Raw genomic sequence first — 72,089 nt, forward strand, 5'->3', positions numbered from 1 at the left:
TTTGAGTCAAAAGTGCAATGTCATTGTCACTGTCCTCATCACTTGATGTTCCTTTCAAGTGGTCTTCTTGTGATTTGAGTGCCATATCCTTCCTGTTCTTTGGAAGGGGGTTCTCGAGCTCGTCATGAGCTTGACATGTCATTTCGTAGGTCATTAGAGACCCAATGAGTTCTTCAAGAGGGAATGCTTTAAGGTCTTTGGCCTCTTGAATGGCCGTAACTTTTGGATCCCAACTTTTAGGGAGGGATCTTAAGATTTTAGTTACTAGTTCAAAGTTAGTAAAATCTTTACCAAGAGCTTTGAGTCCATTGATGACATCCGTAAACCGGGTGTACATGTCTCCGATGGACTCACTTGGTTTCATTCGGAAAAGTTCGTAAGAGTGCACAAGGATGTTGATTTTGGACTCTTTCACTCGGCTAGTGCCTTCATGAGTGACCTCAAGAGTTCTCCAAATATCAAAAGCCGAATCACACATTGAAACACGATTAAATTCATTTTTGTCTAGTGCACAAAACAAGGCATTCATAGCCTTTGCATTTAAAGCAAAAACCTTCTTCTCCGATTCATTCCATTCGCTCATCGGAAGAGAAGATTTTTGAAATCCATTCTCGACAATAGACCAAAGCTCAAAGTCCATAGAAATGAGGAAGATTCTCATGCGAGTCTTCCAATATGTGTAATCCGACCCATTAAACAAAGGTGGTCGTGCAATAGAATGGCCCTCTTGCATGCCGGAATAAGCCATCTCTCTTGGGTATTAAACCAAATATGAGAGATAACCTGGCTCTGATACCACTTGTTAGGATCGGAGCGGCACTAAGAGGGGGGGGTGAATTAGTGCAGCGGATTAAAACTTCGATTTTAATCAAAATCTTTCGTACGTTAAGAATGAAACTTGAGAAATTTAACTTGAAGGCGTATTCTTAAAGTTGCGCAGCAAGAGTAATAAGGAACTAAAGCAGTAAGAAGATTTGCAGTAATGTAAATGACAATAATAAAAAGCAAACCAGAGATTACGCCGATTTTTAGAGTGGTTCGGTCAAATGACCTACTCCACTTGCGAGGCCCCTCTTCGATGAGGCTCCCACCTTCCACTAGCAAGTCTCTTGAAATGGAAGGGTAAACACCCCTCTTACAACCTTTTACAAGCAGCTCAACCTCTTACAAATTTTCAATAAGAAAGAAGGAGGAGAACTCTCTAGCAAATTGAAAACAAGACTTGCTAAGACTTTCTAAGACTTTTCTCTCAATCAAAATGCTTCTCAAAAGTCGTAACCTCAGCTGAGATTTGAGGGGTATTTATAGGCCTCAAGAGGATTCAAATTTTGGGCTCCAAAATTTGAATTCTCTTAGGGTTCCCGGTGCTGGCGGTTCCACCGCCCAGCCAGGCGGTGCCACCGCCCAGCGCTCGGGTGCTGGACGGTGCAACCGCCCAGCCAAGGAGGTGTCACCGCCCAGCACTCGGGTGCTGGGCGGTTTCACCGCCCAGCCAGGCGGTTCCACCGCCTGGCTTTCCGATTCATTGGTTTGGCTTATTTTTCGCCCAAACCAATTTTGACTTTGGGCCCAGTTGGCCCCTAACCAGGATATAGGATTATCTCTTAATCCTAATCCTAATTACAGGTGAACTACATAAAAAAAAACATCCTAAGCAAGTTTTTTAACCGCGAACGTCGAGTCTTGTTCCGGCGAGCTTTCCGACGAACTTCTTCCGACGGACTCCCTGCAAGCTCCCAATCTTTGTGATGACTTTAACGAGTAGCCGAGCCTTCTTGGTGATCTCCGCGAGCCTCCGACGATTTCTTCGGCGAACTTCCGACACGTTCCCGATTTCTTCTCGGACGGTTCCGGCAGCATCTCCGATGATTCTTCGGTCTCTTAAACGTCCATCGAGCTCGACTCCGGTATCCTTGCTTTATGTTTTCTGATTATCGTAGTTAATCCTGCACACTTAACTCAATAATATGGATTAGATCAATTAACCCACCAATTGATTATATCATCAAAATCCGAGATTCAACATATCTATGGACTGAAGCAAGCTTCCCGAAGTTGGAAGAAAAGATTTGATGAGGCGATCAAATCATATGACTTCATTAAGAATAAAGATGAGCCTTATGTACATAGGAAGGTAAGTGGGAGCGCTATCACCTTCTTGGTGTTATATGTGTTGAATCTCGTATTTTGATGATGAAACCACTTGATATATGTTTATGATTTAATCTACGTTTTGAGTGACGCAGGATGCTTCGATCAGGATGAGACAATTAAAGCAGGAAAATCATGTTGTGCCGAAGGAACATGTTAGAAGATTGGACGTCGGGCCGGTGGATCGGTCGACGTATCGACAGAAGGCTTCGGGCCATGGACTCGGGCATCGGGCCAAGAAGAGCGGGTATTGTGCCAAGGATATCAGAGTTGCGGAGTCAACTGGCCGATTAGGCAATAGGCTCCAGGAAAGGACGATGCGCCGAAGAATCGGACGAAGCGTCGAGGGACCAATGACATGCCAGACAACTTGGTTAATTGCTTAGGATTAATTGTCTTGATCGAAGTTTTGTTTACATGTGAAGGATTAACTACGATGAAAGTAAGATATGCAGTAGGAGTTGCGCCGGAGTTAAGACAATGATCACGTTGGGAGTTCGAGAGTTCGACGGAAGTTCGGATAGTCGTCGGAGGTTCTGCGGGAACAAATCCGAGAAGTCCATAAGCTTGCCAAAGAAGCTCGTCGGAACTCGCCAAGTGGATCGTCGCAAGTCCAGGAGTTTGCCGAAAGTCCGCAGGAGCATCACCGAGGGTTCATCGGATGATCGACGGAAGTTCGCCGAAAACTCGCCGGAAGAAGCGATTGACGCACCGGAGCAAGCTGCATAAATTGTCTTAGGATTTATCGTAGTTAGCACAATGATTAAGTTGGAAATGGGAGGTGATCCCATTAGCTTAATCTTGGGGCAATTGGGCCCCTGAAAAACCCAAATTGGGCCGAATGGATCTACCCATTCGTACCCTGATTGCTGTGGGAGGTGCAACCGCGCAAGCCAGGAGGTAGCACCGCCTGGGCTAAGTCTCCCAGGGAGACTGGGCGGTGCAACCGCCCCAGCCAGGAGGTAGCACCGCTTGGGCTCAGTCTCCGAGTGAGATTGGGCAGTGCAACCTCCCCTGATAGGAGGTAGCACCGCTTGAGCTCAATCTTCGAGCTTTGGCAGGCGGTGCAACCACCCCAGTCAGGAGGTGCAACCGCCTGAGCTCGGTCTTCGAGCTCTGGCAGAGAGGTGCAACCGCCCCTGACAGAGGTGGCACCGCCCAGAGGCTCAGTCTTTGAGCTCTGCCAAGCGGTGCAACCGCCCCAGTCAGGAGGTGCAACCGCCTGATCCCGGAATTTCGGGAATTGACAATTTTGAGCTCCAAATTTGAACTGGGTTGGGGCCTATAAATACCCCACCCATTCAGCACTGAAAGGGCAAGAACTTACACCGAAAACTTGATCTTTTTCTGTGATTCTTAGAGCTCAAAATTGTTGTAAAGGCCAAAAGTTCTCCTCCCTCTGTTCTTCAAAGTTTTGAGTTGTAAAGAGAGGAGAGAAAATCTCTGTAAGGGTTGTCTCCTAAGCCCGTCTAAAGGAGTGAAACTGTAAAAGGGTGGTTGGCCTTCGCCTATTGAAGGAAGGCCTCTAATTGACGTCGGTGACCTCGTCGGTGGAGGAAGCCAAAAGTGGAGTAGGTCAAGATTGACCGAACCACTCTAAATCTTGGTTTGCATTTACTTTGAGCATTTTATCTTTATTGCAAACCTCCTAAATAGCTACTGCCTTCTGCCCTTTTACGAACGAGTTTCTAAGTTCAGAGCTTTCCTAATCTGCGTTTAGACGTAAATGGGCTTTTTCGTACGATCATTACATTTCAGTTTACGTTTATGTTTTGATTTCAATCATAACTGCAAACTGCCTTCTGCGCATTTATAAAACGTATCTCAAAGTTCAGTATCCTCAAAATTGGCATTTAGACGTAAACCGGTTTTATCGTACGAACGTCGCATTTCAATTTGCGCTTGCATTTTGATTTTCATCATAAACTGCAAACTGCCTTCGTAGATTTATTTTAACGTCATCTCGCTTAATCTTAAGTTAAAGTAATCTTAGAATCGGCTTTTACATCAAAATCGTTTTTATCAAACGAACGCAGCTTTCGGTTTTAATAGTGAAAGATTTCCGTTGCACTAATTCACCCCCCCCCCCCCTTAGTGTTCTTAATCCTAACAATTGGTATCAGAGCCCGGTATTTCTCATTTCGGATTTACACCTGAGAGAAATGGCTCTTCAAGAGGGCTTATCGGTTGTTCGTCCACCGTTGTTTAACGGATTGGACTACACTTATTGGAAAACTCGAATGAGAGTTTTCTTGATTTCTATGAATCTGGATTTATGGAATATAATTGAAAACGGTTTTCAACTTCCCTCTAAACCGATGAACAAATGGTCGGATTTGGAGAAGAAGTATTTTTCTTTAAACGCAAAGGCTATGAATGCCTTATTTTGCGCTTTGGACAAAAATGAGTTCAATCGGATTTCTACGTGCGAAACGACTTTTGACATTTGGCGAACACTTGAAATCACGCACAAGGGAACTAGTAGAGTCAAAGACTCGAAAGTTAACATTTTATTACATGATTTTGAGCTTTTTCGAATGCAACCAAGCGAGACTATAGGCGACATGTACACCCGTTTCACGGATGTCGTTAATAGTTTAAGAGCTCTTGGAAAATATTTTTTGGATTTTGAACTCGTAAACAAGATTTTGCGTTCTCTTTCTAAGAAGTGGGATTCAAAAGTAACTGCAATACAAGAAGCTAAAAACCTAAACAACTTACCACTTGAAGAACTAATTGGTTCGTTGATGACATATGAAATGGTGCACAATGCACATGATGAACATGTTGAACACAATCACCTTCCAAAGAACAGGAAGGATTTGGAACTCCGGACAAATGAATGCCACTTGAGCAATGACTCAAGTGATGAGGACAATGATGAACTTGAACTTCGAACACTAAATCTTAATAAGTTTATTAAACAAAAATCTAAAATAGACAATGAACTTGAACGAAGGAAGAGGCCAAAGAAGAGGAAGGCAACCAAGGATGAATCAAGAACTTCCAAAGGTGAAACAGCGAATTGGGCTTTGACGGGCTTCGACTACAAGGTAAGTAACTCAACTCTCTTGAATTATTTCGAAATTACATGATGCTCTTCATAATACATTTTCTTTTTAATATAGAATTAATTTTCTTGAAAATTACATGTTAAAAAAAAATATGATGAAAATGCAAAATTTATGATCATGCTAGTAGTTTTGAAAATAATCATGAAAAATACATATTTTATGATAAACAAACAAAATGATTTTGATTGAAAATATGAAATCATGCTTGATGATATAATGATGTTTTGATACCATGATTTTATTCTATGCATGAGATTTTAAAAATCGTGTTTATTGGTTTTATAATTATGGATGATGAATCTTGCGATTTTCGATTTTCACGGTAATCAAAGTGCCTTATTGACCTTTGTCGTAATAAAACTTGCACTTTCGATTTTAAAACATGCTACATGTTTGGCATAGATGAAATAAAATCATATGAACTAAAACAACTAAAAAGAGAAAAGTATCTTTCTTGAAAATTTATTTTTCTCTACCGTATTGACTTTTTCACTAAGAGATCAATAAAATTATCTATGCCATTTTGAATCTCTTGAAAGTAATGTTGAGATTTTGATGATGTGTTCTTATTGAAATTTATTGAAATGAATCGTGATTTCTTGGAATTATAACTTGAGAATTCTTTTTATAAATCAAAATAACTTAATGTGATTCTTTCTTTTTGCTATTTGAGTTATCTGAAAAGAATCATAATATGTCTCTTAATATTCATAATTTGTCTACATGATTCGTAAATCTCATTACCAACTCTTCTTGATATTCCTTATGTGATGATATGAATACATGAAATATTTATTAATTTATTTTGATGTATACAAATGAAAAGTTATGATCATGCATGGTAAGATATAATTTGACAAAATTGATACCATCATGATATGAAGCATTTATGATTTGTAATGATGCATGCAATACTTGAGCTTTTTAATTATGATGTGATGTATTGCATATGATGTAAATCATGATTTAAAATGCTATCAGTTGTTATTAAAATGATGTATGTTGATTTAATGTCATGAATACTCTAAATGATGAATGTTTGGTATCATGATCAAAATGTTGATAAATAGTTAAAAATTTAAGTATCATGTATGATATGCTCATAATATTGATTGATTTATTCAGTATCATGCACGAATGAAATATAAGGTTTTTGAAATTGTGCATGTTCGAATTTAAAAATATAATGATGCACAAATAAGATTGAAACCTTCCCTTGTCATGATTTAGAAATTAATGTAAAGGGTCTTCCCTTCTCTTTCCCAATGACATAGGGGGAGAAAGAGTTGTTAATGTGCATATCTCAAAGAGAAAATTGCTAGCTTTCGTGTCTTAAAATGTTGAAAATTTTTTGCTAGCTTGTATATTGTAAACTTACTATCGTACTATCATGATGATGAGCATGTCTTATCTTCATAATTGTATTTGAAAAACTATGGCAAAAATATGTCCGAATGATTGAACTTGTTAAAATTAATTTTCGGACTTTCTTGATTGAATGATCAAATCACTCGACTGCCATGATGAATTTACACAATTACATGCCCTAATAACAGGTTGGAAATTATGTGATTTGGATACAAAAATTTCCATGATAATAAGCATGTTTTGTCCTCATGATTGTGATTGAAAATCAATAGCACAGCCTTGTCCGAATGCATGAAAGTGTTAATTTCATTTTCGGATTCTCTTAACTATTGGCATTCTAACAATTGGTATCAGAGCAAAATATGCTTATTATCTTGATACATATCTTGATACTTGTAAAAATGAAGCGTGCTTTAATATCTTATCGATTTTAACTTCATTCGAGTAATCTCAGAAATAGCTTTCCTCCGTCATGCAAAAAGAAAATAACAAATAAAATGGAAGAAGTTTTCAAAGCTATCTCCATGTTATGTTTTCCTTGAAATGTTTGAATATTTGGTATCTTATCACTTTTTGTTGAAAAATGACATGAACCTGCTTATGGCATCGCACTTATATTTAAAATTTGCTTATATCGTTCTCCTTTTTATTGACGACAAAGGGGGAGAAATATATGAATTGATGCTATGAACACTGATGCTATGATTGCCAAATTTGCATTATGCCATGTCTGCATCATGTGTTAAGATGTCAAGAACTTGTATCGTAATTTTACGCGTTGATATCTTACCATGTGATGAAATGCTACAATTGATAAACACTTGAAATGTTTGCGTTATGATATCACAAGCTTACATCGTAATTTTACATGTTGATATTTGATAATAGCAAACTTGCATGATGATAAAACTTGATATTATGTTTTTCATGCAATGAGTTGAACCAATATCACAAACGCTTGATTGTGGTACTTCTCCTTTTTGTTGATGACAAAGGGGGAGAAGTATGATGTTATGCATAAGTTTATGCATAAGTTCATGATGACGTGTTGCAAGTATTCATGATGAATATTGCAATGACTTGAATTCAGTTTGAATTCAAGGTTCTATCAATATGGCATATTGATAGGGGGAGTTTGTTTAAACTCCGGGAGTTAAGTTTAACTCTGTCATCAAGTGGTTGTCATCATCAAAAAGGGGGAGATTGTTGAATCTCGTATTTTGATGATGAAACCACTTGATATGTTTATGATTTAATCTGTGTTTTGAGTGACGTAGGATGCTTCGATCAGGATAAGACAATTAAAGCAGGAAAATCATGTTGTGCCGAATGAACATGTCAGAAGATTGGACGTCGGGCCCGTGGATCAGTCGACGTATCGCAGAAGGCTTCGGGCCGTGGACTCAGGCATTGGGCCAAGAAGAGCGGGTATTGTGCCAAGGATATCGGAGTTGCGGAGTCAACTAGCCGATTGGGCAATAGGCTCCAGGAAAGGACGATGCGCCGAAGAATCGGACGAAGCGTCGAGGGACCAATGACATGCCGGACAACTTGGTTAATTGCTTAGGATTGATTGTCTCGATCGAAGTTTTGTTTACATGTGCAGGATTAACTACGATGAAAGTAAGACATGCAGTAGGAGTTGCGCCGGAGTCAAGACAATGATCACGTTGGGAGTTCGAGAGTTCGACAGAAGTTCGGACAGTCGTCGGAGGTTCTGCGGGAACAAATCCGAGAAGTCAATAAGCTTGCCAAAGAAGCTCGTCGAAACTCGCCAAGTGGATCGTCGCAAGTCCAGGAGTTTGCCGGAAGTCCATAGGAGCATCACCGAGGGTTCATCAGATGATCGACGGAAGTTCGCCGGAAACTCGCCGGAAGAAGCGATTGATGCACCGGAGCAAGCTGCAGAAATTGTCTTAGGATTTATCGTAGTTAGCACAATGATTAAGTTGGAAATGGGAGGTGATCCCATTAGCTTAATCTTGGGGCAATTGGGCCCCTGAAAACCCAAATTGGGCCGAATGGATCTACCCATTCGGACCCTGATTACTGTGGGAGGTGCAACCGCCAGGGAATACGAGGAGTTGCAAACAGCTTCAGCTCAGTTTTCCTTGTTACAGTGAGTCCGTAGGTCTCGCTCATGTCCAACTCCTCTGGTTTCCTGCCATCGGGCAGCTTCCAGTCGAAGTAGAGGAGGAGCTGCGCCAAGGATAGGTGTCCGGTGGCGAGCCCAAACTCCATTCCAGGGCATATCCTTCTTCCAGCACCGAACGGCAAGTACTCGAAGTTACCTCCTCTGAAATCAATGGATTTGCTTTCAAACCTCTCCGGCCTGAAGCTCTCGGCCTCTTCCCAGTACTGTGGATCTCTGTTGATCGCCCATGCATTGACCAAGACTAGAGTGCCGGCTTCTATCTCGTAGCCGAGCACCTCACACGTCTTCCTACACATTCTTGGTATCAACGTGGCAGGTGGGTGAAGCCTTAGTGTCTCCTTAACGATCGACTTGAGGTAGTTCAGCTCCACGACGTCGGTCTCTTGTATCCTGTTCTTTCCCTTCAGCTTTTCCATCACCTCCTTCTGTGCTTTCTTCATTATCTTGGGGTTCCTCATCAGCTCTGACATGGCCCATTCGATCAATGTAGATGAGGCCTGGGTCCCTCCGAGGAACATGTCCTATAGATAGAATCACGGAATCGACAGAGTTAGATAATGGAACACTGGTTTCATGTACATTGTGGACACCAACGACTACCACAGGAAGTAGCACTTACAAGGATCACACCCTTTATTCCGTCCATGGTCATCGGAACTTCTAGTTCGGATTCGTCTTTAAGCCTTAGCAGCGCATCGATTATGTCCTCCTCCACTTCGGCTACTTTCCGACCTTTGTTCATCTTGGCCTTAACCTCATGCTCCTTAACTATGTCATCAAAGATCTTATCAAGCCTCCGACGTATCCTCTGCAACTTGAACTTGGCACCTGACAGGACATGGAGGAGCTTCAGCGACGGAAACGTGTCGACGACATAGAACCCTCCAAGCACGTCGATGACCTCCCTGGCGATCAAGATGAACGTCTCCTGGTGCTTGCTTCGTGCGCCAATCGCCGCCCGGGATATGATGGCGTTGGACATTCTGAAGAGCTTCTCGCTCAGGTTGATCGGCTGTGTTGCCGTAGAGATGTCTCGGATCAAGTTAAGGGTCTCTTCCTGCCTGATGGAGGCGGAAGACCGGATGCGCTTGGTTCGGAGCAGCTCCATGAAGCAGATGTAGCGCAGTTGCTTCCAGTAGGGGCCATAGGGGGAGAAGATAACGTCGGAGCAACCGTAGCAGACGATATCTGCTACGACGAGCTCCGGCCGCGCGGCGAAGTTGGGGTCTTGGTTCTTGAAGATCTCTTGGGCGGCTTCCCGGGAGGAGGCCACCGCGAAGTCTACCCGGCCAATTCTGACAAGCATGAGCGGCCCGTAGGTGAGAGAGAGGTGGCGGAATACGCGGAAGGGGAGCCGGCTGGTCATGTGGTGCATGCATCCGATGATTGGCAGACCCCACGGACCAGGGGGTGGTCGCGGGTATTGGGCTTCGGACTTGCTGAATTTTTTCTTGATGAAGATGATCAAGAAGAGCATGGTGGCGACTACGATGGGGATGGAAGCCAAGAGAAGATGCTCCATGGAAATGACGCAAAAAAACTTGGCTATTCGCTTGTACGTTGGCCTTCGCCTGAAGCTCTAATAAATAGATGTACGCTTATGTTTGGTACCGTCCAGTGCGGCACGTGCAAGTAATGAATACGACAGTACGGTCAATTAATCCACCTGTAGTTTCTCTCTCCAGTACATGTTGATAAGGGTTGGGAAACAAATGGAAACCGTTTTTTTTTTTCCTCAGAGTTGAAGAGTATTAAACAAGACACGAGTTCTTGTGATAGCTGAAGTAAAAGTATAGATTAATCTCTCCATAGAGGGATAGTAAATTTATTTACAAAATAACTCTAATAAGAGATATAGCTGAAGTTAACGTACAGATTAACCTCTCTTTAGAGGGACTGAATTTATTTAAAAAACAACTCTAACAGGAGAGATGAGATAGATCCAAGGGAGTCTGAAGATATATATAGTTTTAGATATTATAAATTACTAGGTTTAATATTTTTTCGTTTTTCCTCTATCTAAATATTGGGAATTAATCCTAGGTAGAACAAGATCAATAGGTAAACTTCATTCTCATCCTGCAAATCATGCTGACGCCTAAAATTATTAGTTCTTTCTTTTTTAACAAATAAAGAAAGAAAAAGAAAGGATATACAAAAACATCAGTTTAATTTTTGTACAATAGAGCAAAACAATTATATGTCATCATTATCTCTAGACGATATATTGAGAATGATTTGTTGTACTACATCATTAATAGGATCATGTAGATCTACATAAAAATTGAATGATTAATTATATTATGTATTATTCTTTGGATTCGTTGGATGACGTGTTGAGAGTGATTTATTGTATTACATCATTAGCAGGATCATATAGATCTACATAAAAATTGAGTGATTAATGATACTATATATTGTCCTTTGGATTCGTTTGTTGATATGTTGAGAATGATTTATTATCCTGTCTCATTAGTAGGATCATATAGATCTATATAAAAATTAAGTGATTAATTATACTATATATTATTCTTTGGATTCATTGGACGAAGTATTGAGATTGTTCATATCCTAAAGGAGAAAAGAGGAGCAAGTATAAATCTTTGGAAGAGGACCATAACACACTAATTGGTTATGAGTATTTTGAAGAAAACTTATACAATAATACTTTTCTACATACTATATTGGGTAGGTGTGTGAGCTTTCGAGTTGTATCCAATTTCAATTGGTACTTGAGTCGATTTTTCAACGTTACTTTATTGCTCTTTGGCATGTGATCTTTGGAATTTGATTGAGTAGAAACCTAGTGTAAGTTTCAGATATTTTCTTACATGGCATGAGGGTGAGTGAATTCCTGAGGGTGCTATGATAAAGGGAGGTTCTGGTTTGCTTTTTGGAGCTATCATTATTACTACTCTATGGTGGTTATGAAAGATTGGTCACGAACTTGTTTTTAAGCATAAATCTATTTCTGTATGAAGTATATTTTATAAGATAGTTACAATGACCTTGGTATATAACATGCCCAACCTCTTGGATTGCTTTAAGTATAGGTAAATCTCCTTGAGTGGGTTTCAATTGGGATGGATAAAATTTAATTATGATAGTTTTGTTAAAGATAAGGATAATGAGGATATAAGATTTATTTTAAAAAATAATACTACTGAACCTTTATTTGTTAGATGCAAATTTATTGAAAAAGGGATTATCATTTATTGCAAGGCAATAACCGTCAAAGATGATTTTTAGATTGTGACTCAAGATAGAGTCTAAATAATTTATGTTGGGTTAGACTTAGAGATATTTGTGTGGATCTTATGCAAGGTTGTTTCCACCCCTTGGGCGATATGAGACTTAATTTAAAATATTTGATATGTTCTTGGCTATTTTGATTTCGTTTTGTACACATGTATATAGAATAGAGAAGGTTGTTCCTGCCTTGACAGCTTATAAATCTTGCTAGTATTTTTGAGCTTCTTAATCTTTTTGTTGATATACAAGTTTTCTCATGTTTTTCGTAAGAAAACTAATATGCACAGTAAGCTTGCTCAACCAAATCTTCTTTTTATGGAAGAATCACTTTTCAGATCCATTATATATATATTTTTTAGTGCTGATCTTTCATCAGACTTTTTGTTAATAGTAGCTTCTGAGTTTTATTTTGAAAAAAAAAAACTAATATTGACTTGAGGGTTTATAATATAATATAAATTCAAAAGATATAATTAGTGAATCAAATTGATTTTTCTGACTCGATCGATCGATTCAGTCCAAAATTTATAACTATGGTCCGATCATGAAAATCGAGACAACCTACAAAATGTTTATTGAAGCATTTGTGGGTTTGCACATATATAACATGGCTCAAGTGAGTCATACTTAATACTCATGATATAATCATGTAAGAACATAGACAAGAGTCCCCTTCTCGGTTGAAAGGAATATATTCTCTATGAAACAACACGACGAAGATCAGACAACAAAATCAGATTGTTGTTCCTTCATGACACTATTTCATCTTCACTGAAACAAAGTTGGGGGTGCAGGCCTGGGGTAGAGTTCCAGCGTTCATCTGATCAGAACTTAAAATAGACCAAGTACTTAAGCAACCAACCACACTCAAGAAGAGCTTGTTCCACTCGGTGTGGTTTAGAGTCAACTTTAATTATAGTTAGGTAACTATAACTCGATTAAATGGCAGGACCGTATATGTCAATTTGTAATGAAACATTGTTTACCAAAATATTGCAGGTCGACTCCACAAGTCACTATTGCCTTAAGCAAGCTTCTCTATCCCATTAGCTTGTCATCACTCGAATTCCTGCGTCTAGGATTCGTAGGAGGACCATGACATTGTGACACCCAAAAAGTGTTGTATTTTACCATCAACTTAGCTTTTTTGATGCAATAGTTTGAGAGCAACGTGACGGCTACTCGACAGCAGTTCATGTCTACAGTCAGAATCCGGAGGGATGTCTCAATCCAGCGGTTCATGTCTACTGCACATCGAAGTAGTCCACAACTTGACCTGATGGAACGACATGACATGAAGATGAGCCGTGAATACAGACCATAAACATAAAGTTGCAAGCTTTGTTCATTTTGGAAGCATAGAGGCTTTTAATTTCGTCACAGCAACATGGTGTTAGAAAAAATTATTATGACAGAATAATTCATTTGGCTGATCAAAATATGAAAATAATAAATCAAATATTAACAATATATCAAAATAAATTTTTCATCAAAATATCAATGTATTGTCAAAAATAAATATTAACTAGAGCAGTATAAATAGTAGAATAATAAATTAATCACAAAACACTGATTTTTATGTAAAAAATTTAATGTGAAAAAAATTATGAGATTGTAGTCCACTTAAAACTTTTATTATCACCAATAATAACAATAGATTTACAATAAATCTCCTCTAGAATAACCAGAGGATCACTATAATATTAAGAACAAAGATTTTGGCTCAACAATAATGTAACATCGTCACCGTAGATGAATTTTATGAAAGAAAAATTTTATATATCATCAAGTGGGTATAGCAAAAAAGTATCTCGAAGAGGATAAATTGTAGATCGATACCATTAAGATTGTAGAACTTGTTGCAAGGATTCTTTACATAAAATTTAGGCTTAAACCGACAAAATTTAGCTAGTTGATCATCTAGTAAAAGCCTCAAAACCTTAACTTTCTCTCTCATCTTCTTTCTTATTCATTTTCTAAGCTGCCACATTTTCCACTATTCGCATGCCTCTGTTAGCACCCTTCTCACATTATGCATGCCACTATTTTTTTTTAATAAATTAAAATTGGGCTCAAACTTATCAAAAAAAAAAAAATTGGGCTCAATGCCTAAATCAATTGATCGAAGCTCACCTATGGGTTGGACCCAACAATTCTCCTCCTCCAACTTATATGGTGGGCTGTACTAAGCTCGCTCTTCGTTTGTATGTTTTAAGCTTCTCCTTATGTAAAAACTTTATCAATATATCTGATTCATTCTCATTAGTATGTACATTTTTCAAGTGCAATTCTTTTATCTCAAGCAGATTAAGAATCTAGTGACATCTTACATCAATATGCTTATATCTATAATATTATGTTGAATTATTGGAGAGGTGAATGATACTCTGACAATCATAGTAAATAGTATATCCTTCTTGTTTCAAGCTAAATTTCGATAGAAACTTTTTTATCCATAAAGCTTCCTTGCAGGCTTTAGTAATTGTTATATATTCTACTTCTATCGTTGATAGGACAGCATAGTCCTATAACTTAGATTGTCAAGAGATTGTTCCCCGTATAAATGTCATCAAGAACCCTGAAGTGGACTTCTTGTAATCAATATCACTTGTCATGTTTGTATCTGTGTACCCCTCTAGCACAGGTTCATCACTTCTAAAATATAAACATAATATGGAAGTACCTCTTTGATATCTTAATATCCATTTCACTACTGCCCAATGTTCCTTACCAGGATTAGCAAGAAATCGATTGATAACTCCAACTACATAAGTCATATCTAGCCTAGTACAAACCATAGCATACATCAAATTGCCTACCGCAGATGATTAAGACACTCTGTATATTTTTTCTTTTTCTTTCTTATTTGTAGGATATTGTTTCGAACTAAGCTTGAAATGACCTATAAGTATAGAATAAATTACTTCGAATTTACTCATGTTGAATCATTCAATGACCTTTTTATTGCCTCTTGATATAGCTAAATCTTCCCATTCTCTTGAGATAGATCCAAGAAAGTCTGAAGATATACATAATTTTAGATATTATAAATTAATAGGATTAATATTTTTTTTTATTTTTCCTCTATCCAAATATTGGGATTTAATCATAGTTAGAACAAGATCAATTGGTAAGTTTGTTGAATCTTGGATTTTGATGATGAAGTCAATTGTAAATTGTTTGATCTAATCTATATGTTGAGAAAAGTGTACATGATTAACTATGATAGCAGTAAGACATAAAGTAGGTGTTATACCGGAGTCAAGATCGAGATCTCATTAGGAGTTCGAGAGTTCGTCGGAAGTCCAAACGTTTGTCGGAAGTTTTACCGGAACCAACTGAGAAGTCTAGGAGCTTGCCAAAAAAGCTCGTCGGAACTCGCCAAGAAGATTATCTTAAAGTCCAGGAGCTTGCCGGGAGTCCGTCGGAACATTACTGAGAGTTCGTCGGAAGTTCGCCGGAAGCTCATCGGAAGAGCAAATGACGCAACGCATCGGAACAAGAAGTGCTATGATTATGTCTTAATTATCGTAGTTAGATAGTAAATTAAGTTAAGATTAGGAGGTAATCCCACTAACTTAATGAGGGGCCAATTGAGCCCTTAATAGGGTTGAATTGGGCCGAATTGAGCAGCCCATTCAGCACCTAAATTCTTGGCCAACGGTGGCACCGCTTGGGAGATAATGTCCCAGGATATCTGGGCGGTGGTATCGCCCAAACAGGGCGATGGTACCGTCGGTAGTGAATGCTGCCAGCGGTGGTACCACCTCTGTCAAGCAGTGGTACCGCCCAATGTCAAATCACCGGCGGTAGTACCGCCCAGTAACGGCGATGGTACCGCTAGTACCCCGAAATCCGAGGATGTGATACTTTTTTGCTCCAATTTTGAAGCCATTGGGGTCTATAAAAACTCCACCCTTTTCTGCATGAAAGGGCACAAAATTGTTTAACATATTCTTGAATCTCTAGGGTGTTAAGTGTTGTAAAAGTTAGAAAGAGTCCTCCCCTCCCTCTCTTAGCTTTGTAAACATCCAAGAAAGAGGAGTGAGACTTATAAGGGTTATCTCCTAAACCTGGGAAAAGGAGAAAGCGCTATAAAGAGGTATTTGGTCTTCACCTATTGAAGGAAGGCCTTTAGTAGACACCGGTGACCTCGACGGAGGAGGAATCCGAAAGTGGATGTAGGTCATATTGATCGAACCACTCTACATTCTGGTGTGCTTTTTGTTTGTACAATTTACATTACTACAAACCTCCTTAATCTTCTTCTTGCACTTTTATGAAAGCTTTCAAATTCAATTTCTCTCTGAAACAGATTATATCGAAACAATTTTCATCAGAATCAGTTTTAATCGAAACAAAGACTTTTGAAATTGGAAAAGTTTTCTGCTACACTAATTCACCCCCTCTCTTAGTGCCGCTCTTGATCCTAACAATTGGTATCAGAGCAAGATTCACTTTCATTTGGTTTTAAACCCAAGAGAGATGACATTTGCTGATAACCTAAAGGGTCATTTAATTATACGTCCGTCCATGTTCAATAGGACGGATTACACATATTGGAAGACTAGAATGAGGATCTTCCTAATTTCAATGGATTTTGAATTATGAAATATTGTAGAAAATGGGTTTCAAAAGTCTTTTCTTCCGATGAATGATTGGAATGAGTTAGAGAAGAAGACTTTTGCTTTAAACGCCAAGGCTATTAATGCCTTATTTTATGCCTTAAATAAAAACGAGTTTAATCATGTGTCCCTTTGTAAAATAGTATTTGATATTTGGCACATACTCGAAGTGACTCATGAAAGCACTCGTAGAGTGAAGAATTCAAAAGTTAATCTTTTAGTGTATACTTATGAGTTGTTTCGAATGAAACCAAGTAAGACCATTGGAGACACGTACACCCGATTTATGGATGTTGTCAATGGTCTAAAAGGACTTGGAAAATGTTTCTCAGATTTTGAACTTGTTAATAAAATTTTAAGATCCCTTCTAAAGAGTTGGGACCCTAAATTCATGACCATTCAAGAGGCTAAAGACCTAAATAACTTTCCTCTTGAAGAACTAATCAAGTCACTAATGACCTATGAGCTAACTTGAAATGCTCATAAAAAGCTTCAGAATAACCTCTCAAAAACAAGAAGGATATGCCACTAAAAACCCAAGAAGACCACTTAAAAGAAAGTTCGAGTGATGAAGACCTTTATGATGACTTTGCACTCTTAAAAAGAAAGTTTAAAAATTTGTAAAAATGATACTAGAAATAAATTTGAACCCAATCAAGTAATATGTTACGAGTGCAAGAAGCCGGGACATTACAAGAGCGAATATCCCCAAGTAAAGAAGAGACAATCAAAGAAGAAGAAGGCTCTTAAAGCAACATGGGACGACTCAAGTTCATCCGTAGAAAAGGAGCCAACCAACATCGAGCAAATTACAAACTATACACTAATGGCTATTAGAGATGAGGTAATAAGTTCATTTGATGCAAATTTATCCTTTGATGAACTATTAAATGCTTTTCATGGTTTATTTGATGAATGCAAATCAATTAGTAAAAAATATAAATTGTTAAAAAAGGAGCATGATTCTCTTGTTAGTGATTACAATAAATTAAAAGTTGAGCACAATGATAGTTTAGCTCTATGTATGAAATGTGATGAACTAGAAATACTTTAAAAGGAAAACTTGCTACTTAAAAAACCTTAGAAAAGTTTGAGGTTGGTAGTAAGTCCTTGAATATGATCCTTGCCAACAAAGGTCACGTTTATAGAAAAGGCAGAATCAGATTTGTGAGTAGCTCTCACTAAAATCATGTTAGGATCAAGAGTACTAAGAAGGGGGGGGGGGGGGGGGGGGGGGTGGTGGGGGTGGTGAATTAGTTCAGCGAAAAAATTTCGACGATTTAAAATGATGTTCGTACGATAAAAACACTTTCGATGAAAAAATGTTTCGCAAAGTTCATCAACTTAAGAGCAAATGGAAGTATAGATGATGTAAAGCAACGGAGGCAGTTTATAGTTAAGATAGAGAGTAGAATATAAATGCAAACCGAGATTTAGAGTGGTTCGGTCAATCTTGACCTACATTAACTTTTGGCTTCGTCCTCCGATGAGGTCACTGATGTCCACTAGAGGCATTTCTTCAATAGGCGAAGACAACCACCCTTTTACAGTTTTACTCTTTTTAACGGGCTTAGGAGACAACCCTTACAAATTTTCACTCCTCTCTTGAATGATCAAAACTTAGATGAAAAGAAGGAGAAGAACTTTTAGCCTTTTACAACACTTTTGAGCTCTTAAATTCTCAGAATAAGATCAAGATTTCGGTGCCCTTTTATGCAAGAAAGGGTGGGGTTTATATAGGCCCAAACTGGTTTGAATTTGGAGCTCAAAAATGTCATCTCCTGGATTTCCGGGGTCTTGGCGGTACTACCGCCATAATTGGGCGGTACTACCGCCTGGCATTACTCGGAGACCGAGCTCAGGTGGTACCACCGCCTGACAAGGGTGTACCACCGCTTGACAAGGGTGGTACCACCGCCTGAGTTCGCTCAAAGACCGAGCTCAAGCGGTACCATCGCCTGACAGGGGCGGTACCACCACCTAGCATTCCTGGGAGACTGAGCTCCTAGGTGGTGCCACCGCCGGCTAGGAATTCTGAGTCCGAATGGGCTAATCCATTAGGCCCAATTTAGGTCTGTCAAGGGCCCAATTGCCCCCAAATTAAGTTAATAGGATCACCTCTCGTTCCTAAATTAATATATATGCTAACTACGATATTTAAGACATTAATACTACAACTTGCTCTGATGCGTCAATCGCTTCTTCTGGCGAGCTTCCAGCAAACTTCCGGTGAACATCCGACGAACCCTTGGCGATGCTCCAACGGACTTCCGGCAAACTCTTGGATTTGCGACGATCCACTTGGCGAGTTCCGACGAGCTTCTTTGGCAAGCTCCTGGACTTCTCGGATTTGTTCCCACAGAACCTCCGACGACCGTCCGGACTTCCGTCGAACTCTCGAACCCCCAACGTGATCATGGTCTTGACTCCGGCGTAACTCCTGCTGCATGTCTTACTTCCATCGTAGTTAATCCTGCACACTTATCTCAACATATGGATTAGATAACAAATGATAATTGACTTTATCATCAAAATCTGAGATTCAACAATCTCTCCCTTTTTGATGATGACAATCAATTGATAACGGAGTTAACCTTAACTCCCCCTATCTATATGCCATACTTGAGATAAGTCATTCTTGAATTTAAAGCCTTTGAATTAAAGAGACATATTTGTTGGGAAATCATTAGGGAGCGACAACATATGCGCAGCGGAAGAACAAGAAAACAAAATCCCCGATTCCCAAAAAGATGTTCGTCGTCGTGCGAAGATTGGTGCGCAAAAATCCGCAAAACACAAAACTGCGTATAGAGATTGTGTTACCTAGGGAGATCGTATATCCCTGTTTCCTTGCAGATCCTTAGGAGAGGGTGAAGGAGGTCAAGCGTCCTCCTCTCTAGCGGTGATCTACACAGCAGGGTTGCGACGACGCTCCTCAAAACTCCAGGCCTACTCTAAGGTGGAGAGGGAGAGGAGAATAGGAAAGGCAAGCAAAGACTCTAGCCTATGAGGCTGTGAATCCCTCCTATTTATAGAGATCCCGTGTCAAACCCTAATGGGTCCTTCCCTAGTGGGTATTGGATCTGCATCCAATAAGACAAGGGCTCCGTCGGATATCTCATATCCGAACCTCTACTTATCGCAATGCCTACCATATGTGTGTGACCCTCTAGGCCCAATATCGAGCTGGCCGTGAGTCATACCTGTCAGAACTCCTTCTAACTCAGTAAATTATTATCTCTGTAATAATTCACTCGACTCATCGACTACGGACGTACTAGGCCACTACGCCGTAGTCCCCAGACGATACAAGGGAATCCAATCCATTGGACCTGTCTGTCCTCAGTTACCGTGTACCTATAGTCCCTCATCCATCTAATATCCCAGAGACTGTATAACGAGCATGGTGTTGTCAGACCCATACAGTTTCTACTCAAGTCTCGCTCTAATCGGATTCTCCCGGAGAACTCTTTCTCTCTCAACCGGAATGACCCTGGCCAAGGATTTGTCTGAGCAAGAACGCATGGGATATTCCTTTCATGACGCCGAGAGTGGATGATCCTCTATCGACACTCAATAGCCCTCGTAAGGTCGACTACCACTCCCAATGACCAGCTGTACTAGATCTGGGAACAGCCAAACCTATAAGTCTGGTATCAAAGAGTGGAGCACTCATACAGGACATCCTTGGTGTCTCAAGTCTAAGGACCAGATACACCACTAGGACTACGGAATCGCTGTCTGACAATAAGGCATCATCAACCATCCAGCATTCCGTAAGCGGATCAATCAGTGAACTCATTCTCCAATGAGCACCTGTACTGTATCCCTAGTGTCCCTACACGAGCAGCTATGAGACCAGCTGCATCCATCATATGGACGGGTATACAGCACACCAGTCTATCCGGTTATCACGATGTCCTTCTCGAGTAACTTATGACCGGGATTATTTAGGATATGTGTTTAAAGGTGAATCGATCTCATTATCGTGATCTCATCACGATCCGATTCCCATTGCACAAATCCAAGGACATCACAATATATATATGCATTTATGCAATAGTTATAAAGTGATATACGCCAAAATATAATAAGCAAAAAGATTTTGTATCAAGTCACACGTGCCATCACTCACGTGATTGGCTTGCTAGGCACCTATGACTAGCAATCTCCCACTTGACCTAAAGCAAATCACCTATGTGTCTGATCCCCATCAGACTCCTGTGACGCTCAAAGACAATCTGAGACAACGGCTTTGTCAGTAGATCTGTAATGTTATCTTCGGATGGAACTCTTTCCACTACTACATCTCCTCGGGTTACGATCTCTCTTATAAGCTGGAACCTCCTCAGAACACTTCTGATGAGACCCGGGTTCCCTTATTTGAGTAATCACCCCATAGTTGTCGCAATATAAGGAAGTCGACTTGTCGCTATCTGTATCGACTCCCAAATCTGTGATGAACTTCTTCACCCAGACTCCCTCCTTTGCTGCATCTAATGCAGCAATGTACTCCGCCTCTGTGGTCGAGTCAGCAGTGGTATTTTGTTTGGAACTCTTCCAGCACACTGCTCCTCCATTCAAGGTGTACACATACCCTGAATTCGACTTGCTATCATCGACATCAGACTGAAAACTTGAGTCAGTGAAGCCTTCAACCTTAAGGCTATTACCTCCATATACTAGTAAAAGATCCTTAGTCCTTCTCAAGTACTTAAGGATACACTTTACTGCTTTCTAGTGCTCCAAGCCTGGATCCGCCTGATACCTGCTCGTGACACTCAGAGCATGCGCTATATCAGGCCTAGTACATAGCATGGCATACATGATAGACCCTATTGCTGAGGCATAAGGTATCATATTCATGTTTGCCCTTTGGAATTTTCTATGCCAAACCTTTTGACAATGGTTTCTATGTACCTGGACTAGGACAAGCCAAGCATCCTCTTGGATATATCTCTATATATTCTAATCCCCAAGATATAGGATGCTTCCCCTAAGTCCTTCATGGAGAAGTGTCTAGATAACCAAGTCTTTACTGTGGATAGCATTCCTACATCATTCCCAATGATGAGGATGTCATCCACATATAACACCAAAAAGGTGATAGCGCTCCCACTTACCTTTCTGTATACACAAGGCTCATCTTCGTTCTTAACGAAGTCATAAGATCCGATTGACTCATCAAATCTTATGTTCCAATTTCGGGAAGCTTGCTTTAGTCCATAAATGGATTTAAGCAACCTACACACCTTATCTGGGCAGTTCTTGGACACGAATCCCTCAGGTTGCATCATATACACCTCCTCCTCGAGGTTCCCATTGAGGAATGCGGTTTTCACATCCATCTGCCAGATCTCATTGTCATAGTGTGCTGTAATAGCCAATAGAATTCTGATGGATTTTAGCATTGCTACGGGTGAGAAAGTTTCGTCGTAGTCAACACCTTGCCTTTGACGATACCCCTTAGCCACTAGCCTTGCTTTATAGGTCTCTACCTTTCCATCTACTCCGATCTTTTTCTTAAAGATCCATTTGCAACCGATGGGTACAATACCTTCGGGCGCATCAACTAGGTTCCAAACCTTATTGGAGTACATAGAATCCATCTGAGAATTCATGGCTTCTTGCCACTTCCCGGAGTCTATACTCATAATAGCCTCCTCGTAGGTCTGAGGATCAATATCCTCAACATCCTCTCCTCTAATATGTCCCACATATCTCTCAGGAGGATGAGATACTCTATCAGACCTGCGTAAAGTTGAAACTTGTGTATTAGGTACCTGAACAGACTCGGGCTGTAGAGTGGTGCTTGAGCTTGGTTCTCTAACTTCGCTCAACTCTATCATTCTCCCACTGTCTCCGCCAAGAATGTGTTCCTTCTCAAGGAACACTGCTCTCTTAGCTACAAAGACCTTTTGGTCCTCGAGATGATAGAAGTAATACCCACAAGTTTCCTTGGGGTATCCCACAAATATGCATCGCTCTGTCCTTGATTCTAACTTATCGGGGTTGTGTCTTTTAACGTGGGCTGGGCAGCCCCAAATCTTAACAACCTTAAGATCAGGCTTCTTCCCTTTCCATATCTCATATGGTGTAGACACTACCGACTTAGTTGGAACTTTGTTCAGAAGGTAAGCTGCGGTTTCTAGGGCATATCCCCAGAATGAGATGGGTAGGTCAGCGAAACTCATCATGGACCGTACCATATCTAATAAAGTACGATTTCTCCTTTCAGAGACACCATTGAGCTGAGGTGTGTAAGGAGGTGTCCATTGGGATAATATCCCATGGTCCTTGAGGAACTGAGTAAACTTTGTACTTAAGTACTCACCTACTCGATCTGATCGAAGAGTTTTGATACTCTTTCCAATCTGGTTCTCCACCTCATTCTTATACTTTCTGAATTTCTCAAAGGCCTCGGACTTGTACTTCATTAAGTACACATATCCATACCTTGAGAAATCATCAGTAAATATAATGAAGTATGAGTAACTTCCAATGGCATGAGTTGACATGGGTCCACATACATCACTATGTATGAGTTCCAACAACTCAGTGGCTCTCTCTCCAGTTCCACTAAATGGAAAGTTGGTCAGTTTTTCACGAAGGCAAGGCTCGCAAGTTGCATATGACACATAGTCGAATGGATCTAGATATCCATTATTTAGCAACTTTTGAATCCTTCTTTCATGGATGTGACCTAGCCTACAATGCCATAGGTATGCACTGTTCAACTCATCTCGTTTCCTTTTGGACACATTTACATTCATGATATGTGGAGTGGTGTCTAACATAAATAAATCATTATGCAATGTTCCTTTCGTGATGATCTTATCATCTAATAATATCGAACAACCATTGTTCTCAAAAACAAATTTATATCCACTAACTGTTAAACATGAAATGGAGATAATATTTTTGATAATAGAAGGAACAAAATAACATGCATCTAATGCAATAAAAGCTCCACTAGGCAGATGTAAGGCGACCTCGCCAACAGCTACTACAGCAACTTTTGCTCCATTACCCATCTTGAGGTCCATCTCGCCTCTCTCTAGTCTCCTAGGCCTTGCCAGAACCTGCAATGAATTGCATATATGATAAGCACTACCGGTATCCAATACCCATGTGTTATCATAAGAGTCTCACAAATGGAGACTGATCATGAATGTACCTGAAGCTTCATCAAGCTTTTGTTTCGCCCTTTCTGCAAGGTACTCTTTGCAGTTTCTCTTCCAGTGCCCATCTTTACCACAGTGGAAGCACTGGCCTTTGTCCTTTGTTGGGTCTTTCTTAGCAACCTTTGCTTTACCTTGTTTTGCCCTTGCCCTTTTCCTTCTTAAGGGACCTTTCTGCTTTCCTTTTCTTTCTGGTCTCACCAATGTGGAGAACTGGCTTCTCTTTCTTAATAGTACTCTCTGCCTCCCTCAACATATTGAGGAGCTCTAGGAGAGTCACCTCAAGCTTGTTCATATTAAAATTCATTATGAACTGTGAAAAGGAATCTGGTAGGGACTGAAGCACAATGTCCACACACAAGTTATCCTCTAGGACCATTCCTAGACCTGTGAGTTTCTCTATCCACTCAATCATCTTTAGGACATGGTTCTGAACCGGTGTCCCCTCAGTCATCCTAGCGCGGAAAAGGCTCTTGGATATCTCATATCGTTGAGTCCTTCCCTGTTCCTCAAACAATTTGCGGACATGTAGGAGAATGGATCTGGCATCCATCTTTTCATGTTGTCTCTGTAACTCTGGAGTCATAGAGCCCAACATATAGCACTGAGCAAGAGTGGAGTCATCAATGTACTTCACGTAGCGAGCGATCTCATCCTCGCTTGCCCCTTCTTCGGGCATATGCATCACTGTATCAAGGACGTACACGATTTTCTCCGCTGTGAGAACAATTCTCAAGTTACGGAGCCAATCCGTATAATTTGGACCAGTGAGGCGGTTGACATCAAGTATGCCACGTAAGGGATTTGAAAGCGACATTTTCTGAAAATAAAGATGTAGCAGAAATGAATAACATGCAGATTTTGCAAGAAATAAACTATCAAGATATGGACTTCTATCTTAATATGCTCCCACTATTTTACTATCGAGTCACGCGACACCCTCAGCACGTGAAACGGAAGTCTCCGGCAGACTTCTAGTGGGGATCAGGATCCAATCAGCGTCTTAGTGTAACCTCGAGGGACTCAACCAATCACACTAAGCCTAAAAGGTAGGCAACTCTTGCCGATCACAACTCCTTGTGATTCCCGTCCTGTTCGGCCTCCGAATCACCATGGCCTCGAGGGACTCGACCAACCATGATGCTCGGTTAAGTCAACACCTTCGTTACAAGATGAGTCTGATTTGATGATATACCCTCGAGGGACTCGACCAAGCATACCATGTCCTCAGGTCACCGGTGACATCTCTATGTCGTAAGCAAGATAGCGAATCGCGATATAGGTGAGTCTCGAGGGACTCGACCAACTCAACCTACACCGGGATTCGGTTCCTACTCATAACGATGGAAGGCCACGTGGGTCAATCTAATTGCCTCACGTTTACCGACTTAATATTATCGAGAGATGTTTCTATAATTTGGTCTCCTAATATGACATGTCACACATATACATATTTAATATATATCTACATCGCATGCAAATATATATACTTATCTAGTATGTGTATAAGCAATCACATCAGATGATCATGGACCACAACCTAATATGATTAGGCCCGAGCCAGTAGGCCTAATCACTCACATCAAGATCTATGTGTGCAACGGTGCATCTCCATGCCCTGTGATCGTCCATCTCGTCCTCGTCGGTTCCGTCGACATCTTGATGCATCTCCATGCATCACGATCGTCCGTCTCGTGGGTCCCGCTATCGTATCCACGCTCCCGCTGCGCCTCCTCATGTGATTACAACTTAATCATAGGCACGCAGGCCCGACAATAAACGAGAAATATAATGGAGGTTCGCAAACCTCAATAATAATAATCACAAGTACACACATCACACGGTCCATGATCATCCGTCCACACATCATACATCACATGTATAAATAATCATCATCATGTAGGACTACTAGATAATAATAAAAATAATAATCAACTAAACCTTTTAATTAATTAATATTTTCTGAAATCAGGGATATATAGGGAATTTCTCAATTCCTAAGGGTATTTTCGTAATTTTGATAAAAGATAGAAACTGGAATTTCTCAAATTCACAGGGGCAAAACTGTCTTTTGCCCAAAACCCTAATTCCCTCTTTCTGCCGCCGCTGTCGCCGCCCTGCCGGTGGCGGCCTGTGCGGCGGGGCGAGGGCACTGCCCTCGCCTGCAAGCGGCATGCCCGCTGGCGACGATGCCGCTGCCTCCGCAGGCGGTGCTGTACCGCCGGGCGGCAACCCCTGTGGGGGGTTTTCGCCCGCGGGAGCAGCGGCGGCAGGCGTCGCGCGCCGCTGCCCTGCGGCGCCTCTGCTCGTGGGTTGCCAGCCCCGCCAGCAGCAAGCCTGCTGCAAGTAGACCGCCGGCCGGCTGCTGCAGGCACAACGCTTGCGCATGCGCCGGCGCTGTGCTGCCTGGCTGCGGTTGCGGCTGCCGCTGCAGGTGGCTGCAGGCATGCAGATCGAGGGCAGCAACTGTTGCTGCCCTTCCTCGCTTTTGCGTCAACGATTTTGACGTCAAAATTCTTCCTAAACACAATACACGCAGTTCAATAACAACCATTCGCACGAACAACCTAGCTTTGATACCACTGTTGGGAAATCATTGGGGAGCGACATCATATGCGCAGCGGAAGAACAAGAAAACAAAATCCCCGATTCCCAAAAAGATGTTCGTCGTCGTGCGAAGATTGGTGCGCAAAAATCCTCAAAACACAAAACTGCGTATAGAGATTGTGTTACCTAGGGAGATCGTATATCCCTGTTTCCTTGCAGATCCTTAGGAGAGGGTGAAGGAGGTCAAACGTCCTCCTCTCTAGCGGTGATCCACACAGCAGGGTTGCGACGACGCTCCTCAAAACTCCAGGCCTACTCTAAGGTGGAGAGGGAGAGGAGAATAGGAAAGGCAAGCAAAGACTCTAGCCTATGAGGCTGTGAATCCCTCCTATTTATAGAGATCCCGTGTCAAACCCTAATGGGTCCTTCCCTAGTGGGTATTGGATCTGCATCCAATAAGACAAGGGCTCCGTCGGATATCTCATATCCGAACCTCTACTCATCGCAATGCCTACCATATGTGTGTGACCCTCTAGGCCCAATATCGAGCTGGTCGTGAGTCATACCTGTCAGAACTCCTTCTAACTCAGTGAATTATTATCTCTGTAATAATTCACTCGACTCATCGACTACGGACGTACTAGGCCACTACGCCGTAGTCCCCAGACGATACAGGGGAATCCAATCCATTGGACCTGTCTGTCCTCAGTTACCGTGTACCTATAGTCCCTCATCCATCTAATATCCCAGAGACTGTATAACGAGCATGGTGTTGTCAGACCCATACAGTTTCTACTCAAGTCTCGCTCTAATCGGATTCTCTTGGAGAACTCTTTCTCTCTCAACCCGAATGACCCTGGCTAGGGATTTGTCTGAGCAAGAACGCATGGGATATTCCTCTCATGACGCCGAGAGTGGATGATCCTCTATCGACACTCAATAGCCCTCGTAAGGTCGACTACCACTCCCAATGACCAGCTGTACTAGATCTGGGAACAGCCAAACCGATAAGTCTGGTATCAAAGAGTGGAGCACTCATACAGGACATCCTTGGTGTCTCAAGTCTAAGGACCAGATACACCACTAGGACTACGGAATCGCTGTCTGACAATAAGGCATCATCAACCATCCAGCATTCCGTAAGCGGATCAATCAGTGAACTCATTCTCCAATGAGCACCTGTACTGTATCCCTAGTGTCCCTACACGAGCAGCTATGAGACCAGCTGCATCCATCATATGGACGGGTATACAGCACACCAGTCTATCCGGTTATCACGATGTCCTTCTCGAGTAACCTATGACCGGGATTATTTAGGATATGTGTTTAAAGGTGAATCGATCTCATTATCGTGATCTCATCACGATCCGATTCCCATTGCACAAATCCAAGGACATCATAATATATATATGCATTTATGTAATAGTTATAAAGTGATATACGCCAAAATATAATAAGCAAAAAGATTCTGTATCAAGTCACACGTGCCATCACTCACGTGATTGGCTTGTTGGGCACCTATGACTAGCAATATTAATAAGTTAAGATCATTTAACCTTATCAATACTCCCATCATGATTCCTATCATGATGTATCTATCTAAAAATGATGTCAAGGCTTGACATCCATTTTCAGGTTTTACATTTCAAATGTGAAAGATAGCAATTATAGCAATTCATCATATGGTAAGATCTCAATATGTATAATTACGATGTAAGTCCTTGGGTTGCCCGACGATGTGGCAAAGACCTGCCTTGCACTTGTTCCTCGGTGTGACATTCCCGTTATGGGTGCAGTCTGCAAGACATGGAGGTCATTTATCCAAAGCAAGGAGTTCCTTACCGTGAGAAAGGATGCCAAGCAGGTCGAAGAGTGGCTTTTCATCTTAACCGGGGATGCACAAGGGAGAGAGAGCCATTGGGAGGTCTGGGGAGGCTCAGGAGAGAAACTCAAGGTGCTCCTGCCGATGCCTAGCCCTGCAAAGGCTAGGTTTGGCGTTGCAGTTCTGGATACGAAGCTCATTATCGTGGGTGACATAATGCAAACATTTCAAGTGTTTAGCAATCATAGCATTTCATTACATGATAAGATATCAATTTGTAGAATTGTGGGAAAGCTCTAGATATCTTAACAATGATTACATAGTCCTAGTGGTGTATCCAGTCCTTAGACTTGAGACACCAAGGATGTCTTGTATGAGTGCTCCACTCTTTGATACTAGACTTATAGGTTTGGATGTCCCAGATCTAGCACAACTGGTTATCGGGAGTAGCAGTTAACCTTATAAGGGTCATTAAGTGTCGATAGAAGATCATCCACTCTCAGTGTCATGAGAGGAATATCTTATATATTCTTGCTCAAATAAATCCCTAGTCAGGGTCATTCGGATTGAGAAAGAATAAATTCTCTGGGTGAATATGATTAGAGCGAGACTCGAATTGAAACTGTATGGGTCTGACAGTACCGTACCCAGTATATGGTTTCTGGGATATTAGATGGATGAGGGACTATAGGTATATGGTAACTAAAGACAAATAGGTCCAATGGATTGGATTCCCCTGTATCGTTTATGGACTATGGCGTAGTGGCATAGTACGTCTATAGTCGATGAGTCGAGTGAATTATTATAGAGATAATAATTCATTGAGCCAGAAGGAGTTCTGACAGGTATGACTCACGGCCAGCTCGATATTGTGCCTAGAGGGTCACACACATATGGTAGGCGTTGCGATGAGTAGAGGTTCGGATATGAGATATTCACTGGAACCCCTATTAAATAAGCCCCTAAGTTATTAGATCCTATGAATGAGATCTAATAAGAGCCCATGAGAGATTATTAGATAGAGACATACTAATCTAAGAGGCTTGGGTAGTTCGATGGAGATCCATTACCCAATAGGGCTGGATCCATTAGGGTTAAGTTGATAGGGGACCTCTATAAATAGAAAAGAACTAGTGGTTCATAGGCTAGAGTTTTTTTATTGCCTCTCCTATTCTCCTCCACCTCTCCACCTCAGAGTAGGCCTGGAGTTTTGAGTAGCGTCGTCACAACCCTACTGTGTGGATCACCGCTAGAGAGGAAGGTGCTTGACCTCCTTCACCCTCTCCTAGAGATCTGTAAGGATTTAGGGAAATATAATCTCCCTAGGTAACACAATCGATTCTATACGCAGTTTTAAGTTTTACGATTTTTGCTCACCAAACTTTGCACGATGACGAACACAACTTTAGGAATTTGAGGATTTTATTGCTATGTTCTTCCGCTGCATATGTGATGTCGCCCTCAAGATTTCCCAATAGTGGTATCAGAGCTAGGTTGTTCAAGCTAAAGATTAGTTTTAAAATGCGTGAGTTGTGTTTTAGCAATGCTTTTATGTTAGATTGTTGAGTCAATAGGCGAGGAAGGGCAGTAACTGTTGCTGCCCTTGCTGGCAGTCTTGTTGCCATCTTCGTGCAGGCAGGCAGCACAACGCTAAGGCATGCTGCGCTTGCAACAGCCGACCGACGGCTTGCTTGCAGTAGGCCTACGGTTGGCAGCCCGCGAGTGCCCCACCCGCGGGCGCAGACTGCGGGCACAGCGCCCGCAGGGGTGGCGCCGCCCGCGGGTTGCTCCTACGGGCGACATAGCACTCGCAAGAAGGGGGCACTGCCCCTTCCTTGGCTTTGCCAAGGAAGGCTACAGGCACAGCATCCTGTGAGGGCAGCGCCCACCTGTAGGGGCGGTGCCGCCCGCAAGCAAGGGCAACGCCCTCACCCCCCGCCGCACATGCTACTGCCGGTAGGGTGGCAGCGGCGGCAGTAGCAGCAAGGGAGCAGGAGAAGGGCATTAGGGTTTTTTAGGTAAAAATATAGTTTTGCCCCCATAAATTTAAGAAATTCTTATTTTATCCTTTTCGTCCAAATTATGAAAATACCCCTCAGAATTTAAAAATTTCCTATATGTCCTTGATTTCAGAAAATATTAATTAATTAAAATATTTAATTATTTTTTTATTATTATTATCTAGTAGTCCTACATGATGATGATTTATACATATGATGTATGATATGTGGACGGGTGATCATGGACCATGTGATGTGTATATTTATGATTATTGTTATTGGGGCCTGCGAGCCTCCATTTTATTTCTCATTTATTGTTAGACCTGCGTATCTATGATTAAGTTGTAATCACACGATGAGACGTAGTGGGAGCATGGAAATGATAACGGGACCCATGAGACGGATGATCGCGATGCATGGAGATGCACCGCTGCACACCTAGATCTTGATATGAGTGATTAGGCCTACTAGCTCGGGCCTGATCACATTAGGCTGTGGTCGATGATCATCTGGTGTGATTGCTCATGTGATGTGTGATTGCTTATATATATATATATATATATATATATATATGCATGCGATGTAGATATATATTAAATATATATGTGTAACATGTCATATTAGGAGACCAAATTATAGAAACCCCTCTCTCAATAATATTAAGTCGTTAAACGTGAGGCAATTAGATTGACCCACGTGACCTTCCATCGTTATAGGTATGGATCGATTTTCGGTATAAGTTGAGTTGGTCGAGTCCCTCGAGGCTCACCTATATCGTGATTCACTATCTTGCCTATGACATAGAGATGTCACCGATGACCTAAGGACATGATATGCTTGGTCGAGTCCCTTGAGGGTATATAATCGAATCAGACTTATCTTGTAATGATGGTGTTGATTGAACCGAACATCATAGTTGGTCGAATCCCTCGAGACCAATGGTGATTCGGAGGCCAAACAGGACGGGAATCATAAGGAGTTGTGATCGGCAAGAGTTGCCTACCTTTTGGGCTTAGTGTTATTGGTCGAGTCCCTAGAGGTCACACTAAGACACTGATTAGATCCTGATCCCCACTAGAAGTCTGTTGGAGACTTCTGTTTCACATGTTGAGGGTGTCGCGTAACTCGCTAGTAAAATAGTAGGAGCATATTAAGATAGAAGTCCATTTTTTTATTATTTATTTTTTTATAAAATCTGCATGTTATTTATTTCTGCTGCATCTTTATTTTCAAAAAATATCGCTTTCAAATCCCTTACATGGCATACTTGATGTCAACCGCCTCATTGGTCCAGATTATACGAATTGGCTTCGCAACTTGAGAATTATTCTCACGATGGAAAAAATCGCATACGTCCTTGATACAGTGATGCCTATGCCTAAGGAAGGGGCAAGCCAAGATGAGATCGCTCGATACGTGAAGTACATTGATGACTCCACCCTTGCTCGGCATTATATGTTGAGCTCCATGACTCCTAAGTTACAAAGGCAGTATGAAAAGATGGATGTCAGATCCATTCTCCTACATGTCCGCAAACTGTTTGAGGAATAGGGAAGGACTCAGCGATATGAGATATCCAAGAGTCTCTTCTGTGCAAGGATGACTGAGGAGACACCGGTTCAGAACCATGTCCTAAAGATGATTGAGTGGATAAAGAAACTCACAGGTCTAGGAATGGTCCTAAAGGATAACCTGTGTGTGAATCTTGTACTTCAGTCCCTATCAAATTCCTTTTCACAGTTCGTAATGAATTTTTTATATGAACAAGCTTGAGGTGACTCTCCTAAAGCTCCTCAATATGTTGAGGGAGGTAGAGAGCACTATCAAGAAAGAGAAGTCAGTTCTCTCTACATTGGTAAGACTAGAAAGAAAAAGAAAGCAGAAAAGTCCCTTAAGAAGGGCAAGGGCAAAGGCAACCCAGGTAAATCAAAGGTTACTAAGAAAGACCCGACAAAGGACAAAAGCCAATATTTTCACTACGGAAAAGATGGGCATTGAAAGAGGAACTACAAAGAGTACCTTTTAGAAAGGGTGAAACAGAAGCTTGGAGAAACTTTAGGTACATTCACGATCAGTTTCCAGTTATCATATTTTTATGATAGTGCATTAGTATTGGATACTAGTATTGCTTATCACATCTGTAATTTGTTATAGATTTTGGCTAAGCCGAAGAGATTGGCGAGAGGAATATTGCATAATTGTTAGTTTATGCTAGATACTACTCCACATATCATGAATGTAGGAGTGTCCAAGAGGAAATAAGATGAGGTGAACAATGCATACCAATAGCATTGTAGACTAGGTCACATCCATGAGAGAAGGATTCAATAGTTGCTAAAGGATGGATATCTAGATCCATTCGACTATGAGTCATATGTAACTTGCGAGCCTTGCCTTCGTGAAAAACTAACCAACTCTCCATTTAGTGGAACTGGAGAGAGAGTCACTGAGCTGTTGGAACTCATACATAATGATGTATGTGGACCCATGTCAACTCATGTCATTGGTGATTACTCCTACTTCATTACCTTTACTGATGATTTCTAAATGTATGAACATGTGTATTTAATGAAGTACAAGTCTGAGGCCTTTGAGAAATTCAGAGAGTATAAGAATGAAGTGAAGAACCAAACTAGAAAGAGTGTCCGGACTTTTTGATCAAATCGAGGAGGTGAGTACTTAAGTATAGAGTGTTGGGAAATCTTGGGGGCGACATCACATGCGCAGCGGAAGAACAAGAAAACAAAATCCCCGATTCCCAAAAGGATGTTCGTCGTCGTGCGAAGATTGGTGCGCAAAATCCGTGAAACTTAAAACTGCATATAGATTAGATTGTGTTACCTAGGGAGATCGTATATCCCTATTTCCTTGCAGATCCTTAGGAGAGGGTGAAGGAGGTCAAGCGTCCTCCTCTCTAGTGGTGATCCACACAGCAGGGTTGCGACGACGCTCCTCAAAACTCCAGGCCTGCTCTGAGGTGGAGAGGGGGAGGAGAATAGGAAAGGCAAGCAAAGGCTCTAGCCTATGAGGCTCTGAATCCCTCCTATTTATAGAGGTCCCGTGTCAAACCCTAATGGGTCCTCCCCTAGTGGGTATTGGATCTGCATCCAATAAGACAAGGGCTCCGTCGGATATCTCATATCCGAACCTCTACTCATCGCAATGCCTACCATATATGCGTGACCCTCTAGGCCCAATATCGAGCTGGCCGTGAGTCATACCTGTCAGAACTCCTTCTAACTTAGTGAATTATTATCTCTGTAATAATTCACTCGACTCATCGACTACGGACATACTAGGCCACTATGCCATAGTCCCCAGACGATACAGGGGAATCCAATCCATTGGACCTGTCTGTCCTCAGTTACCGTGTACCTATAGTCCCTCATCCATCTAATATCCTAGAGACCGTATATCGAGCATGGTGTTGTCAGACCCATACGGTTTCTACTCGAGTCTCGCTCTAATCGGATTCTCCCGAAGAACTCTTTCTCTCTCAACCCGAATGACCCTGGCCAGGGATTTGTCTGAGCGAGAACACATGAGATATTCCTCTCATGACGCCGAGAGTGGATGATCCTCTATCGACACTCAATAGCCCTCGTAAGGTCGACTACCACTCCCAATGACCAGCTGTACTAGATCTGGGACAGTCAAACCTATAAGTCCGGTATCAAAGAGTGGAGCACTCATACAGGACATCCTTGGTGTCTCAAGTCTAAGGACCAGATACACCACTAGGACTACGGAATCGCTGTCTGACAATAAGGCATCATCAACCATCCAGCATTTCATAAGCGGATCAATCAGTGAACTCATTCTCCAATGAGCACCTGTACTGTATCCCTAGTGTCCCTACACGAGCAGCTATGAGACCAGCTGCATCCATCATATGGACGGGTATACAGCACACCAGTCTGTCCGATTATTACGATGTCCCTCTCGAGTAACCTATGACCAGGATTATTTAGGATATGTGTTTAAAGGTGAATCGATCTCATTATCGTGATCTCATCACGATCCGATTCCCATTGCACAAATCCAAGGACATCACAATATATATATACACATATGCAATAGTTATAAAGTGATATACGCCAAAATATAATAAGCAAAAAGATTCTGTATCAAGTCACACGTGCCATCACTCACGTTATTGGTTTGCTGGGCACCTATGACTAGCATAGAGTTTACCTGATTCCTCAAGGACCATAAGATTCTATCTCAATGGACACCTCCTTATACACCTCAGTGCAATGGTGTATCTGAAAGGAGGAATCATATGTTGTTAGACATTGTACGGCCCATGATGAGTTTCGTTGACCTACCCATCTCATTTTAGGGATATGCCCTAGAGACCACAACTTACCATCTGAACAGAGTTCCAACTAAGTCAGTAGTATCTACACCATATGAGATATAGAAAGGGAAAAAGCCCGATCTTAAGGTTGTTAAGATTTGGGATAGCCCTGCCCACGTTAAAAGACACAACCCCGATAAGTTGGAATCAAGGATGGAGCGGTGCAAGTTCGTGGGATACCCTAAGGAAGCTTATGGGTATTATTTCTATCATCTTGAGGACCAAAAGAACTTGTAGCCAAGAGAGCAGTGTTCTTTAATAAGGAACATATTCTTGGCGAAAATAGTGGGAGCATGATAGAGTTGAGCGAGGTTGGAGAACCTAGCTCAAGCACCACTCTATAGCCCGAGTCTGTTCAGGTACCTAACACAAAAGTTCCAACTTTAAGTAGGTCCGGCAGGATATCATATCCTCCTGAGAGATATGTGGGACATATTGGAGGAGAGAATGTTGAGGATATTGATCCTCAAACCTATGAGGAGGCTATTATGAGTATAGACTTTGAGAAGTGACAAGAAGCCATGAATTCTGAGATGGATTTCATGTCCTCCAACAAGGTTTGGAACCTAGTTGATGCACTTGAGGGTATTATACCTATCGGTTGCAAGTGGATCTTTTAGAAAAAGATCGGAGTAGATGGAAAGGTAGAGACCTATAAAGCAAGACTAGTGGCTAAAGGGTATCGTCAAAGGCAAGGTGTTGATTATGACGAAACCTTCTCACCCATAGCCGTGCTAAAATCCATTCAAATTCTATTGGCTATTATAGCATACTATGATTATAAGATCTGGTAGATGGACGTGAAAATCGTATTCCTCAATGCCAACCTCGAGGAGAAGGTGTATATGACACAACTCGAGAGATTCATGTTCAAGGACTGCCTAGATAAGGTGTGCAGGTTGTTTAGATCCATTTATAGACTAAACTAAGTTTCTTGAAGTTAGAACATAGGGTTTGATGAGGTAATCAGATCTTGTGACTTCGTTAAGAATGAAGATGAGCCTTGTGTGTATAAGAAAGTAAGTGGGAGAGCCATCACCTTCTTAGTGTTATATGTGGATGACATCCTAATCATTATGAATGATGTAGGAATGCTATCCACAGTAAAGGCTTGGTTATCTAGACACTTCTCCATGAAGGACTTAGGGAAAGAATCCTATATCTTAGGGATTTAGATCTATAGAGATAGATACAAGAGGATGCTTGGCTTGTCCTGGTCCAAGTACATAAACACCATTATTAAAAGATTTGGCATGGAAAATTCCAAGAGAGGTCTTATACCGAGAAGACATGGGATATCGCTTTCTAGGAGTATGTCCCCAAAGACTCCTAAAGAAAGGGCGAACATGGATAGGATATCCTATGCCTCAGCAATAGGGTCTATCATGTATGACATACTATATACCAAGTCTAATATAGCACATGCTCTGAGTGTCATGAGTAGGTATCAAGCAAATCCAGGCTTGGAACACTAGAATACAGTAAAGTGTATCCTTAAGTACTTGAGGACTAAGGATCTTTTACTAGTATATAGAGGTAGTAGCTTTAGGGTTAAAGGCTACACAGATTCGAGTTTTCAGTCCGATGTCGATGATAGTAAGTCGAATTCAGGGTATGTGTACACCTTGAATATAGGAGCAGTGTGTTAGAAGAGTTCCAAGCAGGATACTACTACTGACTCGACCGTAGAGGCGGAGTACATTACTATAGCAGAGGCAGCAAAAAAGGGAGTCTGGATGAAGAAGTTCATCACAGATCTAGGAGTCATGCTATGTAGTAAGGAGTCGATTTCCTTATATTGCGACAACTATAGGGTGATTGCTTAAATAAGGGAACCCGAGTCTTATCAGAAGTGTTTTGAGGAGGTTTCAACTTATTCGAAAAATCGTGACCCAAGGAGATGTAGCAGTGGAAAGAGTTCCATACGAAGATAACATTGCAAATCTACTAACAAAGCCGTTGTCTTAGATTGTCTTTAAGCGTCACAGGGGTCTAATAGGGATCAGACATATAGGTGATTAATTTTAGGTCAAGTGGGAGATTGCTAGTCATATGTGCCTTGCAAGTCAATCAGGTGAGTGATGACACATGTAACTTAACACGTAGTCTTTTTACTTATTATATTTTAATATTTATCATTTTATATTGACTATTACATATATGCATATATATATTATGATGTCCTTGTATCTGTGTAATGCGAATCGGATCGTGATGAGATCATGATAATGAGACTGATCTGCCTTTAAAGACATATCCTAAATAATCCCGGTCATAGGTTACTCGGGTGGGACATCGAGATAACCAGATAGACTGATGTACTATATACCCGTCCATATGATGGATGCAATTGACCTCATAGCTGCTGGTGTGGGGATACTAGGAATACGGTACAGGTGCTCATTGGAGAATGAGTTTACTAATTGATCCACTTACGGAATGCTGGATGGTTGATGATACCTTATTGTTAGACAATAATTTCATAGTTCTAGTAGTGTATCTGGTCCTTAGACTTGAGACACTAATGATGTCCTATATGAGTGCTCCACTCTTTGATACCAGACTTATAGGTTTGGATGTCCTAAATCTAGCACAACCTGTTATCGGGAGTGGTAGTCAACTTTATAAGGGCTATTGAGTGTCGATAGAGGATCATCCACTCTCGGAATCATGAGAGAAATATCTCATATGTTCTTGCTCAAACAAATCCCTGGACAGGGTCATTCAGATTGGGAGAGAAAGAGTTCGTCGGGAGAATCTGATTAGAGCGAGACTCGAGTAGAAATCGTATGGGTCTGATAGCACCGTACCCGGTATATGATTTCTGGGATATTAGATGGATGAGAGACTATAGGTACATGGTAACTAAGGACAAATAGGTCCAATGGATTGGATTCTCCTATATCGTTTAGGGACTACAGCGTAATGGCCTAGTACATCTGTAGTCGATGAATCGAGTGAATTATTATAGAGATAATAATTCACTGAGCTAGAAGGAGTTTTGACAGGTATGACTCACGGCCAGCTTGATATTAGGCCTAGAGGGTCACACACATATGTTTGGCATTGCGATAAGTAGAGGTTCGGATATGAGATATCCGTCGGAGCCCCTATTAAATAAGCCCCTGAGTTATTGGATCCTATGGATAAGATCTAATAAGAGCTCATGAGAGATTATTAGATAGAGACCTACTAATCTAAGAGGCTTGGGTAGTTGAATGGAGATTCAATACCCAATAGGGCTAGATCTATTAGGGTTAAGTTGACAAGGGACCTCTATAAATAGGAGAGAACTAGTGGTTCATAGGCTAGAGCTTTTTGGTTGCCTCTCCTATTCTCCTCTCCCTCTCCACCTCAAAGCAGGCCTAGAGTTTTGAAGAGCATCGTCGTAGCCCTATTGTGTGGATCACTGCTAGAGAGGAGGGCGCTTGACCTCCTTTACCCTCTTCTAGAGATCTGCAAGGATTCAGGGATATACGATCTCCCTATGTAACACAATCTATTCCATATGTAGTTTTAAGTTTCATGATTTTTGCACACCATTCTTTGCACGACGACAAACACAACTTTGGGAATTTGGGGATTTTATTCTTCTGTTCTTCTGCTCCACATGTGATGTCACCCCCAAGATTTCCCAACACTCCCTAGGTAATACAATCTATCTTATACGCAGTTTCACAGAGTTTTGCACACCAAACTTTGCACGATAACAAACATATATTTGAGAATTTGGGGATTTTATTTTTTCTGTTCTTCTGCTGCGCATGTGATGTCGCCCCCAATATTTCTTAATAGTAGGCAAGATATTGAAGCATGATATATGTGAGCCTCTACGGACTCGACCAACTCGACCTAGATCGGGAATTGATTTCTACCTATAACGACGGAAGGCCACATATCAATCTAATTGTCTCACATTTACTGACTTAATATTATCGAGAGAGGGGATTTTGATTTGATCTCCTAATATGACATGTCCCACATATATATATTTAACATATATCTACATCACTTGTAAATATATATATTTAGTAGGTGTATAGATAATAACACATCATATGAGTAATCATACCAGATAATCATGGACCACAACCTAATATAATTAGGCTTGAGCCAGTGGGCTCAATCACTCACATCACTATCTATGTGTTCATTGGGGCATCTTCATGCCCTATGATCGTCCTTGTCGGTTTTGTCGGCATGTCGGTACATCTACATGTGTCACGATCGTTCGTTTCGACCTCGTGAGTCCTATGACTTCCACGCTCCTATTGTGCCTCCTTATGTAATTACAACTTAATCATAAGCACGAGACTCGATAATAAATAAGAAATAAATTGGAGGCTCGTAGGCCCCAATAATAATAATAATTACATCACATGTATACACACATCATATGGTCCATAATCATTCGTCCACATCACACATCACATATACACATCACCATGTAGGACTACTAAATAATAATAATTAATTACACTATTTAATTAATTATGTTATAATATTTTTGGAACCCTACCATAGAGTTCCCCATATGACAAGTAGTCCCTTATATGGCTAGGAAATCTTAGTCACTAAGGACTCCCTTGTGGCGATGAATCCTAGGCCATAGTGTTGCCTTATATGGCTAGGAAACCCAGTCACCAACGAGTCCCTTGCAGCCAGGAAACCTTGGCTATAGGGCAGCCTTGGGCAGCTAGGAAAATTGGCCGCTTACTTGCCCCATGCGGCCAGGAAATCCTGGTCGCCAGGGGTGCCCCTTGTAGCCAGGAAACCTGGCTACAAGGCTGCCATGCAGCAGGTTGAGAGCACCCTTGCTGCTCTTGACCCTACTACTTTTGGCCAGGCTAAGAGCAGCAAATTGTGCTCTCGACCAAGGTTGCAAGCAGCCTTCAGCCAAGGTAGCAATAATTGCTGCCCTTTCTTCCTATTTTTGTGTTAACAAATTTGACATCAAAAGCTCTCTCTAAAACACCTCTTAATAGTAAGAAAATATACAACACAGATTTAAAAACTATGACAAAAAATCACAGCAATCGTGCAAAAATAATTCTACGTGATTCAACACAACACACGTAGTTTAAAAGTCAATCTTTGCACGAGCAACCTAGCTCTAATACTACTATTAGAAAATCTTGTGGTGATATCATATACACAATAGAAGAATAGAAACAAAAACATAAATTTTCCACAAGAAAAAGGTTTCTTATCGTTGTACAAAGATTAGTGCGTAAAAACCTATGAAAACAAAATAACTATGCATACATAGGAGATTGTGTTACCTAGGGAGATCGTATATCCCTGAATTCCTAGAGATCTATAGGAGAGGATGAAGGAGGTCAACTGTTCTCCTCTATAGTGGTGATCCACATGGCAGGGGCTGCGAAGACGCTCCTCAAATTGCTACACAATCCTCCTCGCAACGCGCACCATACAATCAAGAAGGGGCTACCCCTTCTTATTGTCCACACACCCCAAACAGAGGCTATAGGTTAAGAAGGAAAATAGAAGGTGGCAGCAAAAAAGAACTTAGCTTATGACCCTTTGGTTCCCTCCTATTTATAGAGGCCCCTTATTAACTTAACCCTAATGGATCCTGCCCTATTGGATATTGGATCTCTATCCAATTATCTAAGCCTATTAGATTAGTGAGTCTCTATCTAATAATCTCATATTAGCTCTTATTGGATCTCATCTACAGGATCTAATAATTCAGGGGCTTAATGGATATCCAATAAGATAAGAGCTTCGATGGATATCTCATATCCAAACCTCTACTCATCGTAACACCTACCATATGTGTGTGACTCTCTAGGCCCAATATCGAGCTGGCTGTGAGTCATTTCTATCAGAACTTCTTTTGGCTTAGTGAATTATTATCTCCATAATAATTCATTTAACTCATCGACTATGGATGTACTAGGCCACTACGCCGTAGTCCCCAAACGATATAAGAGAATCCAATCCTTTGAACCTATCTATCCTTAGTTGTCATGTACCTATGGTCCCTCATCTATCTAATATCCTAGGGACCATATACCGAGCATACTGCTGTCAGGCTTATATAGTTTCTCATCGAGCCTCACTCTAATCGGATTCTCCCGGAGAACTTTTTCTCTCTCAATCCAAATGGCCATGGCCAAGGATTTGTCTGAGCAAGAATGTATGAGATATTCCTCTCATAATATTGAGAGCGAATAATCCTCTATCGATACTCAATAGGCCTCAAAAGTTTGGCTATCACTCCCAATGATTGATTGTACTAGATCTAGAACTTCAAAACCTATAAGTCCAGTATCAAAGAATGAAGTATTCATACAAGATATCCTTGGTGTCTCAAGTCTAAGGATCAGGTACACCACTAGGATGACGAAATCATTGTCTAACAATGAAATATCATCAACAAACCAGTATTCTGTAAGTGGATTAATCAATAAACTCATTATCCAATGAGCATTTGCACTATAGCCCTAATATCCCCACATGAGTATATATGAGACCAGCCACCTTCATCATATGGACGGGTATATAACATACTAGTCTATCCGATCTCGATGTCCCTCTCGAGTACCTATGACCAAGATTATTTAAAGTATGTGTTTAAAGGTGAATCGATCTCATTATCGTGATCTCATCATGATCCGATTCCCATTACACAGATCCATGGACATCACAATATATTTATACATCAAGCAATATAAAGTGAAAAAATATTACAATAATAATAAGCAAAGAGAGTGCATATCATATCATACATGTCATCACTCACACGTGATTAGCTTGTAGGGCATCTATAACTAACACTATCGACACTCAATATCCCTTGTAAGGTTGGTTGCTACTCCCGATGATCGATTGTATTAGATCTGAAACTTCTAGGCCTATAAGTCTAGTATCAAAGAGTGGAGTACTTATATAGGATATCATTAGTATCTCAAGTCTAAGGATCAGATATACCATTATGATGACGGAATCACTATATGACAATAAGACATCATCAATCACCAGCATTCCGTAGGTGAATCAATCAATAAACTCATTCTCCAATGAGCACCTGCATTATATCCCTAATGTCCCTACATGAGCAGCTATGAGACTAACCGTCTCCATCATATGGACGAGTATATAGTACACTTGTTTGTTTGGTTATCTTAATATCTCTCTCGAGTAACCTATGATCATGATTATTTAGGGTATATATTTAAAGGCGAATCGGTCTCATTATCATTATTTCATAACGATATGATTCCTATTGTACAAATCAATAGACAATATAATATATATATACAATAAGCAATATAAAGTGAAAAAAATATTAAGCAAAAAGAGTATGTATCATATCACACATGTCAATACTCATGTGATTAGCTTACAAGACACTTATAATTAGCAGATCCCATGTTTTAGCTTAGGAGGTGTAGTTCTTAGGAAGAAAACATTTAACTTATTAACATTAACCCTAAGATTGTCAAGGAAGCAAATTTATCAAGCACTGAAAGTATAGCAAAATATAATTTTTTATTCACCTAAAAAGGAGATTAAGACATTGTTCGCAAACATCAGGTGCAAGGTGCAAGATCTTGACCCCTTTTATGTTGAAAGGAGCCAACTTGTTGGAAGTTGTAAGATCCAATAGGATAGATGAGAGAACTTATTATAGGATGATATAAATATCTCGGATAGGGGGTCATCCTGTCTAGTGCCCCCTATGGGGAACCAATTAGAAGTGTTGTCATTAATTAAACATATAAAGGAAGCATTCATCTCACATATAAAGGTGGTGGGGAAGTTCATAAGGTCCACCACCTTGAGGATAACATCGCACGAGAGGTTATTGAAAGCTTTCTCAATGTCTAATTTTAAAATGATAACAAGTGAGAGTCCTCAGTATAAGTCATCTAGTGGATCAATTTATTGGCGATTAGGATATTATGGATAAAACAACCAAGAATGAAAGCTAATTGGTTGGATATGCTAATTAAGGTAAGGGTGTATTCTATTAGCCAAGACTTTAGAAAGGAATTTATATGGGACATTACATAAGGCTATGGATATGATAAACTTTGAATTTTTCAAGACTATCCCCGAGGATGAAGACAATGAATGTTCTACCCCAATTGAAAGGTAAGGATTTGGACTCAAAGAGGCGGTTGAAAATGTCAATGATGTTGCCACTAAGGGAGTCCTGGTAGGTTTGGAAGAATTCAATGTTGAAGCCATCTAAGTCAAGGCTTTTGCCCATTTGCCTATTACATTTATAAGAGGGAGAGGGAGGTATTGATGTAGCGTCAAAGAGCTGTGGAAGAGGAGGAATGGTTTCCCAAGACCCCTTGACGTTAGGGCCTGCACTGGTCCAAAAGGCAATGTACCAAGGTAAGAAGTTGGAGAGGATGTCATAGTGTTAGGAGACAATGTCCCTATTATCTAGCTTTATGAAATTAATACAGTTCCTTTTTGTTTCTAAGGGTGGCCACTCTATGGAAGAAAGCAGTGTTGCCATTCCTCTTAGTATTATAGTTGATTTTAGCTCGTGGCTCACTTAACGTGAAGCTATTTGTTTAAGATAGATAGCTTATTATGAAGGCATATGAGTTTTGTATGCTCAACAGTGGTGAAAGAAGTATTAGAGTCTCTAATCTCAAGGGCAATGATTTAATAGTCGGTCTCAATAATGGTCTTCTCCAAATTGTGATCGTGGTTACATTGCCAGTGAGAGAGCAAATGACCAGTGTAAGAAAACTTAGAGTGAAGGTCATTCGAGGGGTCTCCATCCTTAGAGTTCGTACGAGTGAGTTATCATTATTACTAACATCTTGATAGTTAGTCTAAAAAGATTCAAACCTAAAAATCTTGATTCTATACTTAGATTCTTATCCGACTTGAAGGAAATGATAAAAAAAGAGGAATAATCCGATACCGCACGAGCAAAATGGTAAATAATAATTTTATTATAGAGAGAAAACCAAAATGGACTATTGAGGATCTATCAAGCCCGAGTAGAACCCCTAAAAGAATCAAATCAGTTATTGCTCCATGTAAAACGATTACCAAAAAATCAAGATCAATAAGACCAGTATTAAGGATAAAGTTATGAAAATCCACAACCGACTTCCAAAGATGAAATATCTACCTCCCAATTTGTCATTAAAATCTCCATAAGCAATCTAATGAATGCTAATCGAGCTAACATTGAAAAAGAGATTCCATAAAAAGTAACGAACAGTGAGTGAGACAAGTGCTATCATAAACACTAAAGGAGCTAAAGGACTATTAAGTCAAGTAAAAACCCTAAAGGAACCAAATTGATTATTGCTCTATGTAAAATGATTATAGAAAAATCAAGATCAATAAGACCAGTATTAAAGATAAAGTCATAAAAATTCATAACTGACTTCGAAAGATAAAATGATTTACGTCCCAATTTATCGTTGACAAAAAGAATTACATTAAAATCATCACAAACAATCTAACAAATACTAATCGAGCTAACATTAAAAAAAAAAATTGTATAAAGAGTGATAAATAATGAGATAAGTGCTAGCATAAACCATAGAAAAGAGGGAATGAAAGATATATGAGGCTTTAATAATAAAATTGACGCATCGAAAAGATTTACTCACTACACTACAATAGCCTTTATCGAGTTGTTCATCCAAGCCACCAATGTCCCGTCTAATAATTTGGTAATCGTAATGTACTCACCAGTCCAATGACATCTAAGCCGCTAAAGGAAGCAGGCACTGTGATCCACACTAAGATAGTTTCAACTAGAGAAGTAATGTCCGAGCTATGTATCTTGAGGAGGCTGAAAAATCACTCATGAGTCTCTCTTTCGACACGCCCCTACAGTTACAATAGAGGATGATCATTCCAAAAGGGAGGCAGGCTGCTACGCCATCTAAGACTGCTTGATGGCAGAGTTGAGGAAGATACACCATTTTTAACCCTTCCAGGACTAGAATTGCTTATTGGGAAATGCGAGTGCAAGATTAAGGTTTCGGCCTCCTGTCCTTTGAACTAGAATCGCTTCAAACATGTGCGCTTCTTGGAGAGTTTGATGCTGTTTCATCCATTGGTGTCTAAGTTATTCATTGTTTTTCTTCTCTTTTATACTTATGTATATACTTGCTTAATTTCTCCGTAATTTGTTGTATGACCATATATATTCCTATAAATCAAGGTCGTTATGTCATGTAATTGGACTCTGACACAAGTAATTAGGCGCAGGATCAAACCCGGCCAAAGAGGAGTTCGGAAATAGTTTTCAACCAGCGGTTGTCGCGCCTCGGTTATAACATCACAAACTGCAACATTGCTCCAAGTGCGAAGATTGCCAACTCTTATCCACATCCCTCCTCTTATGCAGCTTAAGTCTTGGTTCTATTTCTTTTCTACCGATGTGGGACTGAACCACCTACAATCTCAAATCTCTGCCAACTAATCTCAACTCTCCCAATTTTCTCAGTGCCACGTGTGCACAGGTGAGCGATGTGGCCCACCTCACATCAAAACTCTTAAACAATAGAAGGGGAGGTAACCTTACCCCAAACTGCAGACAAGGTTAAAACAAGGGCGAATTAATGAGAAAAACTCCTAACTTTACAAATTTTTTATATAACGCTCCAACTCTAAAATATTTTTACAGAATATTTTTTATAAATAATTATTTTACCCCTAGTTTTCATCGGACTTGCCCCTATGTGTGTGGAAGCGAGGATAGCTCATGTTTCTCCTCCTTTCTTGCATGAGAGCCATGGGTGAACATAATAATAATCGACAAGGTAGAATGGTGTGGCTCTATGTGAGGTAGTCAAGGTCAGATTAGGATTTGTGGGTAGCGACGATGAAGGTTGTGTGCGACAGGCTCTTGCATGAAGGCTATGTGTGATAGGCCTTTGCACGATGGTCGAGTGGTGATTCTCATGCATCATTCTTCGTTCTTCGTTGTGCGATGAGCGCAGGCTAGGTGTGTAAGATCAAGGCTCATAGGGTCAATGGAGATAACAACCCTTGTGTGAGGATTACTAGAGGCGATAATAGAGCAATATGATCTTTTTATATAGTCAAGGTTATTATATAAGAATTTTTTAAAGCTAAAACACTATGTAAAAAATTCTTAAAATTAGAGGATTTTTTTATTTATTCTTAAAATAATACCCAGTAAAATTATAATTCCAAAGTCGACTAATTTAGCATATATATATATATATATATAATTCCATCGCTATATATCTGAGGCAAACCCGGGAAACGGGGCCTGGTATTATTCCGGAGCCCAAAGCTGGGAGGTAGCAGCAGCAACATACACGCACACAGTGGAGATTTGCTTCCCATTTGAAACAGTTCCCCCCAAAATCATTCATTTTAAAGTGATATATCTTTCTCATTTCCTGTTTCTGTAAACCGCAACTCAAACAATTGCTGCTTGTTGGACTCCACAGAAGAAGCTTTGCTCAAGATCAATTTGACAGCTTCATTCGTCTCAGGGAAATATATGCCAGGAATCGGTAAGCAAACACCATGGCGTTCAGAGTTGCGACTTCCTCAACACCACTGCCGAGTTGGGTGACATGTAAAGAGATGGTGGTAAATGGCCATACTGCACCTTCAGTAGGAGTCTGTAGGTATGGAAGTTGAAGGATACATAGCGGAGCCATGAACTGAATGCAGGAACTCTCTGCAAGATTGTTAGCAGCAGCTTATTAGTAGCAATGGAATTGCATTTTGAATGTAATAGAAATAATCCCTGTTATATTTCAAGAACTTTCTCTTCATGTGGTAGTGAACAAACAATGGAATTGCATTCATTTCTGCTAGATTTAGAGGATAAGCCATACTAAAGAAACATGTTTCGTCCTCAATAATTATTATGGATCTGGATCCCTAGATCTGTAAATTGTCAGTGAAACACATTTAATTTTCTAGCCTGTTAATTTGAGATTCTTATATGCAACATGTGAATTACTTTTTCTGATCAATCCTTTGAAATAATTAAAGAGCTTTGCTTTTAGTATTTGTGAAGTTACATGGAGTAATGCCTCTTGATCTCACTATTCGGATCAATATTTCAGAATTGCCTAAAAACCCTTGCTTGTGGTATTTGTCAAGTTACAGAGCCTAAGACCTCTTGATCTCACTATGATGATGAAAGAAACATGAATTACCAATGCGTATCATCGAAGAATTCTTTTCCTCTAATTATGATTGGATGATATGATCACGTGGTTTACAGCATAGCTATCAATTCCCTGCAAAACTGGCACGGCACAGCTTATCTGCACACCTAATACCTCTTAATCTCACTGCAATGATTAAAAAAAGAAAAATCAATTTGTATCAAAGAAGAATCTTTTTCCACTCATTATGATTGGATGATATGATTATGTAGCCTACTGCATAGTATCAATTCCCTGCGAATATGGCAGGGCGGTGCTTACCTAATGCCTCTTGATCTTGCTATGATAATGAAAGAAACAAGAATTATTAATGTGTATCAAAGAAGAATTCTTGCCTAATTTTTAGTTATCAGTTCCCTGCAAAAATGGCATGACAGTGCTTACCTTCACTGATCTCACTATGATCATAAAATAAACTAGAATTATCAATGTTTATCAGAAATTTTTTTTTCCTCTAGTGCAACCCACCACATAGTTATCATTTCCCTGCAAAATGGCATGGCAGTGCTTACCTAATACCTCTCACTATGATCATGAAATAAACAAGAACTATCAATGTTTGTCAGAATAATTTTTTTTCCTCCTCTTGTTATGATTGGATGATATGATCCTGTACCCTAATGCATAGTTATATGTTCTCCGCAAAAATGGTGCGGCACTGCTTACCTGCACAAAGAATCCACCAGCCAACATAAAGGTCATCACCGTCACTAAAGCTAGAGTGGTTGCCTTCTTGATGTCCATCAGTGAAGCACCAATTAGCAACCCTAACCCCAGCCAATTTTATCTAGTTTCAAGTCTCTTTGAACAGAAAGCCGACACATAGAAGCACACAAAGTCTAATTCTTACACATACCTGAGCAGCAATGATACATAGAAACACAATAAGCATGCTGAAAAAGAAGTGTTTGATACTTTGCCTTAGCCCTGCCATGAAATAGACGATCAACAGAAATATTATAGGTAGGATGAGATTGAGCAGCAAATCGCTTGTTGTTGTGGCCGTGAAATATGCACTTAGCTTGTACATGTCAACCAATCTTTCCTTGTTCAACATAGCTCTTTCTTGTGGAAATGTGAAGACTGCTGTGAAAACAGGGAACAAGCCCCAGAAGACAGATATGAAGAACAGCAAGCCAGCCTGCAGTATTCCATTTCGAACAGCAATCCAGCCTGCAGTATTCCATTTCGAACAGTAAAGCGCCATTTTCACTTGAATAAGCCCTTCCTTTTCTAATTTCATGCAAACATTATTGTTGATCTCCTGAATTTTCTTGATCATAATGCTAAAATGATTTTTTTGTCTGACCTTCCCCTTTGTCTCAGAAACACATGAATTGTGATCCATGTAAATAGTAGGAGCCAGAACAGGTAAATATGTAAGTTGTGCAAGAAATTTGGGAGTAGCATATTTACATACAAGTTTTAGAGATCAACGAAACTTGAAAGTCATTAATTAAGATAGAAATCAAATCTGTCAAAGCTCAAACAAGAAAACATGAAATGCAGATATCAACTGGAGGACTGGTTATATTTGTGGTCCTGTTACCCAAATCACAGATGCTTATGTAGTGTACACTGCTAAGTGTGAACCTATAACATAGTACTATGAGCTGTACCATTTTAGATACAAGAAACTTGGGAGTTAATAATATGATTTCAGTCAAATCTATGAAAGCTCAAAAAAGCAGCTGAGAAACATAAAATGTCAATTTGGGAACAGGTAGTAAAGGCTATGCTTCTGTTAACTAAATCAGATATGAAAATGAAATATGCACTGCAATGTGAACTGCTGGATGACGGATGCTGAAAGCTATGATTCTGTCTCACCGAACAACAGATGAACACATATATGAAATCTTATTTATGTAACGTTAAATAAATGGAAATCCTGCATATATGATACAACATTTGAAGTGAGTTCTCTTACCTGATCCTCTAAACCTCTTGGTGTGGCACTGCTTGAGTGCCACCAGAGTAAACCAAGTACCACTGCAGTGGCAAGAACCTGTGTGATTCTCATCTAACTCAAATAATCATGTCTTCTCTCTTTGAATCCTCTCCGAAACAGAATGGAGTATTGCTGGCACCAGCTTGATCCCCAATCTCTTTTTTGTGATGACAATGTGGCTTTCAGATCTTCACTTACTGGAACTGGCTCCAGAAGTGTTTTCTGTTGCTTGTCGGCAGCTATAAACTCATAGGCCTCGACCAGGTACTGTTTCATTATATGTTGCATTGGTCAGTAATTTAGAGGTTCCATTTTGCTGAGAGACTACCAGAACAAGCAAAACCATACTGCCTCCATCAGCTAATCTTTCTTTATTTTTCTTTACTTATGGGCAATGTATCAGAATCATATATAGTTGGACTATTTCTTTGTTAATCATCCATTCAATCTGCATAAGTATCAAAGGGAGTACGAAGTTGGATGTAGGAAAGCTGCACTTGTTCTTGGAATCACATCCTTTTTTAGGACAAAAGGAGAAGCTTTACCTTGTGAACATCTTCTGGAGATGGCTTGCCATTTCTTGTGTTGCTCCCCAAATCTTTTGACTGCACTTTCTTCTCCAGTTCTGATGGTATTGTGGTATCACTTATGTTGCCATTTGCAAGATCCAGCAGGAATTCTGCTGGGTTCATTGCAATGAGAGGAGAACATCCGATAGATGAGAAGTAATCCATAGCTTCAGATGCTTTTCCATAGTACAGCAAACTACCCTTTCCAAGAAGGATCAGTTTATCAGCAAACAGTCTGGTAGATGGTTGATGAATTGTAGTCACCACAGTTTTGCCAGTCTGCAAGGTTTCAAGAGAGACAAATTCATCAGTTCCATCAGTGTACTGTAACATAATTTGCACAGACATTTACAACATAAAGGAAACATGGTTTCTTGTGTTTCTTGAGCCTCAATTGAGCAGGCCAGAAACCTCTCTGATTCATTTAAGCTACTATGATAAATTTGGTTATGCAGGTCTTGTTTTCTATTCGGAAGGTCTGATAGACTGACTGTCAATTATGCTTAGGAGCAATGGCCAGTCAAAAACAGATTCCACTGCCTGCAAAATTGAAGACTGTCGATTTATGACAGTAGCTATTCACTATAAAAGGTTCAAAGAACAGAGAACCAACTTAAATTTTACTGATTTGCTCAAATTCAGTGATACAGCATGTAACCAAAATAATCATAATTGATACCTTGGCTATAGTGTGCAGAAGTTGCACTATTCTTAGGGCTGTCGTTGAATCAAGGCCAGAAGTGGGCTCATCAAGAAACAGCAAAGAAGGGTTTATTATGATCTCATTTCCAATGCACACCCTTTTCCTATCACCACCTGAAACTCCTCTCACAAAGCTCCCTCCAATAATAGTATCTTGGCACCTGTTATCAAAATGGAGAGCAAGATCAGATCTCATTAGTCATTCTACTGCAGAGTTTTTTGCTAATGTGAGGCAAAAGTTTCGAAAGCCAAAGATTGAAAAGCTACATTTCAAGCCCCGGCTCATGGATCGCACTCAGGGCCCTCTCTTCCTTCTGTTGTCTCGTCATCGTTCTTGGATGTCGAAGAAGAGCTGCATATGTTAGTGTTTCCTCTTTACAGTAAGATGTGTGAATAGAACATCGTCCTGCGTCACGAATCCGATCCTGAAAATTCACCTTCAGTCCCATCATCTTCTCCCAATTTCTGAAACTGTGCACGTGATGTTCTTTAATTTATGAGATCGGTTAAGAGAAAATATAGGATTAATTTCAATGTGAATTTTTATAGTTATCTAGGTTATCATGATCTAGTAGTTATAGGGTGATTTCAATAACTACCTCAATCATGATCTAGTAGTTATAGGGTAATTTCAATAACTACCTTAATCATGATCTAGTAGTTATAGGGTAGTTATCACTAGGTCCTATAAATAGGACCATAGTTCATGAAGTAAGGTATATAGAGAGTGTCTGCATTTGATATCTTGTAAGTATTCTTATCAATCCTCCTGTTTTTAAATACTACATCAGTTTTCTTGAGTCGAAAGGATTCTGTTTACTCGTATTGTAGTATTCTATTTTTTCCTTGCTCCTCCATCCACAACATTTGTGGTATCAGAGTCTAGTTTCAATCTGAACTGGGCATTATGGCTTTCAATGGCAATTCCATGTCTCAACCCCTTATTCCTATCTTCTCGAGCAAATGCTATGAATTTTGGAGTTTTAAGATGAAGACTCTATTCAAGTCTCAAGATTTTTGGGACTTAATAAAAAATTGATATGCGGATCCAGATTATTGAATCTCGTATTTTGATGATGAAACCACTTGATATATGTTTATGTTTTAATCTGCGTTTTGAGTGACGCAAGATGCTTCGATCGGGATGAGACAATTAAAGCAGGAAAAATCATGTTGTACCGGAGGAACATGTCAGAAGATTGGACATCGGGTCGGTGGATCAATCGACGTATCGACAGAAGGCTTCGGGCCATGGACTCGAGCATCGGGCCAAGAAGAGCGGGTATTGTGCCAAGGATATTGGAGTTACGGAGTCAACTGGCCGATTGGGCAATAGGCCGCAAGAGAGGACGATGCACCGAAGAATCGGACGAAGCGTCGAGGGACCAATGACATGCCGGACAACTTGGTTAATTGCTTAGGATTAATTGTCTCGATCGAAGTTTTATTTTACATATGTAGGATTAACTACGATGGAAGTAAGACATGCAGCAAGAGTTGCGCCGGAGTCAAGACTATGATCACGTTGGGAGTTCGAGAGTTTGACGGAAGTCCGAACGGTCATCGGAGGTTCTGCGGGAACAAATTCGAGAAGTCCAGGAGCTTGCCAAAGAAGCTCGTCGGAACTCGCCAAGTGGATCGTCGCAAGTCCAGGAGTTTGCCGGAAGTCCGCAGGAGCATCACCGAAGGTTCATTGGATGATTGACGGAAGTTCACCGGAAGCTCGCCGGAAGAAGCGATTGACGCACCAGAGCAAGTTGCAGTAAATGTCTTAAGAAATGTCATAGTTAGTATGTAGATTAAGTTAGGAATGGGAGGTGATTCCATTAACTTAATTTGGGGACAATTGGGCCCTTGACATACCCAAATTGGCCCGAATGGATCAACCCATTCGGACCAGAATTCCTGCCAAGCGGTGGCACCGCTAGGGTCGGCGATGGCACCGCCTAGGAGATGGTCTCCCAGGAAAGCTGCGCGGTGCAACCACTTAGGTCAGGCGGTGGCATCGCTTGGGCTCTGCGTGACTAGGCGGTGCAACCGCCTAGGTCAGGCGGTGGCACTGCCTGGGCTCAGTCTCCAAGCGAAACTGGGCGGTGTAACCACCCCTGACAGGCGGTGGAACTGCCTGAGCTCGGTCTCCGAGCTCTGCCAGGTGGTGCAACCGCCCCTATCAGGCCGTGGCATTACCCAGAGGCTCAGTCTCCAAGCTGCCAGGCGGTTGTTGCTAGTCATAGGTGCCCAGCAAGCCAATCACGTGAGTGATGGCACGTGTGACTTGATACAGAATCTTTTTGCTTATTATATTTTGGCGTATATCACTTTATAACTATTGTATAAATGTATATATATATTGTGATGTCCTTGGATTTGTGCAATGGGAATCGGATCATGATGAGATCACGATAATGAGATCGATTCACCTTTAAACACATATCCTAAATAATCTCGGTCATAGGTTACTCGAGAGGGACATCGTGATAACCGGATAGACTGGTGTGCTATATACCCGTCCATATGATGGATGCAACTGGTCTCATAGCTGCTCGTGTAGGGACACTAGGGATACAGTACAGGTGCTCATTGGAGAATGAGTTCACTGATTGATCCGCTTACGAAATGCTGGATGGTTGATGATGCCTTATTGTCAAACAGCGATTCCGTAGTCCTAGTGGTGTATCTGGTCCTTAGACTTGAGACACCAAGGATGTCCTATATGAGTACTCCACTCTTTGATACCAGACTTATAGGTTTGGCTGTCCCCAGATCTAGTACAGCTGGTCATTGGGAGTGGTAGTCGACCTTACGAGGGCTATTGAGTGTCAATAGAGGATCATCCACTCTCGGCGTCATGAGAGGAATATCCTATGTGTTCTTGCTCAGACAAATCCCTGGCCAGGGTCATTCGGGTTGAGAGAGAAAGAGTTCTCCGGGAGAATCCGATTAGAGCGAGACTCGAGTAGAAACCGTATGGGTCTGACAACACCATGCTCGATATACGGTCTCTGGGATATTAGATGGATGAGGGACTATAGGTACATGGTAACTGAGGACAGACAGGTCCAATGGATTGGATTCCCCTGTATCGTCTGGGGACTACGGCGTAGTAGGCCTGGAGTTTTGAGGAGCGTCGTCGCAACCCTGTTGTGTGGATCACCGCTAGAGAGGAGGACGCTTGACCTCCTTCACCCTCTCCTAAGGATCTGCAAGGAAACAGGGATATACGATCTCCCTAGGTAACACAATCTCTATATGCAGTTTTATGTTTTGCGAATTTTTGCGCACCAATCTTCGCACGACGACGAACATCTTTTTGGGAATCGGGGATTTTGTTTTTCTTGTTCTTCCGCTGCGCATATGATGTCGCTCCCCAATGATTTCCCAACAGTGGTATCAGAGCCAGGTTGTTCGTGCGAATGATTAGTTTTGAACTGCGTGTGTTGTGTTTAGGAAGAATATTGACGTCAAAATCGTTGACGCAAAAGCGAGAAAGGGCAGCAACAGTTGCTGCCCTCGATCTGCGTGCGTGCAGCGCAGCCGAAGGCGGGCAGCGCAGGGGCTGCGTCTGCAGCAGCCGGCCGGCGGCCTGCTTGCAGCAGGCTTGCTGCCGGCGGGGCTGGCAACCCGCGGGCAGAGGCGCCGCAGGGCAGCGGCGCCTGCCGCCGAAAGGAAGCGGCGCCTGCCGCCGCAGGGCAGCGACGCGCGACGCCTGCCGCCGCTGCTCCCGCGGGCGAAACCCCCCCACAGGGGCGGCCGCCCGGCGGTACAGCACCGCCTGCGGAGGCAGCGGCGCCCGAAGGGGGCGCCCACCCGCAGCGGCATCGCCGCCAGCGGGCGTGCCGCCTGCAGGCGAGGGCAGTGCCCTCGCCCCGCCGCACAGGCCGCCGCCGGCAGGGTAGCGGCGGCGGCAGCAGCGAAAGGGGGAAAGGGCATTAGGGTTTTCTGAAAAAAGACAGTTTTGCCCCTCGGAATTTGAAAAATTCCAGTTTCTGTCTTTTATCCAAATTATTAAAATACCCTTAGGAATTGAGAAATTCCCTACATGTCCCTGATTTCAGAAAATATTAATTAATTAAAAGGTTAAGATGATTATTATTTTTATTATTATCTAGTAGTCCTACATGATGATGATTATTTATACATGTGATGTATAATGTGTGGACGGATGATCATGGACCGTATGATGTGTGTACTTGTGATTATTATTATTGAGGTCTGTGAACCTCCATTATATTTCTCGTTTATTGTCGGGCCTGCGTGCCTATGATTAAGTTGTAATCACATGAGGAGGCGCAGCGGGAGCGTGGATGCGATAGCGGGACCCACGAGACGGACGATCGTGATGCATGGAGATGCATCAAGATGTCGACGAAACCGACGAGGACGAGATGGACGATCACAGGGCATGGAGATGCACCGTTGCACACATAGATCTTGATGTGAGTGATTAGGCCTACTGGCTCGGGCCTAATCATATTAGGTTGTGGTCCATGATCATCTGATGTGATTGCTTATACACATACTAGATATGTATATATATTTGCATGCAATGTAGATATATATTAAATATGTATATGTGTGACATGTCATATTAGGAGACCAAATTATAGAAACATCTCTCGATAATATTAAGTCAGTAAACGTGAGGCAATTAGATTGACCCACGTGGCCTTCCATCGTTATGAGTAGGAACCGATTCCCGGTGTAGGTTGAGTTGGTCGAGTCCCTCGAGACTCACCTATATCGCGATTTGCTATCTTGCTTATGACATAGAGATGTCACCGGTGACCTGAGGGCATGGTATGCTTGGTCGAGTCCCTCGAGGGTATATCATCAAATCAGACTCATCTTGTAACGAAGGTGTTGACTTAACCGAGCATCATGGTTGATCGAGTCCCTCGAGGCCATGGTGATTCGGAGGCCGAACAGGACGGGAATCACAAGGAGTTGTGATCGGCAAGAGTTGCCTACCTTTTAGGCTTAGTGTGATTGGTCGAGTCCCTCGAGGTTACACTAAGACGCTGATTGGATCCTGATCCCCACTAGAAGTCTGCCGGAGACTTTCGTTTCACGTGCTGAGGGTGTCGCGTGACTCGTTAGTAAAATAGTGGGAGCATATTAAGATAGAAGTCCATATCTTGATAGTTTATTTCTTGCAAAATCTGCATGTTATACATTTCTGCTACATCTTTATTTTCAGAAAATGTCGCTTTCAAATCCCTTACGTGGCATACTTGATGTCAACCGCCTCACTGGTCCAAATTATACGGATTGGCTCCGTAACTTGAGAATTGTTCTCACAGCGGAGAAAATCGTGTACGTCCTTGATACAGTGATGCCTACGCCCGAAGAAGGGGCAAGCGAGGATGAGATCGCTCGCTACGTGAAGTACATTGATGACTCCACTCTTGCTCAGTGCTATATGTTGGGCTCTATGACTCCAGAGTTACAGAGACAACATGAAAAGATGGATGCCAGATCCATTCTCCTACATGTCCGCAAATTGTTTGAGGAACAGGGAAGGACTCAACGATATGAGATATCCAAGAGCCTTTTCCGCGCTAGGATGACTGAGGGGACACCGGTTCAGAACCATGTCCTAAAGATGATTGAGTGGATAGAGAAACTCATAGGTCTAGGAATGGTCCTAGAGGATAACTTGTGTGTGGACATTGTGCTTCAGTCCCTACCATATTCCTTTTCACAGTTCATAATGAATTTTAATATGAACAAGCTTGAGGTGACTCTCCAGAGCTCCTCAATATGTTGAGGGAGGCAGAGAGTACTATTAAGAAAGAGAAGCCAGTTCTCTACACTGGTGAGACCAGAAAGAAAAGGAAAGCAGAAAGGTCCCTTAAGAAGGGAAAGGGCAAGGGCAAACAAGGTAAAGTAAAGGTTGCTAAGAAAGACCCAACAAAGGACAAAGGCCAGTGCTTCCACTGTGGTAAAGATGGGCACTGGAAGAGAAACTACAAAGAATACCTTGCAGAAAGGGCGAAACAAAAGCTTGATGAAGCTTCAGGTACATTCATGATCAGTCTCCATTTGTCAGACTCTTATGATAACACATGGGTATTGGATACCGATAGTGCTTATCATATATGCAATTCGTTATAGGTTCTGGCAAGACCTAGGAGACTAGAGAGAGGCGAGATGGACCTCAAGATGGGTAATGGAGCAAAAGTTGCTGTATTAGCTGTTGGCGAGGTCGCCCTACATCTGCCTAGTGGAGCTTTTATTGCATTAGATGCATGTTATTTTGTTCCTTCTATTATCAAAAACATTATCTTCATTTCATGTTTAACAGTTAGTGGATATAAATTTGTTTTTGAGAACAATGGTTGTTCGATATTATTAGATGATAAGATCATCACGAAAGGAACATTGCATAATGGTTTATTTATGTTAGACACCACTCCACATATCATGAATGTAAATGTGTCCAAAAGGAAACGAGATGAGTTGAACAGTGCATACCTGTGGCATTGTAGGCTAGGTCACATCCATGAAAGAAGGATTCAAAAGTTGCTAAATGATGGATATCTAGATCCATTCGACTATATGTCTTATGCAACTTGTGAGCCTTGCATTCGTGGAAAATTGACCAACTCTCCATTTAGTGGAACTGGAGAGAGAGCCACTGAGTTGTTGGAACTCATACATAGTGATGTATGTGGACCCATGTCAACTCATGCCATTGGAGGTTACTCCTACTTCATTACATTTACTGATGATTTCTCAAGGTATGGATATGTGTACTTAATGAAGTACAAGTCCGAGGCCTTTGAGAAATTCGGAGAGTATAAGAATGAGGTGGAGAACCAGACTGGAAAGAGTATCAAAACTCTTCGATCAGATCGAGGAGGTGAGTACTTAAGTACAGAGTTTACTCAGTTCCTCAAGGACCATGGGATATTATCCCAATGGACACCTCCTTACACACCTCAGCTCAATGGTGACTCTGAAAGGAGAAATCGTACTTTATTAGATATGGTACGGTCCATGATAAGTTTCACTGACCTACTCATCTCATTCTGGGAATATGCCCTAGAAACCGCAGCTTACCTTTTGAACAGAGTTCCAACTAAGTCGGTAATGTCTACACCATATGAGATATGGAAAGGGAAGAAGCCTGATCTTAAGGTTGTTAAGATTTGGGGCTACCCAGCCCACGTTAAAAGACACAACCCTGATAAGTTAGAATCAAGGACAGAGCGATGCATATTTGTGGGATACCCCAAGGAAACTTGTGGGTATTACTTCTATCATCTCGAGGACCAAAAGGTCTTTGTAGCTAAGAGAGCAGTGTTCCTTGAGAAGGAACACATTCTTGGCGGAGACAGTGGGAGAATGATAGAGTTGAGCGAAGTTAGAGAACCAAGCTCAAGCACCACTCTACAGCCCGAGTCTGTTCAGGTACCTAATACACAAGTTTCAACTTTGCGCAGGTCTGATAGAGTATCTCATCCTCCTGAGAGATATGTGGGACATATTAGAGGAGAGGATGCTGAGGATATTGATCCTCAGACCTACGAGGAGGCTATTATGAGTTTAGACTCCGGGAAGTGGCAAGAAGCCATGAATTCTGAGATGGATTCTATGTACTCCAATAAGGTTTGGAACCTAGTTGATGCGCCCGAAGGTATTGTACCCATCGGTTGCAAATGGATCTTTAAGAAAAAGATCGGAGTAGATGGAAAGGTAGAGACCTATAAAGCAAGGCTAGTGGCTAAAGGGTATCGTCAAAGACAAGGTGTTGACTACGACGAAACCTTCTCACCCGTAGCAATGCTAATATCCATCAGAATTCTATTGGCTATCGTAGCACACTATGATTATGAGATCTGGCAGATGGATGTGAAAACCGCATTCCTTAATGGGAACCTCGAGGAGGAGGTGTATATGATGCAACCTGAGGGATTCGTGTCCAAGAACTGCCCAAATAAAGTGTGTAGGTTGCTTAAATCCATTTATGGACTAAAGCAAGCTTCCCGAAGTTGGAACATAAGATTTGATGAGTCAATCAGATCTTATGACTTCGTTAAGAACGAAGATGAGCCTTGTGTGTACAGGAAGGTAAGTGGGAGCGCTATCACCTTTTTGGTGTTATATGTGGATGACATCCTCATCATTGGGAATGACGTAGGAATGCTATCCATAGTAAAGACTTGGTTATCTAGACACTTCTCCATAAAGGACTTAGGGGAAGCATCCTATATCTTGGGGATTAGAATCTATAGAGATAGATCCAAGAGGATGCTTGGCTTGTCCCAGTCCAGGTACATAGAAACCATTGTCAAAAGGTTTGGCATGGAAAATTCCAAAGTGCAAACATGAATATGATACCTTATGCCTCAGCAATAGGGTCTATCATATATGCCATGCTATGTACTAGGCCTGATATAGCGCATGTTCTAAGTGTCACGAGCAGGTATCAGGCGGATCCAGGCTTGGAGCACTGGAAAGCAGTAAAGTGTATCCTTAAGTACTTGAGAAGGACTAAGGATCTTTTACTAGTATATGGAGGTAATAGCCTTAAGGTTGAAGGCTTCACTGACTCAAGTTTTCAGTCTGATGTCGATGATAGCAAGTCGAATTCAGGGTATGTGTACACCTTGAATGGAGGAGCAGTGTGCTGGAAGAGTTCCAAGCAAGATACCACTGCTGACTCGACCACAGAGGTGGAGTACGTTGCTGCATCGGATGTAGCAAAGGAGGGAGTCTAGGTGAAGAAGTTCATCACAGATTTGGGAGTCGATACAGATAGCGACAAGTCGACTTCCTTATATTGCAACAACTATGGGGTGATTACTCAAATAAGGGAACCCGGGTCTCATCAGAAGTGCTCTGAGGAGGTTCCAGCTTATAAGAGAGATCGTAACCCGAGGAGATGTAGTAGTGGAAAGAGTTTCATCCGAAGATAACATTGCAGATCCACTGACAAAGCCGTTGTCTCAGATTGTCTTTGAGCGTCACAGGGGTCTGATGGGGATCAGACACATAGGTGATTGGCTTTAGGTCAAGTGGGAGATTGCTAGTCATAGGTGCCCAGCAAGCCAATCACGTGAGTGATGGCACGTGTGACTTGATACAGAATCTTTTTGCTTATTATATTTTGGCGTATATCACTTTATAACTATTGCATAAATGCATATATATATTGTGATGTCCTTGGATTTGTGCAATGGGAATCGGATCATGATGAGATCACGATAATGAGATCGATTCACCTTTAAACACATATCCTAAATAATCCCGGTCATAGGTTACTCGAGAGGGACATCGTGATAACCGGATAGACTGGTGTGCTATATACCCGTCCATATGATGGATGCAGCTGGTCTCATAGTTGCTCATGTAGGGACACTAGGGATACAGTACAGGTGCTCATTGGAGAATGAGTTCACTGATTGATCCGCTTACGGAATGTTGGATGGTTGATGATGCCTTATTGTCAGACAGCGATTCCGTAGTCCTAGTGGTGTATCTGGTCCTTAGACTTGAGACACCAAGGATGTCCTGTATGAGTGCTCCACTCTTTGATACCAGACTTATAGGTTTGGCTGTCCCCAGATCTAGTACAGCTGGTCATTGGGAGTGGTAGTCGACCTTACGAGGGCTATTGAGTGTCAATAGAGGATCATCCACTCTCGACGTCATAAGAGGAATATCCTATGTGTTCTTGCTCAGACAAATCCCTGGCCAGGGTCATTCGGGTTGAGAGAGAAAGAGTTCTCCGGGAGAATCCGATTAGAGCGAGACTCGAGTAGAAACCGTATGGGTCTGACAACACCATGCTCGATATACGGTCTCTGGGATATTAGATGGATGAGGGACTATAGGTACATGGTAACTGAGGACAGACAGGTCCAATGGATTGGATTCCCCTGTATCGTCTGGGGACTACGACGTAGTGGCCTAGTACGTCCGTAGTCGATGAGTCAAGTGAATTATTACAGAGATAATAATTCACTCAGTCAGAAGGAGTTCTGACAGGTATGACTCACGGCCAGCTCGATATTGGGCCTAGAGGGTCACACACATATGGTAGGCATTGCGATGAGTAGAGGTTCGGATATGAGATATCCGACGGAGCCCTTGTTTTATTGGATGCAGATCCAATACCCACTAGGGAAGGACCCATTAGGGTTTGACACGGGATCTCTATAAATAGGAGGGATTCACAGCCTCATAGGCTAGAGTCTTTGCTTGCCTTTCCTATTCTCATCTCCCTCTCCACCTTAGAGTTGGCCTGGAGTTTTGAGGAGCGTCGTCGCAACCCTGCTGTGTGGATCACCGCTAGAGAGGAGGACGCTTGACCTCCTTCACCCTCTCCTAAGGATCTGCAAGGAAACAGGGATATACGATCTCCCTAGGTAACACAATCTCTATATGCAGTTTTATGTTTTGCGAATTTTTGCGCACCAATCTTCGCACGACGACGAACATCTTTTTGGGAATCGGGGATTTTGTTTTTCTTGTTCTTCCGCTGCGCATATGATGTCGCTCCCCAATGATTTCCCAACAGTTGTATTGCCCTAGTTAGGAGGTGGTATTGCCAGGACCCCGGAAATCCGGGAGATGATATTTTTGAGCTCCAAATTCAAACCAGTTTGGAGCCTATAAATACCCCTCCCATCCTTGGGTAAAACACATAAGCACAGAGAGATTAAAAGAGAGAAAACGCTGCTACAATCTCTAGAATTTTCCTCTTCTAGCTTAAGTGTTAGAATTCTGTTTAAGAGAGGAGAGTGAGTGCTTATAAGGGTTGTCTCCTAAACCTAGTAAAAGGAGAAGAGGGGTGTAAGAAGGAGGTTGATTTTCGCCTAGTAAAAGAAGATCGTTAGTGGATGTCGGTGGCCTCGACGGAAGAGGAATCGGAGGAGCGGATGTAAGTCACGATTGACCGAACCACTATAAACTCTCGTCTTCTCTGGTTTGCATTTATTCTTGTTGTTTACCTTACTGCAAACCTCCATATGTGCTTTACTTCCTCATTACTTTTGTTGCACTCATTTACGAACTCGCTTTCAAGTTAAGTTTCTGAAAATGGTTTTATGTCGGAAACGATTTCATTGTACGAACGCAGTTTTAATCGTCGAAAGTTTTCCGCTGCACTAATTCACCCCCTCCCCACCCCCTCTCTTAGTGCTCTTAATCCTAACAATTGGTATCAGAGCTCGGTATTTCTCATTTCGAATTTATACCCGAGAGAAATGGCTCTTTATGGCTTTCAAGAGGGCTTATCGGTTGTTCGTCCACCGTTGTTTAACGGATTGGACTACACTTATTGGAAAACTCGAATGAGAGTTTTCTTGATTTCTATGAATTTGGATTTATGGAATATTGTTGAAAACAGTTTTCAACTTCCCTCTAAACCGATGAACGAATGGTCGGATTTGGAGAAGAAGTATTTTTCTTTAAACGCAAAGGCTATGAATGCCTTATTTTGTGCTTTGGACAAAAATGAGTTCAATCAGATTTCTACGTGTGAAACGGCTTTTGATATTTGGCGAACACTTAAAATCACGCATGAGGGAACTAGTAGAGTCAAAGACTCGAAAGGTAACATTTTATTGCATGATTTTGAGCTTTTTCGAATGCAACCATACGAGACTATAGGCGACATGTACACCCGTTTTACGGATGTTGTCAATAATCTAAGAGTTCTTGGTAAATCATTTTCGAATTTTGATCTCGTAAGCAAGATCTTAAGATCCCTTCCAAAAAGGCGGGATCCTAAAATAACGACAATACAAGAAACAAAAGATTTAAATATTTTTTCACTTGAAGAACTAATTGGTTCGTTGATGACATATGAAATGGTGCACAATGTAAATGATGAACATGATGAACAAAATCACCTTTCAAAGAACAGGAAGGATTTGGGACATAGAACATTTGAAGACCATTCGAGCATAAGCTCAAGTGATGGTGAACAAGAACTACTCACTAAGAAATTTAAAAAATTAATGAAACGAGAATTGAAGAACAAAAAGAACGGAACTACTTGCTTTGAACGTAAGAAGAAGAACACATAGTGGGATGAATTGAGCTCCTCCGAAGACGAGGAGAAAATCAAGAAAGGCGAGGTGGCAAACTATGCCTTAACGACATTCAACGACGAGGTAATCAAAACCCCCTTAATTTATTTCGAAATTACATGATGCTTTCAATAATGCATTTTCGTTTTTAGTATAGAATTAATTTTCTTAAAAATTACATATTTAAAAAAAAATGCAAAAATTATGATCATGCTAGTACTTTTGAAAATAATCATGAAAAATACATATTTTATGATAAACAAACAAAATGATTTTGATTAAAAATATAAAATCATGCTATATGTGGTTAAGAAGTAATGATGTGTATCATGGTGATTTCCATTGTTATTTCTCAATTTTGATTAAATAAAATCATGTTTGAAGAAATGCATAATGATGTAATATTAAACATTTTAGTACGATGATTAACAATTTATGCATGAAATTTTAAGTTATACATGATGACAAGCATGTGTTATTTTCATGAGTGTATTTGAAAAATATATGGTAAAAATGTGCCCGAATGCATGAACTTATTAAGATTATTTTTCGGACTTTCTTGATTCAATGATCAAATCACTTAATTGCCATGATGATTTTACACTATTACATGCCTTAATAACATGTTAGAAATTATGTGTTTTGGATACAAAAATTTTTATGATCATGAGCATGTTTTATCTTCATGATTGAATTTGAAAATCTATAGCAAAACCATGTCCGAATGCATGAAAGTGTTAAATTTCATTTTCGGATTTTCTTGATCCCAACAATTCATTTTTGAGAATCTATTGATCTTGATGATTTTATGACGAAATTCATTTTCCGATCCTAAACGTTGATGCATGTTTTTATTTAACATAAATAAAAAAGCATGCTAACATGAAATCAATCACTTAAAATGAAATACTTAAAAAAGAAAAAATATATTATCAATGAAATCATTAATCTACTTATGTTATGAATTTTGTGAACCATAAAAATGATTTTGGTGATTTGAATTTGAGATGAGTTTTATCAAAATCATGATCTTGATTTCTTGGAATAACATGAGATTTCCCTTGATGATCATCTCGATTATTTAAAAGGAGATTTGTCGAAATGATTCATGGAATTTTCGATTCATGACTTGATCTTTCATTTGTTTATGAGATGGTTGAAATTTTTGTATCTTTGAATTCTTCCCTTCTCCCTTCGATTTTTGAATTTATGCATGTTATATGTTGAAGATTTGAAACCATGTTTTGATATCATGCATACCCGAGAAATGTTGATATGACAAAATGAATGATGATTTTTCTCTTGAATATAACTTGTGATATGTTTTTTTTATGAATTATCATCTTGATTTCTCGATATTCGATATATAAAATTTTATTATGAATCAAGATTTTTTGTTTAATCGATCTCCTAAGATTTTCTTTCGATTATTTATGAGGAGAATTTTCAAAAAGAAATCATGTCTTTTGGTATTCACATGTTTAAATCTTTCATGATATGATCTTTATGCAATTCCTTGTATTCATGAAATGTTTTCTCACCACCCAACTAATTCTTCTTGATATTCTTTATGTGATGATATGAATGTATGAAATATTCATAAATTTGTAATGATGCATGCAATACTTATGATAATGATGTACATGATGTGTATCATGAATGCTTTAAATGATGAATGTTTGATATCATGATCAACATGTTGATAAATGCTTAAAAATTTTAATGCTTGAATATCACGTATGATATGCTCATAATGATGATTGATTTATTTATATCATGCATGAAAAATGAAATGTATGGTTTTGAAAATGTGCATATTTTAATTTAAAAATATAATGATAAGATTGATACTTACCTTTGTCATGATTTAGAAATTGACGCAAAGGGTCTTCCCTTCTTTTTGACATTGACAAAGAGGGAGAAATATCGTTAGCTCATCTTGCAAAATTTAGAAACATGCACTTTGCAAAGGAAGCAAATATTTGCTAGCTTACAAATTGCAAGGAAAAGAACTTGACATCTTGAACATCACAAAAATTTGCTATCTTGCATGATGTCAAATTTGCTAGAATTGCTAGCTTGTGATATAAAGAGAAGCAAAAAGTTGCTATCTCAAAAGAAGCAAATTGTACAATTCAAGAAGAAAACAAAAATTCCACTTCTCAAAAGAGAAGAAATTGCTATATTAAACATCACCGAGAATTGCTAGCTTGAAATCTCAAGAAAATACAAAAATATGCTATCATGCCTATCTCAAGAAAAGTAAATATGCCAACTTGCATATCTTTGAATGTGCTATCTTGTATGCTGTAAAACTTACATATCTAGAACTTGATAGCTTGAATGTTTTAAGCATGATGTAACACTTACTAAATTTTTTAGCTTCAAAATTACATGATGATAAAACTTGATATTATGTTTTTCATGCAATAAGTTGAATTAATATCACAAACACAAGAATATTTGTACTTCTCTTTTTTATTTATGACAAAGGGGGAGAAGTATGCTGATGACATGACATGTTATACATAAGTATATGATGACATGTTGCTTGGATTTTTGAATCCAATAGTTTATATCAATATGGCATATTGATAGGGGGAGTTTGTTTAAACTCCGGGAGTTAAGGTTAACTCCGTCATCAAGTAGTTGTCATCATAAAAAAGGGGGAGATTGTTGAATCTCATATTTTGATGATGAAACCACTTGATATATGTTTATGTTTTAATCTGTGTTTTGAGTGACGTTGGATGCTTTGATCAGGATGAGATAATTAAAGCAGGAAAAATCATGTTGTGCCGGAGGAACATGTCAAAAGATTGGACGTCGGGCCGGTGGATCGGTCAACGTATCGATAGAAGGCTTCGGGCCGCGGACTTGGGCATCGGGCCAAGAAGAGCGGGTATTGTGCCAAGGATATCGGAGTTATGGAGTCAACTAGCCGATTGGGCAATAGGCCGCAAGAGAGGACGATGCATCAAAGAATCGGACGAAGCGTCGAGGGACCAATGACATGCCGGACAACTTGGTTAATTGCTTAGGATTAATTGTCTCGATCAAAGTTTTATTTTACATGTGCAGGATTAACTACGATGGAAGTAAGACATGCAACAGGAGTTACACCTGAGTCAAGACTATGATCACGTTGGGAGTTCGAGAGTTCGACGGAAGTCCGGACGGTCGTCAGAGGTTTTGCGGGAACAAATCCGAGAAGTCCAGGAGCTTGCCAAAGAAGCTCGTCGAAACTCGCCAAGTGGATCGTCACAAGTCCAGGAGTTTGCTGAAAGTCCGCAGGAGCATCACCGAGGGTTCATCGGATGATCAATGGAAGTTCGCCGGAAGCTCGCCGGAAGAAGCGATTGACGCTCCGGAGCAAGTTGTAGTAAATATCTTAAGAAATGTCGTAGTTAGCATGTCTTAAGAAATGTCAAGGGCAATTGGGCCCAAGATAGACCCAAATTGGGCCGAATGGATCAACCCATTCGAACCAGAATTCCTATCAAGCAATGGCACCGCTAGGGTCGGTGGTGGCACCGCTTGGGCTCAGTCTCTAAGCGAGACTGGGCAGTGCAACCGCCCTTGACAGGCGATGCAACCGCCCCTGTTAGGCGGTGGCACCGCCCAGAGGCTTAGTCTCCGAGCTGCCAAGCAGTTGTACCGCCCCAATCAGGAGGTGGTACCACCAGGACCCCGAAAATCCGGGAGATGACATTTTTTAGCTCTAAATTCAAACTAGTTTGGAGCCTATAAATACCCCTCTCATCCCTAGGTAAAACACACAAGCATAAAGAGATTAAAAGAGAGAAAATGCTACTGCAATCTCTAGTATTTCCCTCCTCTAGCTTAAGTGTTAGAATTCTATTTAATATAGGAGAGTGAGTGCTTGTAAGGGTTATCTCCTAAACCCGGTAATAGGAGAAGAGGGGTGTAAGAAGGAGGTTGATCTTCGTATAGTAAAGGAAGACCGTTAGTGGATGCCGGTGGCCTCGACGGAAGAGGAATCGGAGGAGTGGATGTAGGTCATGATTGACCGAACCACTATAAACTCTCGTCTTCTCTTGTTTGCATTTATTCTTGCTGCTTACCTTACTGCAAACCTCCATATGTGCTTTACTTCCTCATTACTTTTGCTGCACTCATTTACGAACTTGCTTTCAAGTTAAGTTTCCGAAAACGGTTTTACGTCGGAAACGATTTCATTGTACGAACGCAGTTTTAATCATCGAAAGTTTTCCGCTGCACTAATTCACCCCCCCCCCCCCCACCCCCCCTCTTAGTGCTCTTGATCCTAACACAGATGACGAAATCAGGCTGAGGGAGAATAGAAAGGACTCAAAGGCATTGTTCTTCATTCAACGAGCTATACATGAGATAATCTTCTCAAGAATTGCAATAGTGACAACCTCAAAGCAAGCTTGGTTGATACTTCAAAATGAATTTCAAGGCTCATCAAGGGTGATTACAGTAAAACTTCAAATCCTTCATCATGAGTTTAAAATTTTGTTCATGAAAAATAATGAATCGGTACAAGATTTTCTTTCTCGAGTGACTGAAATTGTTAGTCAAATGAAATCTTATGGTGAACATCTTTCTGATCATATAATTATTGCAAAAGTTTTGAGAAGTTTAACTCCGAAATTTGATCATGTTGTTGCCACAATTGAGGAGTCAAAAGATTTATCTACTTATTCATTTGATGAACTAATGGGTTCCTTGCAAGCACATGAATCAAGGTTTAACAGGTCACTTAAAAAAAGTGAAGAAAAAACATTTCAGGTTAAGGGGGAGTCTTCTACTTCAAAAGAAACAAAAAATCAATAGGAAGAGGACGTGGCAGAGGAGGATTTCGTGGTAGAGGAAATGAAAGAGGAAGAGGACACTTTGATGGGCATGATGAACAAGGGCAATCAAATTATGATAAAAAAAATTACAAGAGTGGAATTCAATGTCACTATTGTAAAAAGTTTGGTCATATGAAGGCAGATTGTTGGAAAAGAGAAAAGCAAGCAAGCTATGTGGAGAAAAATGAAGAAAATAGTAAGTTGTTTATAACTCATTCACAAGTTCATAATATCTCAAATAATATTTGGTTTCTGGATAGTGGATGTTCTAATCATATGTTAGGCATAAAATTAATATTTAGAGATATTGATGAAACTCACAAGTTAAAAGTTAGACTTGAAGATAGTAAGCAAATCCAAGTGGAAGGGAAAGGAACAATTGAGGTGAAGACAAATCAAGGGAAAGGAAAGGCACAATTGAGGTGAAGACAAATCAAGGGAAAGGAAAAGAACAATTGAGGTGAAGACAAATCAAAGGAAGGTAAAATACCTTGATAATGTTTTCTTTGTTTCTACTTTATCACATAACTTGTTGAGTGTTGGACAATTAGTAGATGATGGATATTCAGTAATATTTGATGATAGTTCATGCACTATTAGAGATAAAAAATCTGGTTTGATTATAGTAAATGTTTGCATGACACAAAACAAGATGTTTCCACTTGATGTGTCAAATATTGAAAGGCATGCGCTTATCTCAACTCAAAAGAATAAGTCTAGTTTATGGCATTTAAGACATGGACACCTTAACATTAAGGGTTTAAGGTTGTTAGGTCAAAAAGGGATGGTTTTTGGATTGCCCAAGATTAATACACTTGATGTATGTGAAGGATGTATTTATGGCAAACAAAGTAAAAACCTATTTCCTATTGGAAAAGCATGGAGAGCATCTAATTGTCTTGAATTAATTCATGTTGACTTATGTGGACCTATGAATACAAAATCATTTAGTGGAAGTCAATATTTTTTATTGTTTACGGATGATTATAGTCGCATGAGTTGGGTATATTTTTTGAAATTGGAATCTGAAACATTTGATAATTTTTGAAAGTTTAAGGCACTTGTAGAAAGACAAAGTAGTAGATACATAAAGACACTTCGGACATATAGAGGTGGTGAATTTTTATCTAATGAGTTTAATTCTTTTTATGAAAAAAATGATATTCATAGAGAATTGACAACACCATATACACCGGAGCAAAATAGTGTAGCTGAACGTAAGAATCAGACTATCGTTGAAATGACAAGAAGTTTGCTTAAAGGAAAACATCTTCTAAATCAGTTTTGGGCAGAAGCAATTGCAACAGCAGTTTATTTGTTGAATATTTCACCAACAAAGGCTGTTATGAATCAAACTCCTTTTGAGGCTTGGTATGGTATGAAACCAAGTGTTAGACAATTAAGAATTTTTGGTTGTATTGCTTATGCTTTGGTGAATTCTCAAAATCATCATAAGCTTGATGAAAAATCTGAAAAATACATTTTAATTGGTTATTCTTTACAATCGAAAGCATATCGATTATATAACCCTGTTAATGGCAAAGTTATTATTAACAGAAATGTTATGTTTAATGAAAGGGCAAGTTGGAATTGGGAGACCAATAAAGGTGGAACAAAAATGCAGATTCTAGTAGAACCAGACTCTCCGCAGAATCAAATGACAGATCCTGCTTCAACAAGTTCATCGTCAACCTCACCCAATAGCAATTCAAATTCGAATTCCTCAGATGAAACCCCTCCAAGAAAATTTCAGATCACTAACAGAAATTTATAACTCAACATTTGCTTTATTTATTTTAGATCCAACAATTTTTGAGGAAGTAGTTAAAAAAGAGGAATGAAGGAAAGCAATGAGGAGGAAATCAAGTCAATTGAGAAGAATGAAACTTGAGAACTAATGGATCTACCGAAAGAAAAGAAAGCGATTGGGTTAAAATGGGTGTTCAAAACAAAATTTAAATACAAATTATTTGGTTTCATTGATAGTGATTGTGCAAGAGTTTTAGATGATTGAAAAAGTACTTCAGGCAAGTGGAGCCATAACAATGAAGTATTATGGAATGGATGAACAAGTTACGGATATCCTCACCAAATCGCTTCCGGTTCGAAAGCATGTTTATTTTATGTCGCAAATTGGTGTATGCAACTATGAATCAAGTGAGAGTGTTGAGATTTGATTCATAGTTATCTATATAGATAGTTATCATGATTTAGTGGTTACAGGATGATTTCAATAACCACCTCAATCATGATCTAGTAGTTATAAGGTGGTTTCAATAACTACCTCATGATCTAATAGTTATAGGGTGGTTATCACTAGGTCCTATAAATAGGACCATAGTTCATGAAGCAAGCAGAGATAGAGTCTGTGTGCATTTGGTATATTGTAAACGTTTATCAATCCTCTTATTTTTTAATACTACATTAGTTTTCTTAAATCGAAAGGCTTCTTTTTACTTGCATCGTAGTATTCTATTTTTTCCTTACTCCTCCATCCTCAACAGGCTCGGCTTAGGTTTGCCCCACTGCCACCGTCGTCGTAATCTGTCTTCATGTGCCCACCAATTCCTTCTCCATGCTTGGCTTTCTTGACAAGCTCGGACTGCCATTGAAGTCCGCGGCCGGCACAGCTTCAGCTGGTGGTGTTCCTCCAGCTGCTGCTGAATCAATCTTGAGACAGTTGAACTACGCTGGTGCGGGGTGGAAATTACATGGAAGATGCAGATAAAGAGAAGCAGCACTACACCAAGGAGGTAGATGGAGCTATCGCAAGCGTTGATTGAACTGGAACTGGTAAGCATTCCTTTCAAGTGTTTGAACATATTAAACCTTAATCATGTCGATGCAGATGTGGCCATTTTGACCACCTTTAAAAGAGAGAGGCATGCATATTTTGTTTTCAGTGCAATAGTCTCATCCTACAAAATATTATGTGCGAGAAGAGATTAAAAAAAGGGTTAGATAAAATATTGTGAGTTCGATGATATATATATATATATATATATATATATATATATATATATTTCTAACACCCTATCATCATAAAGGAGCTGTGATGTGAGAAACCCTTGACAATAATAATCCTAAAATGTGTAACGCTAACTAGAATGGAGCACCGACCGACCTAAAACATTTATGGTTAACTATATATCACATTATAGGCCAAAAACTGAAGCGTACCGAAGGAACCTCTACTCAAAATTCAGTACATGCAACAAGGAAAGGTTGAACTCACTTCTATCGATAACATTTGCATGCCGCATGGAAGACCTAATGCAAAGGAAAGACATTAAACATCACAAAACGTACAACACATTTGATTCCTGCCAACCATATTTTGAGATAGAGCAGATTTTAGGTGAGGTGACGAGCTGTAAGGCATCACACAACACATTCTTCCATGTTTGGCTTCTTGGAGCATAGATTTAAGACATGAGTTTTCTCAAAGAAGAGAAAACAAGCGAGTCCAAAGCTGAGTTCTCATTTATGATGGAACGTTGTGTATTATAGTGACTGCTACTGATGCACATGTTTTGTAGCATTCTCCGGAGGAAGCTCCCTTCTTCCAGCTTTCCTCTCAAAAAATAAAAAGGAAGGAAGGAAAATAATATCATACCGTGGTCATTCTAGTTTCAACAATACGATATTATGGTATTGAAATGTGATTGCATCTGAAAGCTGAATTTATCAGGTGAGACATGATCTGATTTATATTTTTATCCATTAAGAAACTTGTGGCATGATAATTATATTTGAGGTCTTTTGGAGAGTCAATTTAGCAAAGACAAATGGTGCATTTCCGTCTTTTGCTAACGTGAATCAAGTTTTCAAAAATTGAAAATGTGATCATAAGCCAATATGAACAAAATGCTTTGCAACTCTCAACACACATCATCTGGAAATAGATGTTTTCTTTTCTATTTCTCAAACACAATTATTCGAGTTATCGATATACTTGAAAGTATGAAATTTTATTTCAGAAAGTTTATAACAAAGAATACAAAGAGGAAAAAGAAAGAAAAAACAAAACTGCAAAAATATTGACGAGGAAGAAAGAAAGAAAGAAAGAAAGAAGAGACAATAGTATAGTGTTAAAATGTCAACTTTTTTCTTTTTCCCTCCGTAGATTCAAACACCTGCATATGATCAAATAATCAATGCTTACAACCCACAGATTCTCTTGTAAACACCTACTTCACCATATCCAAAAAAAAAAAGTAATAAAAAGAAGAACTAATTACAAAAAAACATATTTTTATACATGAAGATAAACTATAATATGACTGGGTCACGGAATTGTCTTGGGTTCTAGCACTGAACTCAACAAATGAAAACACATTAGTAATGACACAATAGTTTGGTGGTAGTGGTCATATGCTTATGGATGACAAGACAATAATTTATGTGAAATAAGCATTAGAAGCATAAAATATAATTTCCTTACAATTATCTCGAATTATGTTGAACTCAACAAAAGAAAATCCTTTCATAATTTTATGTTATTACATAGAAATCACATTGGTAATATAAAATAATTACTTAAAAGAATAAAAGGCAAACTCAGTGCATAAGGCTCAATCACAAGTAGTGTATGTTTTGGTAATAGTGTTTAATAAAATTATATTTTTTTTATTAAGCATGTGAATCATTTCCAATTATAATTTTATTTCAAACCATGGATTGAGCAGATTTCATCGTTTGAATTTGAATAGCTATACCTACTGGGAATATGAGACCATGTTGCTTCATAAGAAGTAGATACTCAGATTGCATTAGTGTGGACATTGATAAGTAGCATTCCTACATCTTGCATATGGTTGATGAAATGCAGAAAATTAATGTGCCTTAGGTTCAATTGGTGTGGACTAATCTGTTCACATGAGCACCATCTGCATGTGAATCCTTCCTCTTTTCAATTCAAGCATTACAAAGACCTTTACCTAATAGAGAGAGAGAGAGAGAGAGAGAGAGCCATGAAAGCAACCTCACAGAAAAAGGTCCTCAAGGACAAACTAAAAGGTTCCATTATAATTTAATTTCCAAGTCCAATGATTCATACAATAACTAATTAAATAGGATCCATACTGTTGATATGTTTGAATAGTGTATACTTTGGAAGATAAGTTTATGGATCAACATAAATTTTTGCAATTTCAACTTTAATACTAACAAGCTTGGATTTGGAATTGTTAAAAGCATATATTGGGTCTTTTTTTTTTTTGACATTTTAAACATTCGGATCTGTGTCATATACTTGAGTTTGGTTCACATGTA

General features: G+C 40.3%; 1 protein-coding gene and 4 pseudogenes across 1 annotated transcript; 2 read left to right on the forward strand and 3 right to left on the reverse strand.

Moving 5' to 3' along the window:
- Positions 1–8,614: 8,614 nt before the first annotated feature.
- LOC135587413 (premnaspirodiene oxygenase-like) lies at positions 8,615–10,283 on the reverse strand. The gene is made up of 2 exons (XM_065078803.1): positions 9,368–10,283; positions 8,615–9,269 (listed from the first exon to the last, which is right to left on the reverse strand). Exons 1-2 carry the CDS (start codon positions 10,268–10,270, stop codon positions 8,640–8,642), a joined length of 1,533 nt encoding a protein of 510 aa, XP_064934875.1. The 5' UTR covers positions 10,271–10,283; the 3' UTR covers positions 8,615–8,639.
- Positions 10,284–31,510: 21,227 nt separating this feature from the next.
- On the forward strand, positions 31,511–36,361 carry LOC135679416 (uncharacterized; annotated as a pseudogene).
- Positions 36,362–44,727: 8,366 nt separating this feature from the next.
- On the reverse strand, positions 44,728–44,866 carry LOC135592634 (U4 spliceosomal RNA; annotated as a pseudogene).
- Positions 44,867–45,994: 1,128 nt separating this feature from the next.
- Positions 45,995–52,165, reverse strand: LOC135679423 (ABC transporter G family member 22-like; annotated as a pseudogene).
- A 3,076-nt stretch (positions 52,166–55,241) lies between these two features.
- Positions 55,242–58,674, forward strand: LOC135587416 (uncharacterized; annotated as a pseudogene).
- Positions 58,675–72,089: the final 13,415 nt, after the last annotated feature.

This window comes from Musa acuminata, chromosome BXJ1-1 (genome assembly GCF_036884655.1).
Source record: "Musa acuminata AAA Group cultivar baxijiao chromosome BXJ1-1, Cavendish_Baxijiao_AAA, whole genome shotgun sequence".
NCBI classification, from domain to species: domain Eukaryota; kingdom Viridiplantae; phylum Streptophyta; class Magnoliopsida; order Zingiberales; family Musaceae; genus Musa; species Musa acuminata.

Bases quoted from the DNA above. Each gene is read 5' to 3' on its own strand.
- LOC135587413 (XM_065078803.1), bottom strand. From the start codon at position 10,270: ATGGAGCATCTTCTCTTGGCTTCCATCCCCATCGTAGTCGCCACCATG. The intron at 9,270-9,367 runs GTAAGTGCTACT...TTCTATCTATAG, and splicing joins GAATAAAGGGTGTGATCCTT to GACATGTTCCTCGGAGGGAC.